The 72089-nt window shown below is 33.5% G+C and overlaps 4 protein-coding genes across 4 annotated transcripts; 1 reads left to right on the plus strand and 3 right to left on the minus strand.

The window, feature by feature from the left end:
• Positions 1 to 20717: 20717 nt before the first annotated feature.
• LOC139866603 (transcription factor MYBS1-like) lies at positions 20718 to 22590 on the plus strand. Its single transcript, XM_071854890.1, has 2 exons — positions 20718 to 21249; positions 21739 to 22590. Exons 1-2 carry the CDS (start codon positions 20840 to 20842, stop codon positions 22205 to 22207), a joined length of 879 nt encoding a protein of 292 aa, XP_071710991.1. The 5' UTR covers positions 20718 to 20839; the 3' UTR covers positions 22208 to 22590.
• Positions 22591 to 22648: 58 nt separating this feature from the next.
• On the minus strand, positions 22649 to 33101 carry LOC139866602 (histone deacetylase 15). Its single transcript, XM_071854888.1, has 18 exons — positions 33012 to 33101; positions 30539 to 30820; positions 29701 to 29874; positions 29500 to 29599; positions 28971 to 29047; positions 28472 to 28547; positions 28248 to 28312; positions 27977 to 28032; positions 27762 to 27885; positions 27306 to 27431; positions 27149 to 27199; positions 25879 to 25947; positions 25644 to 25752; positions 25470 to 25549; positions 25118 to 25200; positions 24984 to 25029; positions 24628 to 24799; positions 22649 to 23024 (listed from the first exon to the last, which is right to left on the minus strand). Exons 2-18 carry the CDS (start codon positions 30782 to 30784, stop codon positions 22891 to 22893), a joined length of 1788 nt encoding a protein of 595 aa, XP_071710989.1. The 5' UTR covers positions 30785 to 30820; positions 33012 to 33101; the 3' UTR covers positions 22649 to 22890.
• Positions 33102 to 41401: 8300 nt separating this feature from the next.
• LOC139868144 (uncharacterized) lies at positions 41402 to 42310 on the minus strand. Its single transcript, XM_071856476.1, has one exon. It carries the CDS (start codon positions 42308 to 42310, stop codon positions 41402 to 41404), a length of 909 nt encoding a protein of 302 aa, XP_071712577.1.
• Positions 42311 to 47606: 5296 nt separating this feature from the next.
• On the minus strand, positions 47607 to 61239 carry LOC139868145 (uncharacterized). The gene is made up of 3 exons (XM_071856477.1): positions 61197 to 61239; positions 60110 to 60212; positions 47607 to 48366 (listed from the first exon to the last, which is right to left on the minus strand). The coding sequence occupies exons 1-3, from the start codon at positions 61237 to 61239 to the stop codon at positions 47607 to 47609; spliced, it is 906 nt and encodes a 301-aa protein (XP_071712578.1).
• Positions 61240 to 72089: the final 10850 nt, after the last annotated feature.

Below are 72089 nucleotides of genomic sequence, written 5' to 3' on the forward strand. Positions count from 1 at the left end.
TCACAGTTTTCAAATTGGACGACTTAATCGTATTCACAGTGAGACCAGAGTTCGAGGCAAAGATGGGACAAACATGTTAGTAGATAATAGTGGTTTGTTGAACTACACATACTACTGAGTCCCATAAAGATCTAAGAGTTGCACTTGTGATGCAATTGGTAACCGCTACCTACCAATAGACTCTATAACTGCTAGCTGATCAACAGATGTAGTTATGGAACCTCTATGTGAATCTTAGGCTTTCGTAAATTAATTGTTTTCAAATATATTAAAACCTGGGTAGTTAATTTATTAAAGTACAATATCGAAAATACTAAAATTGAATCTCGTTTTTTTGTAGATGTCAAACAATCAAAATGTAAACCAAAACACCCTCCGTTCTTTGTTGGAGAAGGAGAAACTCAATGGTTCAAACTTCCTCGATTGGTACCGCAACCTGAGAATTGTTCTCAAATATAAAGGAAAGTTAAACAAAATTGAAAAATCCTTACCCGAAGCTCCTCCTGAGACAGCTACTGCTGCTCAAAAGAATGCTTATCAGAAGTTGTTTGATGAGCAAGAGAAGATAGCTTTAATCATGCTTGCTAGTATGACTTCTGACCTCCAAAAGGAAATGGAAGATCGTACAGCATATGATATGATGACTGAGCTGAAAAATATGTTTCAGAAACAGGCTAGTCAAGAGTTATATGAAACTTATAAGCTTCTTCAAACATGCAAAATGGAGGAGGGTCAATCAGTGAGCTCTCATGTCTTAAAAATGAAAAGCTACATTGACCGATTGGAAAAACTTGGAACTACCTTGCCGCCTAACTTGGCTGTGAACACGGTTTTGGTTTCATTACCAAAATCGTATCACCAATTTGTGATGAATTACAATATGCAAGGTTGGGAGAAATCTCTGGCAGAGGTGCACTCGATGCTCAAAACTGCTGAACAGGATATTCCATATAAGGTTTCCAATCCAGGTGTCCTGATGATTAGGGATGGTAAGGTGAGAAATAATAAGCCAAAAACTTGGGGAAAAGGAAAAGGCAAGTCAGTTGCTAAGAAAAAGATTCCACCACCTCCCAAGAAAGAAAACCCAGCAAAAGACGCCGAATGTTTTCACTGTGGAAAAGTTGGCCACTGGAGGAGGAACTGTCCTTCCTACCTATCTGAGTTGAGAAAAGGCAAAGCTGGCCAGACCAGCAAATCAGGTATATTTCATATACAGTTATATACTTTTTCTAGTGATTCCTGGATTTTTGATACTGGTTGTGGTACTCACGTCTGTAACAATATGCAGGGAATGAGAAGAAGTAAGAGACTGAAGAACAACACACTAGACTTAAGAGTGGGCAATGGGGCTCGAGCTGCAGTCGAAGCTATTGGCACCTATGAGCTTACTCTACCTAGTGGTCTTATTGTTTTGTTGGAACAATGTCATTATGCTCCAAGTATTACGAGCAATGTAATTTCAGTTTCTCTTTTGAAAAATGTTGGTTTTGAACTTACTTTTACGCACTTTGGTATTTCAGTTTCTAAGAATAATGTATTTTATTTTAATGCTATTCCACGTGATGGTATTTTTGAAATTGATATGCATGGTGTGATTTCAAATAATAATTTTGTATATACCTGTACTGCCAAACGATTCAAGAAAGACTTGAACAAGACCTATCTATGGCATTGTCGTCTTGGTCATATAAATAAACAACGCATTTCAAAACTCCAATCGGATGGGCTTTTGGAATCAACTGGCTCTGAATCATTTAATTTATGCGAGTCATGTTTATGTGGAAAGATGACAAAGGCTCCTTTCTCCGGTTTAGGTGAAAGAGCTAAAGATCTTTTAGGACTAATACATACTGATGTATGTGGCCCTTTTAGAACTATGTCTAGAAATGGTGAATCATACTTCGTTACATTTACTGATGATTATATTAGATATGGTTATGTTTATTTGCTGAAACATAAACATAAAGTTTTTGAAATGTTCAAAATCTTTCAAAATGAAGTAGAGAATCAACTTGGAAAGACCATTAAAGCCCTTCGCTCTGATCGAGGAGGGGAGTATATGAGTCAAGAGTTTTTGGACCACCTGAAGAATCGTGGGATTGTCTCACAGTTCACTCCACCCTACACACCACAACACAATGGCATGTCTGAGCGGAGGAATCGAACTTTACTTGATATGGTTCGATCTATGATGAGTCTGACTACTCTACCACCATCTTTTTGGGGATATGCATTGGATTCTGCTACACGCATACTCAATATGGTTCCAACCAAGAAGGTAGAAAAGACACCATATGAGCTATGGCATGGGAAGACTCCCAAGTTGTCTTATTTGAAAGTCTAGGGTTGTGAAGCGTATGTGAAACATAACACTTCAAACAAATTAGAACCCAGAAGTATCAAATGTCACTTTGTGGGATACCTAAAGGAAACAATGGGTTACTACTTTTACTACCAAGCTAAAAATAAAGTGTTTATTGCTCGGTTTGCTGAATTTTTGGAAAGAGATCTTCTCTTACAAGAAGTTAGTGGGAGTAAAGTAGATTTTGAAGAAATTCAAGAATCACAAGGTAACATACCTTCTGAAGGCACTAGTTATCCACACGTTGAAGCTGAGCACATTGTTGATGAGCCAGAACGTGTTGCACCTATAATTCGTAGATCTAGTAGAACTCCTCAACGACCTGAGAAGTTAAATCTTCTGATTAATTCAGATGAACCTCATCTAGGGGATTATGATAAACCCTCTAGCTACCGTGAGGCCATATCAGGTTTAGAATCTGAAAAATGGAGAGATGCTATGAATACATAGATGCATTCCATGAAAGAAAATCAAGTATGGGACTTGATTGATCTTCCACCCAATTGTAAACCAGTTGGGTGTAAATGGGTCTTCAAGAAGAAGGCTGACATGGACGATAATGTAAACACTTTTAAGGCTCGATTGGTGGCAAAAGGTTATATTCAAACTCAAGGAATTGATTATGAGGAAACTTATTCACCAGTCGCGAGCATTAAGTCAATTAGGATACTTATTGCTATAGCTGCTTTTCATGATTATGAAATATGGCAAATGGATGTGAAAACCGCTTTCCTAAATGGTGACCTAAGTGAGGACGTATATATGGTTCAACCGGAAGGGTTTGTAAATCCAAAGCATCCTAATAAAGTATGCAAGCTTCTAAAATCCATTTATGGATTAAAGCAAGCATCCAGGAGCTGGAATCTTAAGTTTGATCAGAAAATCAAAGAGTTTGGTTTTTCTCAAAACCAAGATGAGCCCTATGTTTACATTAGAGCTAGTGGGAGTAAAGTTGTCTTCTTGATCTTGTATGTTGATGACATACTACTTATTGGAAATGACATTCCAACTTTGCAAGATGTCAAATCTTGGCTTGGAAAATGTTTTGCCATGAAAGATCTTGGAGAAGCTAAGTATATTTTAGGAATCAGGATCTATAGAAATAGATCCAAAAGGCTTATTGGTTTGAGTCAAAGTATATACATTTACAAAATCTTACGAAGATTTAACATGCAAAACTCCAATCGAGGAGCATTGCTCATGCAAAAGGGCATAACCTTGAGCAAGTCTCAAAGTCCTATCACACCTGATGAGATAAGATGAATGAAATGTGTTCCTTATGCTTCGGCTATAGGATCCGTTATGTATGCTATGTTATGTACTAGACCTGATGTCTCGTTAGCTTTGAGTTTGACGAGTCGTTATCAACAGAATCCAGGTGAAGAACATTGGATTGCTGTTAAGAGCATTCTTAAGTATTTGTGAAGAACTAAAGATATGTTCTTGGTTTACGGTGGTTTGGAAGAAGAGTTGAGTATTATATGTTATACAGATGCTAGTTTCCAAACTGATAGAGATGATTCTCGATCCCAATCAGGGTATGTCTTTGTCATGAATGGCGGGTCAGTTGATTGGAGAAGCTCAAAGCAGAGCACTGTTGCACAGTCTACAACGGAAGCAGAATACATTGCTGCCTCAGAAGCTGCTCAAGAAGCTGTCTGGATTAAGAAGTTTATTGCTGAACTCGGAGTAGTTCCCAGCATTAAATTCCATATGGAAATGTACTGTTATAATTCAAGTGCTATTATACTTGCGAAAGAATCACGTGTACGTAAAGGTAGCAGACACATTCTTTGAAAGTTCGACTACATTCAAGAAGTCGTTGAGAGGAATGATATTAGTATTCTTAAGGTTCATACGGATGATAATGTGGCTGACCCGTTCACAAAGCCCATGACACACAACAAGCATGATGATCATGCTAGTAGTATTGGACTTCGTTATGCTGCTGATCTTTTTCATTTGTAATTTAGTATTTGGATATTTTTGGAACATTAAACAGTATTATCATAATGAATTGATATATTGATGGTATGATCATTTTCATTTATATCACTGTGTTCTATATTAGCATGTTTAATCCATGAGTAATTGTTGATTATTCAAAATCTCCATAATCAATCATGTTATGGGAATAACATGGATTAAGATTAATATGAATGTTGGTTATATTTATTGATGATAAATAGTTAACTTGTAGAGACCAAATTCATATGTATTCATTGATGATATATTGGAATGACCCAACCGAGATATCACTACATGGATCATTGTCAGTAGTGAATCTTTTAGTGATTATGTCTTTATGTCCTTAGACTTGAGATGCACGCCGGTTTCGATGTGTGGAATATTGTATTTTGATATGGTTAAATGCTGTCCTGAATAAGGCTGTAATAAAGGCCATAATTGGGTATAATGTAAAGCTCGTGAGAGACACGTGTATGCAATATAGGATTTGTTCCTCCAAAATGTTTGGAGTTAGATACTTTTGAGCTCCTCGATGAATGAATAAGATATTTGTGTGGCCGTACCCAGATGTAATTAAGATGATACTTAATTAATTTGGTGATCTAATTCAATTCTAAGATCAAAAAAAATAAAATTGTTAAACAAATGAGAATGACCGATGATCCATATCTCAAGTTTAACTAAAGTATCTGAAACAAAAGGATGAATGACATTTAGCACTTACTATAAGCAGCTCTGAGAAACTACCCTCACGTGAATTTAGGAACAATGACCTGTTGCTAGACGGTATCTATTATTTGTATAGTTACTTGATCTTGTATCATGCACAAGTGGGAGTCTGTAGGATTAATGTGCAAGATACAACATAAAACTATATGGCTAAATTTATTTGAGCCTTCAAGGTCACACACATATACACATAGACGTCAAATAGTATATATATATATATATATATATATATATATATATATATATATATATATATATATATATATGATGTATGTATATATTTTATCCAAGCAGAAGACTCCATTGTTTGATTAAGTAATGTGGGACTTGATAATCAATCACCTACTCCATAAAATATATTTACTGGTTATTATTTGTGTGTGGGAGACAAAAACAAAAGTTAAAGCAAAAAGAAAAGAAAAAGCATAACAAATAATAGAGTTAGTAATAATATACTAAATATTATATCATTTTAGCATGTTCTAGTTGGGATGTAAGAGTTGTCAACCGAGATATAAACTCAAAACATTAGTATTGATTTGGTACACAACAAAAAACAACAAATCCAAAAGAAACAACTTCACCATTTTCTTTGAGAAAGAAATAGATATATACGGAGTATTATTGTTTTAATAGTTTTCACAATTAATCAAGGGTTGATTAATTGTTACTTGGGTTTTGGACTAGCATCCATTGACGGTCGTTTGAAGTGTAGTGTGGACTATCCAAAGAGACGGTCATACTATTGATTGTAAGTTTTTCTCCTACAATCTGTTTCTTCAGGAAAGGTATATCATTTAACTCACTCTTGTGATTTATATATTTTGACAATTATTAGTGGTGTAATTGGATCTTGGTGGAACCGTCAATCATGTGCATGTTTTGTAATATAGATTATATTTAATTTTAACTGTCCGCTGCGTTAATCTGAATTTGAAAAGTACACACGGTATTCCATCATAGAAACCCTAGCCTGAACTATAAAACAGGCGTATGCTATTTGAGTGTATCGTACATGTTGGTTGCATGTTAAACACAGGGGTACTTATTAGATAAACGTTAAAGCTTAGTTACCAGAGTGCTCAATCTTATAGAATATTTTGATAAACGTTTCTGGATGAAATAACTGAAATCTTGTGATCCACCTTTATATACAGATTATACGAAACAATAAAACTATGAACTCACCAACCTTTGTGTTGACACTTGTTAGCAAGTTTATTCTCAGGTTTCCTAGAAGTCTTCCGCTGTTTGCTTATATGTTAGACAAGCTATGTGCATGGAGTCTTACATAGCATATTTTTCAAGGAAACGTTGCATTCGCCAAATCATCACCATGTATCTTATTTTGACCGCATTGTCAACGGAAGCATTATTGTAAACAATTATTCATGGTGATTGTCTATATATAGAAATCATCAGATGTCGAAAACCTTTGATTTAAATATTCACTTATGGTGTGCCTTTTCAAAAGAATGCAATGTTTATAAAACGTATCATAAAGAGGTCAAATACCTCGCAATGAAATCGATGAATGACGTGTTCGTCCATATGGATTTGGAGCGATCGTCACACTTTACAGCCTTAAACCATCAAAAGCTGCTGATGTAGCAGCCGTAAAAGACACCCATATAATCACCATGAACAACCACTCTCTCTCTCATCTCTCTCTCTCCTATTTCTAACCGAGAAAAAACACCAATACCACCAGAATATTACTGAATTGCTGCTGTTACAGCTTTTGTTCGAAGAAAATAATGATTAACAGTGACAATGATTATAACAATGATAAAGGATGGTGAAAACGTTGTTGATGATGATATATACTATTATTGTTTCTGTTTCCCACAATCACGAAAACTTTAAGACCTTTATGTTATTTATTATTTTTTTTAGCTATTACCGAATCCAGTATGACATTGGGTTGTGATTGTTTTGTCTGGGCCGAGATATATAATCGCTGTTGGGCCAATTAAACATTGGGCTGTGAAAGGATGGAAATTTGCTGATGGCCGAAACAAATACGGGTTATATATTCCGTAATATGGCATTAAATCAGAAAGTATGTAGCAGTCGAGTGGTTTAGTGTGTTTGTGTTATATGAGAGGTCGTGGGTTCGAGCCCGGGCTGGGGCATTATTTTAAGCCATTCTCTTTTTGAGGTAGAATTTCTATTTATTATTATTATTACTTTTATTAATATTATTATTATTCTTATTATTGATATTATTATCACATTGTTATAATTCAGTAGGCTTATAACTACCTTTAGTGGTTCTTGACTGTAGAAGGTATATAGAGATAGAGATACTGTAAAACGGAGAAAACAAAGGTTGAACAAAAGGTATGAGTAATTGGTTTTTTATTTATAGAAAAATGTACAATGAGAGTTTGGTGGCATTTGGAATCTAGAGAGAGTGTGTTTTTGTTAACCAAAAAATACATACAATAAACTCTAACTCAACACACCTATTTATACTCAAAAAAATATACTATGCAATATCTATAATAATAATAATAAAATTATCATCCAATTATTACTTTTATAACACTCCCCCTTGGATGATAATTTTATTAGTGAATAACTAGTACTGCCTCGTTAAAAACCTTGCTAAAGAAAACCCTTTGGGATAAAACTTTAGCTAAGGGAAAAAGAGTGCAGCATAGAGTTGACTCCCCCTCAAGTAGGCAACGCCTGAGTTGTTACATCTTCTGAACATGCCTCATGCCAATATTATGAACATGTGTTCTGAAAATAGCAGTTGGAAGTGCTTTGGTGAAAAAGTCAGCAGAGTTTTTGCTGGACTGAACATATCTCATTTCAATCTGGTTGTCCTTAATGAGATTTTGAGTGTATGAGAAGAATCTAGGGGGTATGTGTTTTGTTCGGTCACTTTTGATATACCCTTCTTTCATCTGTGTTATGCAAGCTACATTATCTTCATAGATAGTTGTTGAACTTTTATTGCGTTCTAGTCCACAAGAATCAGTAATGAGTTGTGTCATTGATCTCAACCAAAAACATTCCCGACTGGCTTCATGTAATGCAATTACTTCGGCATGATTTGATGATGTTGCAACAAGTGTTTGTTTTTGAGAACGCCATGATATTGCGGTACCTCCATTTAGGAATACATATCCATTTTGAGATTTAGCTTTATGTGGATCAGATAAATAACCTGCATCTGCATAACCAACCAAATCTTGTTTTGATTCGTTAGAATAAAATAATCCTAAATCAGTAGTTCCTCGGAGGTATCGAAATATGTGTTTGATCCCATTCCAGTGTCTTTTGGTAGGAGCTGAGCTGAACCTTGCCAACAAATTAACTGCAAAAGAAATGTCAGGTCTTGTACAGTTTGTAAGATACATAAGAGCTCCAATTGCACTAAGATATGGTACTTCTGGTCCCGGGATATCTTCATGATCTTCACAGGGACGAAATGGATCAGTGTCAACATTAAGTGATCTAACAACCATAGGAGTACTTAATGGTTTTGCCTTGTCCATATTAAAACGTTTTAAAATCTTTTCAGTATATGTTGTTTGATGTACAAGTAAACCATTAGGCATATGTTCAATTTGTAAACCAAGGCAATACTTGGTTTTTCCGAGATCTTTCATTTCAAATTCTTTCTTTAGAAGTTGAATGGCTTCATGGATCTCTTTATTTGTACCTATGATATTAAGATCATCAACATAAACAGCTATGATCACATATTCGGATGTTGTTTTCTTAATGAAAACACATGGGCAAATAAGATTATTTGTATACCCTTTGCTTATCAAGTAATCACTTAATCGTTTATACCACATGCGACCCGATTGTTTCAACCCATATAAAGACCTTTGTAACTTGATTGAGTACATTTCTTTGGGTTTTGCATTGGTTGCTTCTGATACCTTAAATCCTTCAGGTATCTTCATATATATATCACTATCAAGTGATCCATAAAGATAAGCAGTCACAACATCTATGAGATGCATTTCTAAATTTTCAGAAACTGCCAGGCTGATTAAGTATCTAAAAGTAATTGCATCCATAACAGGAGAATAAGTTTCCTCATAATCAATTCCCGGTCTTTGAGAAAAACCTTGAGCTACAAGTCTAGCTTTATACCTTGTAACTTCATTTTTCTCATTTCTTTTTCGCACAAAAACCCATCTATATCCCACAGGTTTCACATCTTTTAGGTGTGAGAATGATAGATCCGAAAACTTTTCTTTTATTGAGTGATTCAAATTCAGCTCGTATTGCTCCTTTCCAATGATCCCAATCATGTCTATTTTGACATTCCATGACAGATTTTGGTTCTGGATCATCATCATCATTCATGATGTCATATGCAACATTATATGAAAATATCTCATCAAGATTTTTCATTTCATTTCGGTTCCATAATATTTTTGAATGTGCGTAATTGATTGAAAATTCCGTATTGACATCATCAATCTCCTCTGCAGAAGGAGTATTGATTTGTAGTTCTTCTTGAACACTTTCTTTTACCTCATTATCAGCTGATTTTCTTTTCCGAGGATTTTTATCTTTGGAACCAATTGGTCTCCCACGTTTCTGGCGTGGCAAAGACTCAAGAATAACATTATTGCCAGTTTTTGGAATTTCAATTCGAGCTGGAGCATTTGCTGCTGGTATATATGATTTAGTCACTCTTTTTTGTATCTGTAAATGCATCAGGCAATTTATTTGCAAGTTCTTGCATATGCATTATTTTTTGAACTTCAATCTCGCATTCTTTTGTGCGAGGATCAAGATACATTAATTGAGGTTCACACCATGAAACATCATTTTCTTTATTTTTTATTTCTCCCCCTAATCTAGGGAATAATGTTTCATTAAAGTGACAATCAGCAAAACGTGCTGTAAAAACATCACCCGTCATGGGTTCAATATATCTTATTATTGAAGATGTTTCATATCCAACATATATTCCCATCCTTCTTTGAGGACCCATTTTAGTGCGTTGTGGTGGTGCGATAGGGACATAAACCGCACAACCAAATGTTCTAAGGTGGGAAATATTTGGCTGATGACCAAAAGCAAGTTGCAAAGGAGAATATGTATGACTTGCGCTTGGTCTAATGCGAATCAATGATGCAGCATGCAAAATTGCATGGCCCCATACAGATACTGGGAGTTTTGTTCGCATTATCAATGGTCTAGCTATTAGTTGCAATCGTTTAATTAATGATTCAGCTAAACCATTTTGTGTATGCACATGGGCAACGGGATGTCCAACAATAATCCCAATAGACATGCAAAAGTTATTAAATGCTTGAGACATAAACTCACCGGCATTATCTAGTCTCACCCTTTTAATAGTATAATCAGGGAAATGTGCTCTCAATTTAATAATTTGAGCAAGAAATTTTGCAAATGCCATATTTCGACTTGATAATAGACAAACATGAGACCATCTACTAGATGCGTCTATTAGAACCATAAAATATCTAAATGGTCCACATGGTGGATGAATTGGTCCACATATATCACCTTGAATTCTTTCAAGAAACATTGGTGATTCTTTTTCAACCTTAAGAGGTGATGGTCTTATTATCAACTTTCCAAGTGAGCATGATGTACATGGGATAAGTGCATCATGAGGGATCCTTTGATCCGCCAATGGATGTCCATGTGTATTTTGTATTATTCTTTTCATCATTGTTGATCCTGGGTGACCTAATCTCTCATGCCACAAACTGATCATTACAGGATCACATAATTTTTCTTTAACTACCACATTTACTTCAGGTACATTTATATGTGTATAATGTAAACCAGAATGAAGTCTTGGTAGTTTTTCAATTACACGATTCTTATCAGTGATACTTAAATATTTTTCATTTTCTGTTGTCACTGACTGATAATCATATCCATTTTGGTATATGTCAGAGAAACTTAACAAATTTCTCTTTGACATGGGAGAAAATAAGGCATTATTTATCAGAAAATTCGTACCATTTGGTAACATGAATTTTGCCTTTCCCATTCCTTTTATTAAGTCCACAGGACCTGATATAGTATGTATAGTTCCTTCCGTTGCTTTCAAGTCTGTGAAATATTTTTTAGATTTGAGTATGGTGTGAGTGGCACCACTGTCTGCAATACAAATATCTCCACCATTTGACTGATTTTTTACTCCAGCAGTATACATCATGAACTTCAAAAAAATATGAGAAACAAATAATGAGTATATAATTCATCAATATATTACATTCAAAACATGTTACAAACGATAGCATATAATAAGGAAATATGTAGTAAACTAGATATGGTGTAGATTGAAAATCTACAACCATTTATTTAACGAGAACATATAATAGGATATCTATATATATATATATATATATATATATATATATATATATATATATATATATATATATATATATATATATATATATATATATATATATATATATATATATATATAGATATTAGAAATTTATTCATTAAAGTAGTCACAAGTTGGCTCAGTGATTTTTGTATCAAGGTTATCCACAAGATTTGCTTCTTTTCCTTTTCCCTTTAGGGATTCTTGATACCGATTAACAGAATGCTGATTTGTTCGGCAGTTTTTAGACCAGTGGCCAATTTTACCACATCGGTAACAAGAATCTTCAACATTCTTTGAAGAGCCTTCTTCAACATTGTGATTTATGGGATTGTATGGTGTTTGGATTTTATAATTTTGTGGATTATTATTTCTTTGTCCACGACCACGACCACCACGACCACCACGACCACGACCACCACCACGACCATTACCATAAGGGTGATTTCGAACATAGTTATGATTTTTATTATTGTTATGGTAATTTCCATGATGATGGTTTTGGCCAATATGGCTACGACCTCTTCCACGCCCTCGTCCATGTGCATTTCTTCTTTTATTATTATTATTATTATTGTTAATAGCATTAGCTTCAGGAAATGCTAGCGCACCGGTAGGACGAGATTCTTGATTTTTCATCAGTAATTCTTTATTAACTTCTGCAACTAAGAGATAAGTTTGAAATTTGGAAAAAGTTTTACAATTCTGCAATCTTAAATTTTCTTGCACAGTTATATTTGCAGAATGCATTGTGGAGAAAGTTTTCTCCATCATATCAGCATCACTTATTTCTTGACCACAGAATTGAAGCTTTGAACGGATCTTGAACATGGCCGAGCTGTATTCACTTACCTTTTTGAAATCTTGGAACCTTAGATTTCTCCATTCTTCCCTCGCAGCTGGAAGTAATATTTCCTTTTGATTATCGAATCTACTCTTGATACTTTCCCATAAAACATGTGGATCTTTGATAGTGAGAAACATATGTTTTAAGGTGGTATCAATATGTTTGCGAATAAAAGCAATTGATTTTAATTTATCTTGATCGGAACAAGTATTATTTTCTTTTAAAGTTTCTAGAATACCCAATGATCCAAGATTTATTTCTACGTCCATAACCCATGATGTGTAGTTTGTTCCCGATACGTCTAAGGCATCAAACTCAAGCTTTGATAAGTTTGACATTTTCTATTTTCAGAAAGATGAACAACATAAATCATAATCATAATCATAATATTTTTTTTTCGTAGATAAATAACAACATGCAATTAGAATTAGTTTAGATTCATAAGTAGTAAACAAAGGAATAATGGTATGATTACAAATAATAAAATCATAAGGGAATATAGGTTCATATTATATTATATTATTAATGATATTATTATAATATATATTAAGTTATAATATATATTATTATAATATATTTTTCTTATTTTAACCTTTAAGATTTACTTTTAATAAAAATACAAACTACTTTTCTTATTTTAACTTTTAAGATTTACTTTTAATAAAAATACAAACTACTTTTTTTATTTTAACTTTTAAGATTTACTTTTAATAAAAATACAAACTATTTTTTCTATTTTAACTTTTAAGATTTACTTTTAATAAAAATACAAACTACTTTTTTTATTTTAACTTTTAAGATTTACTTTTAATAAAAGTACAAACTTCTTTTTCTATTTTAACTTTTAAGATTTACTTTTAATAAAAATACAAACTACTTTTTTATTTTAACTTTTAAGATTTACTTTTAATAAAAATACAAACTACTTTTTTTTATTTTAACTTTTAAGATTATAAATTTAAGAATAAACATTAGTATGCATGAAATAAATAATGATTAATTGCATAAGTAATCATAAATGTTAGATAACATATAAAGACCCCATCGTATTCGTATTGATCGGAATTAATCTCGACCCATGGTACCGTTTTGTCAAATGACGTGTTGCGTACATAAAGTACCGTGTTGTCAAATGACGTGTTGCGTACAATCATGAGGTCTTATTAACATATTAACATAAATATAAATGTTAGTGAAGTTAATAAGAGTTAGATTACAGAAAATATAATTCAGGTGGTATAACCGACCATATATAACTTAAATAACATAAATATAAATGTTAGTGAAGTTAATAAGAGTTAGATTACAGAAAATATAATTCAGGTGGTATAACCGACCATATATAACTTAAATAACATAAATATAAATGTTAGTGAACATAACTGTAAATGTTAGTATACATAAATAAATGTTAGATAACATAAATGTAAATGTTAGTATACATAAATAAATGTTAGATAACATAAATGTAAATTAGGCGACAGTGTCGACCATATATCATTTAGGTGGTATAACCGACCATATATTAGTTAGGTGGCAGAGCCAACCATATTTAGTATAAATGTTGAGATAATCGTGCTGATAACGTGTTATAATTCAGTAGGCTTATAACTACCTTTAGTGGTTCTTGACTGTAGAAGGTATATAGAGATAGAGATACTGTAAAACGGAGAAAACAAAGGTTGAACAAAAGGTATGAGTAATTGGTTTTTTATTTATAGAAAAATGTACAATGAGAGTTTGGTGGCATTTGGAATCTAGAGAGAGAGTGTTTTTGTTAACCAAAAAATACATACAATAAACTCTAACTCAACACACCTATTTATACTCAAAAAAATATACTATGCAATATCTATAATAATAATAAAATTATCATCCAATTATTACTTTTATAACACACATCATTATTATTATTAAAGATAAGTATTATTATTACCATTAACATTATTATCATTATGGGTATAAGTATTATTATTATCATGACTATTAAAATTACCATTCTTAAAACTATCACTAGTATTATTATTATAATTATCATTATTTTTATCATTATTATCTTTAGTATTATTTTATGAATATGATTATTTTTATCTTTACTAATATTATTTTAGTATTATTATAATTAATAATTTTAACAAACAAATGATATATACATATATAAAAATATATTTAATACATATAACATAACAAAATTAATATTTTTAATTATTTACAATGTATACAATGAATATGTGAGACATATAAATTATTAATATAAAAATGATATAACTAATAAACTTATATATATAAATTTATTCGATTACAATTATGCGTGTTAATATATATATAAATGATATAGGTTCGTGAATCCGAGGCCAACCCTACACTTGTTCAATGACGTCATATGTATTTTTACTACGAAATACAGTATTGTGAGTTTCATTTGCTCCCTTTTTAATTGCTTTTGCAATATATATTTTTGGGCTGAGAATACATGTGCTGCTTCTATGTTTGACGAAATAGACACAAGTACTTAAAATATATTCTACGTTGAGTTGTACCACCTTGCATATCTTCCCTAATAGCTTGGTAACTAATATTTACATGTTGGAAGAACATGTAAGTGCGAATCCTATTGATAGATCTATCAGGTTTGACCACCCCAATAGGGCTAGTCGCTCTAGTATCGTAAACGGTTGCATAGTACTTCATTTTTACTACACTTGGTATAGTGTAGGGAGATTTCATAATAAAGGAAATATGCCACATTAATTGTTAAGTATGGTTACCGAAGCGCTCAACAACTTATAGAATACTTTTATACACTTGCGAGTGTACATATATTTATGAAACTGAAATCTTGTGGTCTATTAAAATTACTGAATTTTATGATTGTTTATGATAAACCTATGAACTCACCAACCTTTCGGTTGACACTTTTAAGCATGTTTATTCTTAGGTATGAATTAAGTCTTCCGCTGTGCATTTGCTCAATCGAAGGATATTACATGGAGTCATTCATGGTATATTTAGGTCAGTACCTCGCAATGGGACCAGATGTTGATGACTTCGTCCAGGTGGATTAGGACGGGTCGTCACAACAGTGGACCTCATAACATAGACCCGTAATCATATCACAATGTATCTGATAATTCAATCATTTAATATTATCTTTTAATTCTGTCGATAAATATATTAAACATATTTTGAAACAAATACGTTTATGTAAAGTATTATACATCTAATACTTTGTTAACGTTTTCAATTAATATAACTATATTATATATACATATCTATATACACATAAATGTTCGTGAATCGTCAAGCACAGTCAAAGGGTAATTGATTACATGAACACAGTTCAAAGTTTTTGATATTTCAACATTACAGACTTTACTTATCGTGTCGAAAATATATAAAGATCAAGTTTAAATTTGTTCAGAAATTTCCGGGTTGTCACACATGTCTAAACTCACAATGTGTTTTTATAACTCAAGTACCCATCCACAAGACCCACTCATCTTACAACCTATAATATTTATGATTAGGTCAGACATTTGATCACTTATATCTCTATATGAAATTATGAACACATCAAGTCTAACTATTGATTCCAAACATTAAGATCATGTAAAATTTAAAGCATATGAGAATAACGTTACCAGGTTTGAACATCCATTACTTGCACGCACTACCTTCAACACTTTAAATCCCCCATTAAGATCCCCTTCTGTTTTAATATGCAACAAATAACAAACTAATCAGCATTGACGATTAAATATATAATACTTAATAGATAACCAAGTATCTTAAATTCCTCTATACTATGCAAGTAACACTTATTACCTAAGACAAATTTTGAAAGCTCAATGCATAACAAAACACAAAATTACAAAATCAAGTTGAAATATGCAAAACACATAACAAAATCAATTATGTAAACCAAAAACACATAACAAAGCAAATAACAAAATCATGTTGAACTATGCAAAGCTAGATCTATCCAGCTATCCTTATATATATATATATATATATATATATATATATATATATATATATATATATATATATATATATATATATATATATATATATATATATATATATATATATATATATATATATATATATATATATTACTGGTTGCACTTTTTCTTTGCCTAAGCCATCCACACCTACGACTAATGAACTTATAAAGATACAAAGTTTAAAAGAAAACTTACATTGAACAATAGCAAGCTAAGAATTGTTAGTAAACCCTAAAAATCGCCTAACCCAGTAATTGTTAGTAAAAGAAGAAATTAATAAATCAAAACTGAAAGTATTTTGTTAAATGAAAAGAAAATCCCAATTTGGGCATACCTTCTTGCTAGAATCTGCAACGAAATTATATCTTAAAAATCCCGTTAGGGTTTCTTGTGAGGGTTTTCAAATTGACAGCAATTGTAGATGGCAGCCGCGGTGGTGGTGGTGCGATGGCGGAGATGGTGGCGGCTATAGATCGCATAAGTTAGAGTTCAAGAGAGAATGGATTTTTTTAAGAAGAAAGAGATGAATATGAGATAGCAGATGAAGATGAGAAAGCAGATGAAGATGAGATGGAGAAACCCTAGAAGCGTGCTTGTAATTTTGCTAGTCTTAAAAAATTGGACAGTATTTTAATCACGCATTTTTTTAGTCTGATTATTGATTTTTTTTAATGGTTATTTATTTAAATAATTATGACATCATATGGTTAGAGTTTTAATATTAGTTATAGATAGATTACTATTTATAAGTTCTTCATTTTTTTTAATTTTAAAATAATTAGGATTAATGACATCATCGTGGCCTAGTTTTTTTCTTTTTATTTTTTGATATTCTTTTATGAAGAAAAATTATTATTTATGACATGATATGGTTAGAGTTTAAATATTAGTTATATATATATATATATATATATATATATATATATATATATATATATATATATATATATATATATATATATATATATATATATATATATATATATATAGTGAAGATCCAGAGAGAACCAAGTGTATGAGAGAACTCATAGACTAAACTCAATCTGTGTGCAGATTGACTCAATATGTGTGCATATTGACTTGATCAGTGTGCAGATTGACTCGATCAGTGTGCAGATTGAGGTCAATCTATGTTCAGATTGAATCCAATCTGTGGGTTCTATGGGTTCTCTCCTACCCTTAGTTTTCTTTGGATCCCTTCACTATATATATATATATATATATATATATATATATATATATATATATATATATATATATATATATATATATATATATATATATATAGTGGTAGGATCAAGGGGGAGTAACCAATCGGGGGGAAGGGGGGGAAGCAAGATTTTTTTTTTTTGTTTTTTGAAAAAACTTTGTTCACGAACATTATAGATTGGATGAAAATATGAACATTTAATAAAGAACTTTGTGATAAATATTTTTATTTTAGCGGAAAAACGCTCGAAGAAGTAATGTATAACAATTATGGTATTTTTCGAGCGTATGTTGAGGTTTTAGATATTAGGGTTTAGAAATTTAGTGTTTAGGGTTTAGATTTAGGATTTAGATTGAGTTTTTAACACGAACGGTTTAGAGTTTAGGGTTTAGGGTTTAGGGTTTAGTGTTTTGGGTTTATTCCATAAACCCAAAACACTAAACCCTAAACCCTAAACCCTAAACTCTAAATCGGGCTAAATTTTACTTCACAAAACATGGAAAAAAAACGTTCACATTCTTCACGAACAATATTATCTTGAATGTTATTTTTGTCGATCGTTTCCCGCCTAAATAATAACATTCATCACGAAGTGTCTTTTCTAAATGTTCATAGTTTCGTGTGATCTTGATGCCGGAAAAAAAAATTCCAAAAAAAACGAATTTTTTTTTTTTTTTTGCTTCCACCGCTTCTCCCCGATTGGTTACTTCCTCATTGATCCTGCCCCTATATATATATATATATATATATATATAGTGGTAGGATCAAGAGGGAAGTAACCATTCGAGGGGAAGCGGGGGGAAGCAAAAACTTTTTTTTTCGTTTTTTGAAAAAACTTTGTTCACGGACATTGTAGATGAGATGAAAATATGAACATTTAGTAGAGACACTTTGTGATAAATGTTTTTATTTTGGCGGGAAAACGCTCGAAGAAGTAATATATAACAATTATCGTGTTTTTCGAACGTATTTTGAGGTTTTAGCTATTGGGGTTTAGATATTAGGGTTTAGATATTAGGGTTTATAGGGTTTAGATATTAGGGTTTAGAAATTTAGGGTTTAAGGTTTAGATTTAGGATTTAGATTGAGTTTTTAACACGAACGGTTTAGAGTTTAGGGTTTAGGGTTTAGGGTTTTGTGTTTTGGGTTTATGGAATAAACCCAAAACACCAAACCCTAAACCCTAAACCCTAAACTCTAAATCGGGCTAAATTTTACTTCACAAAGCATGGAAAAAAAACGTTCATATTCTTCACGAACAATATTATCTTGAATGTTATTTTTGTTGATCGTTTTCCCGCCTAAATAATAACATTCATCACGAAGTGTCTCTTCTAAATGTTCATATTTTCGTGTGATCTTGATGCCGGAAAAAAAAAATTCAAAAAAAAACGAATTTTTTTTTTTTTGCTTCCCCCGATTCCCCCCGATTGGTTACTTCCCATTGATCCTGCCCCTATATATATATACACACACTTACGGTAAATTGGTAAATTACGTATATCAGATTTAAAATGTGTTAGTATGATGCTTCGCATTATTCAGATAATGAAATCTATAGCTATATGATAGGATTCAAATAGAAAGATCTCCTACTTGACCCGAAACCGATTGATCTAGCCATGAGAGCAGGTTGAAGAGAGCTCTAACAGGTGCGAACAATCGAGCGGAGAAACAATTACGTCTCGTTTACACATTAACTAAGGGATCCTCAAATGTATATTTTATGTAAAGAGCATGTCACAATATATAACAGATTTGTTACATATATATCAGAATTGATGATCAAGAAAAGAAATTGCATGTATATTTGCAGAAACGCTTGTGTAAAAAAATGATTAAAATGTAAATAGTATTGAGAAGATGTAAATTTTACAAAGATGTTTTATGTCGAGAATGTAAAATTGTAAAGCTTTCACTGTAAATATAAAAAAGAAGAAGAAATGACGGACGCTTGCAGAACATATTTCTTAAATAAATTTATTCAACCTCCAAGATATCCACTTTAATACATTATCAATGCACATGTTGAAGGGTTAAGTGACTAAAAAACTAATGCTTAGACCATAAGTAGTGGTGATATGGTCACGGACAAGTGTTGGTGAGAAGTGAATGAGTGTAGGACCATACGTATTCTAAGTTTCTACCACTGTTTATTAGTAGAACGATCAACAAGTATAGTATTTAACTAATGAGAAGAATGGAATAAGAATAAGAAAAGGAAGAACTATCGCTCAGGGAGACACAAACCGAGAACTTTGTTCGAAACACCGTGAACGAATGTTGGAATGTCAAATGTGTTTAACCCAGAGAATGCCACTTGAAAAGGCCCCTCCTATCGCAACGGTGTTAGGTGTGTCGGAAGTACGGGCGAAACTACATAGGGGTAGGGGTGGCATCGGCCCCCAGTTGATTTGAAATTTTCAATGTTAAAATTTTAGATTTTTTGATCTCTCCGGCGGATTTGAAATTTCAGACTTAAAATTTGATTTTGCCCCCAATCCAAAATCCTGACCCAAAATGTTGTATTTTCATGGAAGAAAAAAATTTACACCGAATGAGAGTGCTTTTAAATAAGTTTTCTCCTCGATGAAAAAACTCTGGTTTCGCCACTGGTCGGAAGCTGTTGCAACGTGACCAACTCCTATCCATTTTTTTTCACTACATGAAACTTATTACGGAGCACTTAACACGTTCAAATTACCTCGTCAATTGTCAATTCTTGATCATTGAGATTCATGGACATTTCGGATGTCTATTTAGGTTTGGAACTCTAGATTTTTTCCCTTTCAAATAAATCGAAATGAATGAATTTTTTTATTTGGAATCGTGTTAGGGTTTCCTTAATTCTATTATTAATGCAAACATATTTGGTAATTATCATTTAAATTTTGCTCTAAACATTTCTTTCAAAGTGTATATTTTCACTCCATTTTCATTATTTAATCAACTTATACATTGATTCCGTTCTTGAGAAAAATTTATTTAGTTTAATACTAACACAAACGTAAAATGTATTTCATTTTGCTAACATCTTACTCCATCACTATTAAGGTAGTTCATATGATCATAGTCATCATACAAAAATCTATTCGTTCATTAGTTATAAAAATTGGGACGTGGAAAAAAGTCTGTAGCCGTTGTTGTTGAAGAAGTATTATTTGTAAAGGAAATGACAAAAAAGCCCATCCCTTCAACTAAAGAGTGGTCCTATTCCATTAATACAATTGATGCCCCAATTCTTATCCTTCACTACCCTTCTCACTTTTTCCTCTACATCATTCAACAAAAACTCTCCTCTCCAAACCTTCAACCAACATCTCATTCTAATACAACCATTAAAGCAATAGGTACAACAACAATAATGTCATCATCAAAAGTTTGGAGCAAAGAAGAAGATAAGGCCTTTGAGAATGCCATTGCCAACCATTGGAATATTGATTCCAAAGAACAATGGGATACAATTGCTTCACTTGTACCTACTAAAACCATTCCAGAGTTAAAACAACACTATCAATTACTTGTTGAAGATGTTGATGACATTGAAGGTGGAATCATTCCAATTCCCAAGTATCTTGGAGAGGAATCATCTTCCTCTTCTACTAAAGAACACAACCATCATGGATCAAATTCGAATCGACGCTCGTCTTGTAATTATAGCAACGGGTTCTCGGGAACCAGTCATGATTCTGCTGGCCAAGGTGGCGGAAAAGCGAATTCTAGAGCAGAACAAGAACGTCGAAAAGGGATTCCATGGACCGAAGAAGAGCATAGGTATGTAACTAATCGAAGTTTTCGCTATTTTATCCCAATATAGGTAAATAGTTCTAGCATAGCTTAGATTAAGAGAATCCATGAATTAGTTAACATAATGAAGAATATTTCACACGAACTGGTAAAACCTTACAACTTTTAATCAGAATTATCAGCTTTCAGTTTTATGAAAAATGAACTCTCAGAATAATTGTTTTGATTGTACAAGTACTATGATTCTTAATTTCTTACTTATTATGAAATTATTATTAGAGAATTAATGCATTGAGAGTACATGATGTGGTTGATTGACAAGAAAACAATTATTGTTATAAGAGCATTGTACAATTTCTGTTGCAAAGTGTACAATGTTAGGCACTGCAATATATGCACAACTATCTCTAGATCTAGGTTATTTTCTAGAGCAAGCAGCAAATCCAGTACAATATAATGTTATATGGATAGATTGAGCCTAGTACAACTTCTTACGCACGTTGTACAACTGCACAGGTTATTTTTGTTGGGATTGGACAAGTTTGGTAAAGGTGATTGGAGGAGCATATCAAGAAACTATGTGATTTCAAGAACACCTACACAAGTTGCAAGCCATGCCCAGAAATACTTCATAAGATTGAACTCAATGAATAGAGATAGACGGCGAACTAGTATTCATGACATCACTAGTATCAATAACGGTGATGTTTCTTCACACCAAATGCCAATTACAGGTCAATCAGGGAGTACAAACCCATCAACCGGTTCAACGGTTGGTGCACCCATGAAACACAGGCCGCGCCAACCATGTATGCCACCGGGTATGGGTATGTATGGAGCACCGATGGGCCACCCGGTAGCCACTGCTCCTGGCCATTTGCCATCGGCAGTTGGAACTCCGGTAATGATGCCTCACGGCCACCATCCACCGTACATTATGCCGGTTGCGTACCCGATGGCCCCACCACCAACAATGCATCAATAACACCAATATAGCAATAGCTCAGTAGTACTCGGTACTTTGAAGCTGGAACACGTCATATGAAAGATTAAACCTAACAATGCATCAATGAAGACAGAATCTTTTAAGGGTTTTTCACTTTGTGCAATAATCACCCTAGTCATAGTGCTAGCATTTGATAGTGCACTCCAATTGATGAGCTTTTCTTTCACAAAAATTGGGATTGTAAAAGGTTCATTGAAAGGGCAATTGAAGTAGGACCACAGCAACTTTTTAATGATCAATTTCTGTTGGTTAAAGAATTTTCACCAACTGTTGTACATTTTTCAAGCTCAAAATATTTCAACTTGCAATTATTTGTACCAACAAGAATAATGATATAATTGACTAGTACCTTTTGCATTGAATGTCGTACGTTGCTCTGGATTTGTAAATCAAACTCATGATCAAAAAAAAAATTTGAAATAATCTTATGGTGGTTTATCTTCTAACTTTCTAAGGCCCAAAATGTGACACAGAGATGGTGTTTACTAAAGTTAAGCTGTCAAACATCATTGTCTGCGGATGTCAAAAAGATAGAAAAAACCAAAAGTATGATAATATCTTCATGACTAAATACTAGAACTAGTCAAGATGCCCTCTTGGTAAAAAAAATCCAGTAACAAATACAAAATTAGTACAAAATGAGGGCAACTATAAGGAACATTTTACAGCCATAACGATGATCTGGTACGTTTTCTCGAGTTTAGGCGATGGTGCTCGGAAAGAATGTGATGAAGAAACTTCTTTCGTCCCACTTTCCACCATGACGGTACCATAAATCGTTGCTTTTTCTTTTTCTCTGCAAGATGAAAATTAGATAACGATATATCAAGATTCAAAAAATTAATATATACTTACTGAAGATTTTACCATATTTCCACTTATAATTTTGATAAATCCACTCATAATGATGTTTAACGTCATGTACAGTACAATTAACCTAATGCATAATATGAGTGAATTTATCAAATACCTAAGTGGAAATATCATTACCCCAGAGTACCAACAAACAAGAATGACTGATTATGGGGAATCTAATGGTTTTCATTTCTTCCCACGTCAAGTATATGGACCCCACTAGTTGTGGCAACTGCAGCCCATTTACCTTAGGACGGGTCAGCTCAAGTTATTTCAACTCCTCTAACGGATAAATCAAAGAAAGTTCAGCAAAAATTGAACACGCAAAAATCTGCCAAAAATGAGTTAAAAGCTAGATGATTGTTTTAGTAATATGATTTAAACACAAATTATTTACAATGTAAGCTTTAAACAATTGGATAAATAGTGGGCAAGGTCAACCCAAACCAACGCGCTTCAACAAGTATCAACACATACTTGTTATAACCCATTACCCAACCCATTATTTTTACACCATTACGAGACCCAGAAACTGAAAAGGTTAGTCTTCAAGATGAAGAATTACATTTCACATTTTTTTACACCCGAATCACCCTTCTTAAAACTTATAGAACCAATATCACATTTCTTTTGACACCATTAAATAAGACCAAAGAAAAGTGAAACTGTTATATCGTCTTCAAGATGACAACAACAATACCCAATCCCGCATATATGAAAAACTTATATATAGTCTTCAAGATGATGACAACAATACCCAATCCTGCATATACGAGGTAAAAGGGTAGTCTTCAAGATTACGAGGGGTGGTATAGCATATTAATGTGAACAAGGATTCCTATGGGCACTGCTGGAATATTTCTTATTTCCGTATTCTAACGCCAATCTTTAATTTAAAGACTTAGAAAGGTGACTTTTTAAGTGGTCCACTCCACATAACACCAAAGATACCTCAAATCACTTTCAAGAATATCATGCATTGGAATAAGAATAATATGTGATTAAGGTCAATCACATTTTTATTTAAACTATTCTTTAATTTAGTTGGAGTTGGTTAATGAAAGACCTGACCCTGCGGCATACTAAGTCACTAATCTTACTGTATAGAACAAGAAAGCAACCTTCCCACTCATATCCACTATAGTTGGAGTCGGACAACGCGTTGGTTTGGGGACTAGCCCGTCCCGAGTCGCCCAAACACGGCTTAAAAGTCGGTCAATGCTAAAAAGTCGGGTCAAAGTCGGTCTGAGTCAGTCACGCATCATGAGTTTCAAGACAAGTTGGTTTCAATCCCTTACAAGGGAAAGGAAATAGATAAGGCATCCAATTTTGGAGCTTCAGTTGATAAAGCAGGCTTTGTCACATTGGTTCCATACTCATTGAATTCAAGTTTTTCCCTCAAGAACACATGAGGTATGATTCTCACATCGACATTTAATTCAAGCATATTCATGATTAAATATTGGTGTTAGCGCCTGTTTTATTTATAGACCTGATCAAGAAGAAAAAATCAAGTACGAGGAGCAAGATAACAATGAACTTACTTATTTCCTGCACAGCATATGATCCCCATCGTGATTCGAGATCTAATAAGATGGGTCCCAGAGTAGGCCAATAACTGTTCTGGATCTTCAAAACATCAAGAACAGTTCGTAGTCCAGATATAGAAGGTACACTGTTCTCCAAAATGCTGTCAGGACTTTCACCAAGCAAGATCTTCAACACAAACCACAAAAAATCAATTCATTATTTCATAAAAATCGCATGCCTTGAATCATAGCAATGCGATAATAAAAGTGGTTCGTTAAAGTCCAAAGAAAATGATATAGTAATATTGTAGTGTGACAGTTGCCACTTCTAATAAGTAATGCACTAATGCCTAATTAGTAAGAGTATTTACCTTGATTACTGCGGTAGCTGATGATGAAATTGATCGGAGATTGTATCTGAGAAAAGTATAATTGTAATATCATTTATTTATATGGTTATAAAATAAGTCCATACATGATAAAAAAAAAAAGTGAAATGACGAACCCGCCCTCAAGGATAACAAGCAACTTTCCACTGGATAATGGCATTAACATTTTTGTCATCTGTGCATAACCAGCAGGCGTCACCTACAAAAATATAATAATATCTTATTAGCTACGGAAGTACCTGTCAAAAATACACTGAAATAAGGTTGTAAAATTCGCAAGCTGTGGACGAGTCAGACGTTGACCAACATTGACTTTTAGTAATAAAAAAATTAAGCATTTGTATTATACATTATACATATAAATATATCAAACATTAAACAAAAATCTTTCAGATATAGATATAGGGCACAAAATCTAATTTCAAAATATATTAAAATTTTAACCAACTTTGACTTTGACCGACTTACATCACAGCATCCGAGGGGATCTCCCCTTGCAGCATCAAATCCAGCTGATATGATTGTTATATCAGGGCCAAACGCTTTAGCTGCAATCAAGTATGATTATATTATTAGCCAGATAACATAAAAAGATTTAAAAAAAAAGGATAAAAGAGAAGTGGAAAATAAACAATAAATAACCTATTGGAAGCACAACATGTTCAAAGGCAAATATATAATCGTTATCTCCAACACCCCCGCGACTCCATGGGACATTTACACAGAACCCTTCTCCACCCATGGAACCAACCTGGCAGAAAAATATTAGCTTCTTTTTAATCAAAAAAATGGGGTGAAACTTAAATAAATTTTTAATATGAACACGGTCGCATTCACATGTACAATCCTATATTTTGAGTGAAAAGAATTAGGTTACCTCAAAGGCAGCACCAGTACCAGGATAGAACTTTCCACCTTCATGTCTATGTAACGATATATACAACACCTGGAATTTTTCAATATCATCAGAAAAGACAAACAACATCCTACACCAAGTAGCAGTAGTGACACAAACTTGGTTGCAAACGGCGGTTGTGGCAGCCGTTGCGGCGGTTTGGTGACTAGCCCATCTCGTTTCGTCCAAAAACGTCTAATTAGTCGGTCAACACTTAAAAGTTAGGTCAAAGTCGGGTCGACGTGGGTCAAAAGTCGACTTTTTGTCTGGCATTGTTCTAGTGTAAACAAATATCCCAAGCACAATAAAACTTAGCTTCGAAAAACACCGATTTACATCGTACTTCTAAAAGATAAAATAATTAATACACTATATCTATTACTTAAACTAACACCACATCATCTTATTTGTACATCAATTATTTTTAAAATATTTATGTTTGAAATATTTATATTTAATATATTTTTTTGAAAGTTAATGTTGGTCAACGTCCGTCTTGACCGACTTGACCTTGCAAGTTTCCGACCGACTCGCCTCCGTCTCGCGGCTTTTTCAACCTTGGACACAAACAAGTGGGTTCAAAGAGCATGCAACTGATATTGAACTTCGATAGTCACAAAAGTAAAAGTATTCCATATTTCTTTTAGTAAAAATAATATCAACAAGCTGAAGAAAGTGATAGAAAGAATCACCGCTTTGTTCTGCTCAAATATTTCTCGAGTGCAAAAACGTCTAATTAGTTGGTCAACACTAGAAAAGTTAGGTCAAGGTAGAGAAAAGTCGGTTCAAAGTTGGTCAACGTCAGTCAAAAATCGACTTTTTGTCTGGCGGAGTTCTAGTGTAAAACGAAATCCCAAGCCCATTTAAAAATAGCTTGGAAAAACATCGACTTACAAAGTATCCCTTAAATATAAACTAATAAATACACTATCATTGTAGAAAACATTATAAAAAACATACGTATTATTTAAACAAATACCACATCATCTTATTTGTAAATATTTATTTTTAAAACATTTATGTTTGAAATATTAATGTGTCTCAACCGACTCGACCTTTCAAGGTCCTTACTGACTGGTCTTTGTCTAGCGTCATTTTTAACCTTGGACACAAACAAGTGGCTCAAAGAGCCACTTGTTGAACCACAAATGATACTGAACTTCGATAGTCAAAAAAGTAAAAGTACTCCATATTTCTTTTAGTAAAGATAATGACAACAAAACAGGCTGAAGAAAGTTATAGAAAAAATCACCGCTTTGTTCTGATCAAATATTTCTTGAGTCCCATTTCCATGGTGTACGTCCTGCATATATTTACGTTAAAACTAAGTACCTAAAAATACTATCTACCATCTTTAATTAAAAACAGTTAAACTATAATTAAGAAGCTGAAGAAACTATATGCATTACCCAATCAACAATCAACACTTTTTCAGCTCCCGCAGCCCGAGCTGCAGCAGCAGCAACTGCAGCATTGTTATGCAGACAGAAACCCATTGCATGTTTTACACCAGCATGATGACCTGGCGGACGCACCTGACCCATCACACACATAACGATACTTATAAAGTAGCTAGAGTCACTATTGTAAAAGTCAGTCAACGCTAAAAAGTTGGGTCAAAGTCGGCCGAGTCAGGTCTGAGTTGGTCAAAGTCAAAGTTAGGTCAAAACCTTTATTTTAAAATTAGATTTCGCGTCATAAATCTATGTTTGAAATGTCTATGTTTCATGTTTGAAATACTTAAGTGTAATATATCTGTTTGATTAATTTACTACTAAAAGTCAACGTTGGTCAACGCCCGACTCGCGACTTTTAGAACTTTTGCTAGAGGTGAATTGTAATGACCAGAATATAAGCTATTTTACCAAAGCAAACCCATTTTTCGCACGCCCAAAATATATTGATTTAGCAAGATCGGCACATAATCCTGCCGCGAGCCTTGCAGCGAGCGCAGAATCTTTATTTGCGTAAGTATCGGGAGTGAAATAACTGCCAGGAAACAATTATAACCGAATGATAAATGAAAAACATGTAGCAATACTATAGTGTGAAGGCTATTAGTTATCATCATTTCACATACCTAGCAACACATTGGCTTGTAAGTTCAACAGATACTATATTTTCATCAGAATGGACCTGAATTTAAAGATCGTGTTAATCTGGGTCATTAAGTCAATAGCCTAAGTAAACAGCAAATATGCTGTACCACATATGGACTGCAATGCAATACGATTCCAGATATTGGTGACTAAAATATAGGATATTAGAAGATCAGCATGGCAATCAGCTTATTTAGGATATTTATGCAATTAATGACTACTCAAAAATAATATAATAAGGGAGATGCTTACCATCTGGAGTTCCTCTGGCGTAATTTCTCGCGCTGGAATTGGTTGGCATACTCCAGGAAATATGCCTACGAGTAAAAAGTAAAGGATCTAAGCAACATATGTAAAAGTGGAAATATCTTAACGTTGTAATTTATGAAAAAAGTTAAAAATATAGAATATATTTTACAAGGTAGAATGTGTCAAATGGTCGAATGGGTTAAAAAGGTCAAGAGTCACACACACACCTGCTGTTGCCAGGCTGGCGGCGATTGCTCGAAGACGGTCTGGTCTTTCTGGATGGGGAAGAGACTTCTTTTCAATCTACAGCATTAAAAAATAAAAATAATAATAATAAAAAAAACATTATTTATAGGGATAGGAATACAAAATAAATCGCTTTAGTTGAACACAAATTTTTCATCACATTGACATGTTCTACTTGCATTTGTAAGTCTACTATATCCGCCACATTAGTCTATTCAAGAGCTTATCTGGCACATTAATACGAGTTCAGATTATGAATGGTGACGAGTATCACATTATAACCTTATATATGAATCAATTTCGCACCAGTTGTCCAATAGCAATCAATTTTTCAAGGATTACCAAACAGAAAAGAAAATAGAAAGAATGATAACATGAAAAGTGTAAATGATTCACATTTAGGCGATTGAATAATTAAAAGGTAATGGCTTTTTGTTCAAATGTATGTGAAAAGATTAAGATATCAGGAAGAAATCTTACTTCGGAGTGAAGCAACATCCTGTCATCAAATCCTACTACTGTCATTTTTGGCGAGGCTGAATTTTGGGAAAAAGAAGCTACCAATTGATAGAATGAAAAGATCAATCAATAAAATATCAACATTGAAAACAAAAAAAAATCATAAACATTCAGATTTGGTTGGCATACATTTTGCTATTTAATGATGGCAGTATTGATGACCGTATATAGCAATTAAAAAAGTACTACCAATGGATGACCATATATTTCGCAAAAATAGAAGACCGTATATCTTATTACCTTAGGGAAAACCCTAAAATTCCCGAAATGTAATGTAATATATATCTTGTTATTAGATGTTGGTAGTATTGATGAACGTATATAGCAACTAACAATAAATGGATTGTAATGATAACTGTACCTGGACATGCTTACAAGCCATGCATTTGACTGTCTTCTATATTTAAAATATTTAAAGTTATCTAATTGAATATAAATAAATCTCTCACGTTCACTAACAACAAGCACACATATCAATGTAGAATATCACCTGCAGACTTGCCATTTCGTTCCAATGAATCTGCCTTCTCTATAGGCGATGCGAGATACCCATGCCTAAGGATTCCAGATTCTTTATGCTCTCCACATATCTACATATAAAAAGTTTGTTGCTTATTGACATATATATCGTGTAAGATAATATTAATAAATAATAGAATTAAAGCATCATAAAAAGTTGATATAACCATACATGGCAATAGATTGCATCATCAAGGTTTGCCATTGTACAGTTGACGCAATTCCATTTGACAATCATTATCTGGCTTTCTAACGGGTCCCAATCACTGTCATCTTCATCATCAAAATCACCTTCTTTGGTATACATATCCTGAAGAGTCATGTCTTCATGCTGTCCCATTTGCTTCTGCAGTTATTTTTTTGTTATAAACTTTAATAATGCAAATTATCCAAAAACACAACAAACACCAAAGAAGACACTGTTCATAGCAAAAAACACTCCAAAATCAGAGCCTTTCTTATTATAACATCCAAACCTGATACCACATCCAATAAAGACTTTTCATGGTAACTATAAGTAGCTGTATATAGTTATAAAAATATAAATTATTTCAATAGATTTGAACAAATTCCATTTATTTGAAACCTAAAGCAAGACTGGCATACAGTAGACTGTTTCCTTCTAAAATAACAGGACCAACACTTCAGTTTTTTACAAGTTAGCAAAAATCGCAACTCGGGGAGTACTCGGTCGGGACTTTTAGGGAGTACTCGGCAACTCGGGGAGTACTGTGATGTTGACTAAGTTTGACTTTGACCAATTTTGCCCGAGTTTTGACAAAATTTGACTCATATTCTGAGTTTTGACCGATTTCCGAGTAATCCCGGAGTTTTGGCCGAGTTTGACCGAGTACTCCCTAGGCTGCCAAAACCGAGCAACACTGTAAGCTGCCAACTATATTAGATGCATATAAAAGCAGCTAATATAGTAGTCAAGGTAAAATTATGCATTTAATTTAGTATTGCAACAGTGATTTTTTATATAAGTTTAAGCTGCAAAAGTCACTTACTTTGGCTCGCACTCCTTCGGTAGATGTTCCCGAAACATCTCCAGAACCATTATCGCCTTGATACGTACTCGCAACGATTCCACCAGATCCCAAGCTTCCTTGCCTTCCATTGAAGCCCTGTACAAGTGTTGGGTTAATTTGGTCATGCATGTTGGTGGTCCCCGCCTCCCCATTTCCTAATCGGCTGATTTGCATGGTGTTTGAGACCACCTTATGGTCACTGTGACAACCCTCCAACACAATCATTCTTTCATTAAGAATCTAACCGGCCGTGAAGATGTGCTAAAAAAATCAAACACGCAAAATACTTCAGGTCATAAACAGCACACAGATAGAAAAGTAAAGGGGAAAAATGCATCCTCCTTGTTATAGACAACATTATCATATGCACGACACATCTCAAATGTATGCAGTAACAACATTCGTAGAGACTCCAGGCATAGCAGTATCAGACCCATTACATGGTTATATTTACAAATTAGCCACATGACATAGAAAAACTCCAATTATATTAGCAGCGACATTTCAAAAACTATATAAAATGCCTAATTTTAACTTGAAAACTATATTAAATGCCCACAACTTAATATATATACCTGGTGCATATTAACTTAAGCGAACATGGGGTTCGAACACTAAAGGTAACAATTTGCTTCCAATAGTAAGCAACTAAGCATTAGTTTGTATTATTCCTTTATTACTGAGCCTTTACATATTCAGCAGCAGAATATAAATAAAGATAATTCTTCTAATATCATGTTTGCAAATTACATTATTGAGATCAATATTTCAAAATTAGGAAGATAACAACTAAAAAATGCACCAAGGTAGATAGAAAGGTACTAATTCACATATTTCCAATGTAGAATGAAATGATAAGTCTCCTTATATGTAAACAGAAAATACGTCAACATTTTAAAATCCACTCATGATTCTCTCAAAAATAGTAATTGGAAATACCGAAAAATAAAATGTTAATCATTGGTCCAATACTAAACTAGCGCAGTCTGAATTCATCACTAGCTTGAACATAGTGGCTGGCTAACTTTTACTTGCATGCTACTTGATATATATCACAAAAAAATATAACTAAGGCTTCTAAATTGAGAATGTGAATTAGTCGCTGACTTATTCTGTTTCTTTAATTAAACATAAATGCCAAAAGAAACTGTAATAACGATAAAAATTATATAAATGTCACTAAATCGACTCTTACGTGCGTATGCAGTCAGTGTTATAATTCAGAAACACACACAAAATCTCAAGTATATGTCATTTAATATTTCCCTCAATCCTTTTGTTACAGCCAACGCAAACAATCGGCACACGTCCACCAAAAATCTATTAAACCCTAACACTCGCATAATCCTGCATATGTCCTTTAATATCTCCCTAAACCCTAATGTTATAGCCAAACAAACCAACAAATAACTAATACTAATGTACCTAATAAGCATAATTACGAATCAAACACAAACATAAATCTCAAGTAAGAATCAGTTATATATTTCCCATAACCCTATATCCCAAATGTTATAGCCAAACCAAACAGCAAACAATCAACACTCATCTACCTGAATTCAATTTAACCATAACATTCACGTAATAGCAATTACGAATCAAACACATATCTCAAGTATATGTCATTTAATATATCCCTTGACCCTAATGTTATAGCCAAACAAAACAAGGAATAAGGAAGACTAATGTCCCTAATTTTTAATTATTATTAAACCCCTAGGATTCACATAATCAAAATCAAAAATCACGCACAAACATAAATCGCAAGTATAGGTCATTTATATATTCACCTTAATCCTAATGTTACAGCCAAACGAAGCAACAAACAACCAACAGTCATTTACCTAATTTCTACTACCAATGAGTATGTGTATTAACAAAGTTGGTCCCAAAAATTCAAACTACAGGGTTTCAGGTTCAAGCAATCTACAAAAACTTCAAAAATGTCACAACTAGCACTCATTTACTTGATTTCTATTGAAACCCTAACAGTCGCATAATCAAAGATATGAACTATAAACACAAAAACAAACTCAAGTATGCTACATTTAAAATTTTCCTTAACCAAACAATATACACTCATTTACCTAAATTTAATTAAGCCCTACCGTTCACATAATCACTACAAATCAAACACAAAATCACAGAGCGTGTGTACTAACAAAATCGGTCCAAAATCTCATACTCCAGGGTTTCAATTTCAGTGTATACATACAAAGACTTCAAAAATCTCAAAATATATAAAAAAATAAAAAATAATTATTTCAACATGTACACACGCTTATGTTCACTACGCACTATCCAAATCATAATTAACATATTAAACTTATATATAATAACAACAGCAATCCATAAATAAACGTTAACAACGTCATGACGCATTTAACTAACTGTTACAAATAATGACGATGAACTTTGGATGCTAAAATGAAATTTTAGTCGATTAATTCACCTGATTAAGATGTGAACAGCGCTGAATTTGACTGCAATTTCAACGGCTCGATTTTTGCGATTCTTAATTTGGGGGAAGAAATGTTTTTTTAGAGCTGAGTGAGGTGAGGGTCCGCTAGCTGATTTTTATTGGCGGAAGTATTGAAAATTGCAAATGTACCCTTACTCTTTTCTTTTTTACTTTAACTTCCCCAAACGTTTATATTATTATATATTAGCCCCGGTTTTAAAATTTTCCTTTTGTGATCCTCATGTTTTCAACTAAGAACCACTAACAAGCACCTAAAGTTTCGAGTTTAAACGCTATGTACTGATTATTTTTTTGTGGTTCCCTTTCGGAGTCGAGTGATCCAACTTGCTATGCGGGTTGACTAATCTAGAAGCTACAACTCGTTTTACGAGTTGCTTAGAGTTGGTATACCTTTGTGGTCGCGAGAGGGTAATTTTAGAAGATTGATGTGTTTGACCAACTTTTTAACCATTATCCATTGAAAAGTTGTAAATTCTCACAAAAGCATAAATGCATCTTGGTATAACTTTTCACAAAAGCATAAATGTATCTTCATTTAAACATTTAAATTCATTAATTGAGAAGTGTTAACAAAATTTGACTATAAAAAGTTACAATTCGAACTTGTGGTTGTGGTGTAGTGGATGACGCATTCTTTTCACAGAGGAGATGGAGGTTTGAATCTTTGCACACACAATTAATTCTCAAGTTCACCCTCCACATTACGTGGGATGCCTAGGTTGAGGTCACCAATTTAAATCTCTTCGTGAGAGAAGATGTCTCATTAAAATAAGTCTGCTTTGATGTTGTACCGGATCCGTACACGAACTCTACCCAAACACTGCTCGTATGGATGTGTTTCCGGGTACCATCGAGCGGGTTCGAGTTTCTACCTGAACGTGTGTGTTATGTGCAAATGATAAGGGTCGTTGAAATAAATGATCCGCTGATGTAAAAATCGTTGTTAAAAAAAAAAAGTTAAAACTCAATCTAAAGCTTAAATGCATCTATATAAGTGTTCAATAATTTCATTTGATAACTTATATGGTTTGAATATGTGCAATTAGTAGTTCTTAAGTTTAATAGCATTATTAGAGTTGTTTGTAAAAATATTCTTGGAGTTTTTAAAAATACCTAAAGATTAGTGCGTGTGTGTGGTTAAAGTACAAAAACTTAAGTGTTGTCAATAACAAAATATGTATCTTTTTTCCAAAATAAAAAACCGAAAATTTTATTAACAACAAAAAAAATCAATACAAGATAGCACGAAAAACGGGCAAAACCACAAAGAACATAGCAAACATAACGAACTAAGCTAACACCTACTAAAAATGGATCAACACCACCACAAACAAACCACACTTAATAAACCAGCAACATCGTTGCGAGAGGGCACACAATCAAACCCACAAAAGAGGAAGATTCTTACCCATCTACCATAGAGAGTCAACCAAGCCTAAAAAATAAAACAAAGACAAAACTAAACACCAAGTAAAAGCTCAAATGCCATCAAGACTTCCAACTCCACTCCATAGACTTTTCAGGGTTTGACTTTCTTAGATTTAGGTTTTGGAGACGCCTTTGAGTTAATGAGCTTCCCTTTAACGCGAGAACTTTCTAAGCCTTTCATGACCGTATCAACCATATAACTCTTAACTCTGAGGCTATCACATATCCTTACACGGCTATGATAAATTACAAATGATATTACAAGAATTCCTCACAACGTTATTTAATTACCATCACATGTCCTTACACAGCTATGATAACTGACAATAATGTAGCCACATGTGAAAAGAGAATTACCTCACGATATGAAAAGAGACTCAAAAATGCAACTCTCAATCACCTCATCAAAACCAAAACATAAAACTCCAATATTTATAGGCAAAATCTCAACTTGTTCTCAAGAATAGTTACTCTGCAAGACACAATTAATTTAGAAACTTGCCTACGATGTTTTTAGGTGATTAGAACCCTACCATAACTAACAATCATGTCAAAACTGTGGCTTACAAACCACCGTTACAGATGACTATTACACAAGAAATAGTCGTTGCAAGTCAACCTTCATATTAAATTGTGTATTCTGAGTCCAATTAGCTAAATGTATTACATATTAACTTATGAGTTAGTCGGCTTGTTGAACTTCTCAGGTTCCAGCGTATCATATTAGCCTATCAAGACTCAAGATCGATCATTGTTCTTAGGTTAATTCTTTGTTAAACTATGAATTTCTTTTTCCATCGTGATATGATTTTGTTTTCAAGTATGATTGTTGGCTAAACTATTTATGTTCATATAGGCTAAATACTATATTAAATGTATTTTTATGATTGATTATTACATGTATGATGATGATTTATTACTTAAACACATAAATATTCTTGCTAAAACTTTTGTGCAAATTAATTGGTATATGTGATTGTTCAAGTGAGTGAATACTTGTTGAAGTCTATTGCATTTATTTTCAATTTTTTAATCCTGAGCTATTTGACTAGTTGTGGTTGTAAATATTGGAGTATGTCATAATTATTTCAAGTGGTTATTGAGGTTAGGTAAATTGAGCATTATCTAGACCAAAGAGATGAATTAATTTGTTCATTAGTTGATATATGGGTTGATCATGTGCAACGAACGTTGACACGATTATTGATTACAGTGAATACTGGGTCACAGTTCGAGTCTATAAGTCAGTCAATTTGACTAGCCACAGTTTAGAGGTCTTCGGTGACAGGAACCTTGTACTGTGTAATCGTGACTGTTATGTTTACTCAAGATAACTCTGGGAGAATGGTGAGTTGAATTGCATATGTTTGATAATTGATCAGGTATAACACCCCGCCAAATTCCATTTGACGGCGTGTTAATCATTAGGTCCCACAACAATGATTGCGCTCTCTATATGAGACGTTTTCCAAATGATTTACATTTATTTTCCAAAACTTTCCCAAAATAGAAAGTTACCATAAAAATCATATAAAAGTAATACGGTACACTTAATAAGATAAAGTGTTTTTGAATAATAACTCGATCTCCAGTTATGCAGCATGCGACCTCTAAGCAAATAGCAATCAGCGGAAGCAAATCATCTAGTACATGAGAGACATGCTAAAGGTGAACATAAAGTTGGTGAGTTATAGGTTTAATTCCACAATAGTATTAAAGAATGGATGGCCATAAAAGATTCGTATTTCAAAAATTCGTAGACAACAAAATGTCTTACTTCAAATATTTGTAGACAACACCATGTCATGTTTCAAATGTTTGTAGACAACAACTATGTCATAGCTCAATTGTTTGTATACAACAATATTAAGTTGGTTAAGTTGCCCCTAAGTTTATATTTGGTCCAACGAATTCAATTTTGAGTCTTGTTTTCCAGCTAACCCTCTTTTTCTCATTGTCATTTTTTTAGCGGTGGAAATTGGTTGTCCGGGAGTGTCGTTGATGGTCGGGTTTTGTTTAGTTTTGGTGGCCTACATCTTCCCTAATCTTCCATGGTGGTTCTTCGTTCATGGGTGTGGCCGGAGGTGTCTCTGTTTTAGCCGGAGGTTTGGCCGTCATTCTTGGCCGCCTGTGTGCCTTGATCTCCATTGCTTCACTGGATTTAGGATAGTTGTGTGTTCTGATGTGATTTAGACCTCGCCGACGATTGCTTTTTGTGACCAGAATTCTTTCTTCGGCATTGAATTTGCAAGAGATTCAGGCGATGAGTACTTGTTTTAGTAGTTTGGTTCTTTCTGTAGATCAGGCGTTGGAGTGCTTTTGTTAGAGTTCCAGGATTGTTGATTGCGTTGATGTCAGTCGCCAGTGTTATATATTTTTCAGGCGCGTGCTTTTGTGTCGGTTGGTAGTGGGATACCACATGGTTCGCACAGCTCGCTTGATTCTTCTACCTTCGTTCTCTCATGTAGTGGTTTGGCTGTGATGCGAGATGTGCCGATGGTTGGACTTTATCAGTTTGTTTTCCGGCTGCCCAATGGCAGTTGTCGTCAGTTTATTTTTTTTTCTTTCGTTTGTTATCTGATTCTTGGCCAGAATATCTCTGATGTTCTCTGGGGTTATTTGAGTTGTGGAATGGTATTTAGTGCAGTCGCTATAATGTTTACTCATGTTATAGCTTTAGTCTTTTAGATATTAGTGAAACGTGTTTGTGACCATTTGGTGATTTTGTTTGTTTAGGATGTTAGTTTGATTAGAGCTTTGTTTGTTTGATTTACTTTTGTATCAGTTATTGTTGATCTTCGGATCTCTTAAAAAATTATCATGTGTTCCTGCAAAAATAAAATAAAAATTAAATTTAATGTTATACGGAGTAATTACTTTGACCAAATCTAAACTTATTTCCCTTATATACTAAAAAAACACACAAACTTATGTCCTTTGCTTCAGCAACAAACCTAAAATGGCATCCTTCCTACTTAGACGTCATACATGAGATATTACTCCCTTCAATTTTATTGACCTACTCTCTTTTGTCTCCACCTTTCAGAAATTTTCATTCTTCTGTCTCCCCTAAAAAATTCAAAGAACCCCAAACAAATTTTGTCCATCAACTATGGCGGTTTTCAGCAGAATTAGGCGGCCCTACGCACTACAAATTTTACCAGATGTTACACACCGTCGATCTCCTTGCAGAAAAACTACAATTTTGGTGTCGATCTAAATCGTTTCGTCGTGTTAACTCGTATTTTTTCCCGCTGCTTTATGAGTTCTATAGTCAATGGTGTTTAATTATTTCACTTGCATGCTCAATTACTTCATTATTTTTTCAATTTCATACCATCTGATTTAAGCAGCCGATGATAAAATCAGCTTAGGGGCACCTTAAAGTTTGTAACAAAGGGTCAATTTTTTTTTAAAATGTCGACTTTGTTTTCGTTAATATCCGGTGCATATTTTGAATAATACGAGGTTTTTTAGTTTATATAGTGTATTTATTGTATGTTATTGTTATGTTGCTCTTCAAATTTATAAGTTTCCCATGTATGTTGTAGAAGTTGTTTATGCGTTGGTTATTCTTTTTTTGCCAACTCTTTTTTGGTAGTGGCTTTATATTTACTTTGCTGATATAGATTTTTTTTTTAGCTGGAAGCATTTGTCAATTACAGTTGCTTAATGTTCATCATGTAGTTATTGTGTTTGGTATTTTTGTTAGCCAGTTTATGTTTTAGCATCTTAACTTGGATATTGAATCTGCAATTTTATGTGGTTTCTTATATATATATATATATATATATATATATATATATATATATATATATATATATATATATTTTTTTTTTTTTTTTTTTTTTTTTGAAAGGCAAAATAATTTTATTAATATATAAATATATGTACATTATACATCCCCGAAAAGTAACAAACATCCAACGATTATAACTACTAGACAAATGGAATTAAAAACCGACTATAAGTAAAACCCCCAGGAGAGGGGACTCAACGAATCGAGTAGGGACACGAAGTAGTACACAGTGCTGATCGAGCAGCGACAAAGCATAAACTCCAAGGCCCGTTTAACCCCTGAAGATCTTGCCTTATAGAAGGTTAGCCACGAGAAGCATAGGGGATGCTGTGGGGTATTAGCCAATGCCCACTCTTGATGTAACAACGCAATACGAGCTCGGGTTAATGAGCCATTGTGACCATTGAATTTGAGCTTTCTTTATTCGACCCGAAATCCATTTAAAGGATGAAAGTTGGATATCCGCTAGAATTGAAGGTATGTCCCAGATTTGGTTTTGAAAGATTTTTAGGTTGCGATATCTCCAAATAGAATAACCGCAGACCCACTTGGTGGCTTCCCATATTTTTGAACCTATCGATGAGAGACTGGAGCTGCATCTACTTGAAAATAAATCCGCGACGTTTAGTTCTGCCGGGGGAGAAAAATTCCACCATTTGTAAAAATCCAACCATATAGCTTTAACCTGGGGGCATGTGGCAAGAATATGTTCGGTTGTCTCGGACGAGTCTTGGCAGATATTGCAAAGAACCGAACCGAGGTCTAAACCACGTTTGTCAAGTTCGAGTTTAACTGGAAGTCGATGAAGTTTTGCTCGCCAAACGAAAAGTTCAACTTTTAATGGGACAGATCTGTTGCGTTTTGTAGGTGGTTTTACAGTTGAAGGTTGGAGACGAAGCATGTCTAAGTTTGCCGAAACTTGTTTGGTGAAAGAGTTATCCGAATCTGTTAGGGTGCAAAGCCACGAGTCTTCGGTAACGTTATTAGTATTCTGAGGTGGAGTAAAGTTCTCGATCAAACTTGATAGCTCCTCCATATCGCTAGCGCTTCTGCCCCTTGGAGAATGGAGCCAACTGCCATTGAATGAAAAGGATGACCCAGCTAAGTCCACCCGATCGAAGACGGTGCAACTTTTATCAGTATCAAGTGCAAATAATCGGGGGTATTTTTCTTTCAGAATGAAGCTCCCAAGCCAACGGTCGTGCCAAAAAGCTGTGCGTTTTCCATCTTTTAGAAACCTGCAAAAAAATATGCGAAAAATCCCATCCAGCTTTCTCGAAATCCTTAGTGATATTGATGATGTTAAACCAAGTGGCACCGAGTTTCTTAAACCTGCAAAAGTCGTTAGTGACAAGCCCACCGTCCCTACCGTAAATACTAGAAATCACTTTAGTCCAAAGTGAGCAAGGTTCCGATTTGAACCGCCACCACCATTTTCCTAGCAAGGCTAGGTTTTTGGCGGAAAGCGATCCAATGTCTAAACCTCCCGAGTCGTAAGGTAGTAAAGTGTCATCCCATTTAACCCAACATATTTTCTTACCCGACCCGGACCCGCCCCAGAAAAAATTACAACGAAGCGATTCAAGTTGTTTTAAGATAGAGGACGGGGCTTTGAAGAGTGAAAAGTAATAAAGTGGAAGACTAGAGAGAACGGATTTTACAAATGTGAGCCGACCTCCGAAAGATAAAGTTTTTGATTTCCACTCCGCGAGTCGCTTTTTGAATTTGTCCACCACCGGAAGCCAATGAGTGGGTTTGTTCATCTTAACTCCTATGGGTAAACCTAAGTAGGTAAAAGGAAAATCACCCGCTTTACATCCGATTCTTAGAGCTATACTTTCCAAGTCCCCATTCGAAACACCAACACCGAATAGATTGCTTTTATGGAAGTTAACTTTTAGACCCGAGAGATCTTCAAAGCACTTGAGAATTTTCATGGTGTTCAATATGTTGTGACGGGACCACTCACCAAAAAAGATGGTATCGTCGGCGTATTGTAAGTGCGAAATTATGACTTTTTCTTTACCGACTTCTATCCCTTTGAAATGCCCCGACAACATGGCACGCTTTACAAGGAGGTTTAAACCTTCCGCCGCAATTATGAATAAAAAGGGGGAGAGTGGGTCACCTTGCCTAACACCTCGTTCCGGGGTGAATTCACGGGTTGGGGATCCGTTAACGAGAATGGATATTGAGGCGGAGCTAAGGCATGCGAAGATCCATTTTTTCCATCTATTACCGAACCCGATATTCTCCATGGTTTCCATCAAGAAGTCCCATTTTAGGCAATCAAAAGCCTTTTCGAAATCTACCTTGAAAATGAAACCTTTTCTTTTTTGTCGTTTGAGTTCATCGATAGTTTCGTTTGCGATGAGAACCCCATCGAGAATAAATCTTCCTTTCAAGAATCCACTTTGTTCGGAACCTACGAGTTTATGGATAACCTTTTCGAGTCTCTTTGAAAGAACTTTTGCCACAATTTTATAGTAAGACCCGATAAGGCTAATGGGGCGAAAGTCACTGGGGGTTAGCGGGTTATGTTTTTTGGGGATGAGTGTGGTAAAGGAAGCATTACACCCCTTGGAGAATTCCATATTTGACCAAAACCAGTTGAAAGCGTTAACTACATCATTCTTCACTAACCACCAATATTTTTTGTAGAATTTCAAATTGAAACCGTCCGGACCGGGTGCTTTAGAGCTACTACAACAACGAATTGCCTCCCAAATCTCGGATTCACTAAAGGGGTTTTCGAGCATCTCATTATCATTGTCGTTTAAGATCTTTGATTGAAGGTTGAAAGAGCATGAAGAATCATTATTAGCTTTGAAGATGTTCGAGTAATGGTTGAAGATTTTATCTTTAATTACGCTTGGTTCCTCCGACCAACAACCATTAATTGAAATGCCGAAAATATTATTTTTCGTGTTTCTCCTTTTGACGTAATTGTGGAAGAACTTTGAGTTTTCGTCTCCCTCAAGGGACCATTTGATGCGGGCTTTTTGTTTAAGCATTTTACATTTGATTTTCTCTTTTTCAATCCATGCTTTACGTTCGTTCAACCACGTATCCCTCTCGGTTTGAGATAAAATTCTGATCTGAGCATTCTTTTCCCACTCGCTAACCGAATCTGCTAGTTCTTGGATCTCGATATCGAGTTTACCAAAGTTTGTTTTGCTCCAATCGTTGAGTGCTTTTTCACGTTTTTTAGCTTATTTCGAAGTATGCAATCACCACGGTTACCACCGACATGTAAATTCCATGCATTTGAAATGACTTCCACCGAACCCTTATCATCGAGCCAAGCGTTGAATACTCTAATTGGCTTTGGGCCAAAGTCGATGATTCGGTCTCGGAGAATTATTGGGCAATGGTCGGAGGTGAATCTATCCAAGGTGTTTGCGAAAAGAGTTGGCCAGATATTATGGAACTTGCTGGAGATAAGGAAACGATCTAACTTACTGAATTTTAAACCGTCTCCGCTGATTCTCGTGAACTTTTGGCCGCCAAGAGGTATTTCAATTAAACAGCACTTATTGATGAAATCGTTGAACATATCCGACCAGGGTTTGTTGAAGTCGCAATTTAATCTTTCGTCTAAATCTCTAACCTCGTTAAAATCCCCGCAAAGTAACCAAGGCATGTCTTTAAAGTTGAGAAGATTTTCTAAACTTTCCCACATTAGTTTCTTCTTGGCGGTGTTATGTGGTCCGTAGACATTGACAAAAGCTATTTCTTCATCGATACCTTTCCAATGTCCTTTGATAGTTAAAAAGAATTCGCCTTCGATCGCTTGATTGACATTAAAAACATCAGTGTTCCAGACTAACAACATCCCACCCGAGAAACCTACTGCATGTTTTTGTATGTACTTGAAGTTTTCAGAACCCCAAAAATTCTCTATTACTTTGTCTTCGATCTCACCACACTTGGTTTCCTGGAGTGCTAGCACCTGTGGTTTTTCTTGTCTACAGAGTTTTTGAATCCAATCCTTTCGATCATCCTGTCCAATACCACGAATGTTAAGAGATAAGATATTCATTATGAAAACAATGACTTACCGAGGGTTGGAGGTAGATCAAAAATGTTGATCCGCTTTCCAACGAATGCCGATCTCTTTTCCGAGCTCTTTATGGTTGAGGCTGCCGATGGATCCCGAAGAGTTACCTTTCCTGGAACGAGAGAGACCATTGGAAGAAGCTTCATTGATGTGTTTCGATGATGTGTTTTTATCTTTCAATTTCTTTCGATTGTTGGTAGGGAGTTTCTTGATAGAGTTGAAAGCATCTGAGAGCTTTTGGAGATCAAGGTCAATGATTGGTGATTGGTTTGATGCAGCGTTGGTTGCCAAAACAGTGTCAGTGTTTAAGTTATGCTCGGGGTTGGGATTAGGGGTTGTTGGGTTAACTGAGTTTGGATCGGGGATAGGTTCGGCAGTTGAAATGGGATTGTGAATATCATTACTGGGATTAGCTGCGGGTTGATCCGGGATATTAATAATGGGTTGGGTAGACTTTGGTGTAATAATGGGCTCAGGAATTGGGCTAGAGGGTTGATGAGGTGAATTGGGTTTAGGGGGAGTAATGGGCCTGGAGGTATTGATTGGGTTCGTCACCGTGTTAAAAATAGTTGAAGGGTCAGGGGTATTTTGGTTACCGTTATTCTCGACATTAATGAAGGTATCGGGAACATGAGGGGATTTATTGCTCTGTGAAAAAATCTTATTAGTTTCGAGGCGTTTTGATTCGGAAGACAAACCGTTTGTTCCACCTTTATTGTGCTTTGTTTCGACCGGTGCCGGAGTATGACTGTTGCAATCAGAAAAAGAACCATGACCTTCAATGTTGACGTTATCGGAATCTGGATTTAGGGGCGGAAAGGAATCGTTCACCGATTTTATCCCATCATCGTTACTAGACGTGTAACCATCACTTTCACTAGAGTTGGAAGTATCATCCGACGTGTATGAATCCGAATCCGAGACAATTTCCACAATGTCGTTAGTATCTTCGATAACATGGACATAGACGAGTTGAGTGCCTACCAAAAGTCTGACATACCCACTAACAATCATTGGATCCCAAATTTTGATGAGGACTTTACCTTTAACAAGATTCTTAGCTTCTAAAAGGTTGCAGTTTTGTGTGTCGAGGGGTTCTCCCCACCATAAAGCAATTGATTTGAAAGTGTTTTCATTCCAGCATATCGTTGGGACGCCTGTGATCGTGACCCAGGTGAGTCGACCCGGGGGGCTATCCTGGATATTCCAAGGTTTAAGGGAATCCAACCAATCACGAATGGGATGATTTTCATTCTCCAAAATATTGGTAACCACTGCCTTGTTGTTTAAGATTAGTAACACAGAGACTCCACCTAAATACTTAATGTTACAGTCGTGTAAACCCGCTGCAATGCAGACTTCTTCAATGCATTCAAGTGTTTCAATCTTCTTGACCACACCACCGATGGCGTTTTCAAGATATTTGACGTTGGTTTCGCAATCCTTTGCTTGAGTTACTCTTTTTGTTTTTGATTTTATTTCCTGCCCTTGTTGATGGATAGTTGGGTTGTCGATAATTACTTCTTTGAAGAGCCTCTCATCCACGTAAGAGTTGTTCATGAAGATCTTTTTGAAGGGTCTAGGTTTAGTCGGCAGTGGGTTTTGAGTTTGCTGCTTTGAGTTTCTCTCTTTGGCAATAAAAACTTTGAAGTGATTTCCATCGATAATAATGGTGTTTAGTTTTCTTGCCATGAATTCTTTGTCATTGACATCTTCGAATCGAACAAACCCAAATCGTTGGCCACTTTTAAGCTTTTTGAAGGGAACAAAAACTTCCTTAACGATACCGAATGGTCTGAAGATATTCCAAAGTCCAGCGATGTTTAGGTGTTCTGGAAAATTGTGAAACATAAAAGAGGTGAGGTTCGATGGTAGGTTTGAGTTGTGTTGATGTGATTTTGGGGTATTAATCTTAATCGGCGATTGATAGGTTTGATGGCCAGATCCATATTTTTTGATCAGATCCTTCGCCTGGGAGATGGAGGTATTAGGTATGATGTTGGGATCGTGCAAGAAGGGATGGTTAGAGTTGCTCTTGTGTTTTGAGATGGATGTATATCGTCTTTTTCGGGTGACCTCGACCCATACACCTTCTTCAGCTGCAGTAGTTGTTGGAGGGTTATTGTGATTGTTGACGGCGGGTATTGGTGGAGGTGGTGGGAGATGGCTGTCGTTGTTGGAGGTGAAGGGTGGAGGTGGCGGTTTGTGGTGGTGACCGTCGGTGTTCTTTGGTGGCGGTGGGGGATTGGGGGTGAAAGGGGAGGTTGTTGGAGGGTTATTGTGATTGTTGACGGCGGGTATAGGTGGCGGTGGTGGGAGATGGCTGTCGTTGTTGGAGGTGAAGGGTGGAGGTGGCGGTTTGTGGTGGTGACCGTCGGTGTTCTTTGGTGGCGGTGGGGGATTGGGGGTGAAAGGGGAGGTAGGGATTGGGAGCATTTTTAGATGTTATATATATATATATATATATATATATATATATATATATATATATATATATATATATATATATATATATATATATATATATATATATATATATATATAGGGGCATGATCAATGGGGAAGTAACCAATCGGGGGAAAGCGGGGGGAAGCAAATTTTTTTTTTTTTCGTTTTTTTTGAATTTTTTTTTTCCGGCATCAAGATCACACGAAAATATGAACATTTAGAAGAGACACTACGTGATGAATTTATTATTTAGGCGGAAAAACGATCTACAAAAATAACATTCAAGATAATATTGTTCGTGAAGAATATGAACATTTTTTTTCCATGTTTTGTGAAGTAAAATTTAGCCCGATTTAGAGTTTAGGGTTTAGGGTTTAGGGTTTGGTGTTTTGGGTTTATTCCATAAACCCAAAACACCAAACCCTAAACCCTAAACTCTAAACCGTTCGTGTTAAAAACTCAATCTAAATCCTAAATCTAAACCCTAATATCTAAACCTCAATAGCTAAAACCTCAAAATACCCTCGAAAAACACGATAATTGTTATATATTACTTCTTCGAGCGTTTTCCCGCCAAAATAAAAACATTTATCACAAAGTGTCTCTACTAAATGTTCATATTTTCATCTCATCTATAATGTTCGTGAACAAAGTTTTTTCAAAAAACGAAAAAAAAAAATTTTTTTGCTTCCCCCGCTTCCCCCCGAATGGTTACTTCCCTCTTGATCCTACCACTATATATATATATATATATATATATATATATATATATATATATATATATATATATATATATATATATATAAATTTACCAGATTTGGTTGAGATGGTTTTGTTTTTTTTTCCAGGTTGTATAAGTGGCTTAGTTGAATCTGCTATTGCTCTTGGTCCTGTATCTAGGTAATGTATTTTGTTTTGGTTGATGAAAGTTAAGACACATAAGTTTTTGGTTATGGTGAAGGAGTGTGTTATTTTCAGTCTGTTCAAGGAGTGTGTTACAAGTTGAAGTATAAAGTTGGTTTATAGTTTACATTAAGGTAATGCATTTTCCTTTGATTGCTGCTTTTAAATAATTGATTTTCGTTTTGTTAGTTACATCCTGGTAACGGTTATAATTTCAATTTGTGTTTATTTGTTGGCTATCTTAACTGTTCTACTGTTTTGATTTGTTGTTGCACGTTTGTTGTTAATTTTCATGTTCTTGATTATTAGTTGTGGCACAATAGTTTATAATAGTAGAATTTCATGTAGAAAAGCACAAAGGAAACGTAAGAATGGTGCTGATCTAATTTGGATATAAATTTTCCAGTAGTATTGTGGAGATAATTAGCGAATAGGTATTCGTTACAACGTAGTAATATAATAGGTAGTTCTTCCGTATGTGTTGTTAGTGAGTTTGTGGGTGGTTCTTCTATTCTGAATATGGTTGACAATAATATTCAACAAGATGTTCGAACTATTGTTTCTTCTTTTACGGCTCGACTGGTATGATTTGTGATTTGTATTAATTACATGTCATAATATGTTTTCTTATGGTTATTAATACACAAATTTTTAATTTTTAAATGTCTTATCGGCTGCATACTTAGTTGCAACTGCGACAGATGTAGTCGGGCCTACGATTATAGCTTTGAGTTCCACTGATTATGGAGGTATATTATTTTCACTATTTAACCATTGTAACATGTTTTTTGGTATCCATGTGAGTACTTTGGATATTGCTAATATGTTACCCTATTGTTCTTTATTCAAAGTCGAGCTTCTATGTTTTTTATTTTGTCGTCCTATTTGTTCGTGTCATTTTTATTCGAGAGAGTATTTTGCATGTTAATAGTTGCTTTTGGTTGGTTGGTTGGTTTAGGTTTTAGTTACATATAGTTTGTATGTTGAATTTGTTACGCATTCATGGTTACTGAAGAATACTCCGATTAGTAAAGCTGTTTGTTTTCTTAAGGTTTACATTTAATGCTTTACTGTGTCTAACTGTTGTTATTACTTTCATTTTAAAAATTGTTACCTCGACGTGTGCTATTGCGAATTTCTCCTAATCAAACTATTAGTAGTTCAGAGCAAGAAAAAAGAAAAATATCATGGTTGGTCCCCAAACTTTGTACCAAAAATCATATTAAGATCTAAAGTTTAAATTGATCAAGGTTGATCCCAAGTTTTAAACATAATACACATTTGATCTCAGATTTAACTGAGCGTTAAAACCACCTAGTTAACTTTAACATGTGATAAACACGTGATGAACTTTTTTGTCTTTTCACTTTCAACCCAGAAGCCCCACATTCTTTGCAAAAAAAATTACTGTATTAAACAAACATACTGACACAAGTCAAATACTTTATAAGCCATTAATCATTAAATAATTTTCTAGATCTATTACTATATGAATAACTCATATCAAGAAATTACACACAAAATAATGTTTCATGAAGCTCCGAAGTAGAGTAAACTGACACAAGGCAATTAATTACAAGTATTTAACAGAAAAAAAAATTAAAAATAGAGTAAACTGACACATCCACCATCTCCTCCTAAGAGCACTGGGAGTGGTAACTGATGTCACTTGGCATGTCAGGCCTGACTTGCTGAGTCAGAAAAAGTAAGGAATGGTGACATATGTCAGTTGGGCATGTCAGTTTATATTTTTATTATTATTTTAATAATTTTAAATATAACATAGATTGATAAAATTATACAAAAATTAACATAAATGGAATAACTTTCATTAAAAATAAAAAAAACATTACATTTCCTAAAAATTAAAAAACATACGATTCCTAAAAATTAAAAAAAAAAACATTACGTTATCGCGATTAAAAAGTTACAATTCGTTAACTATTTCGTCATCGCGATTATGCCATAGATGCGAAACAAGAGTATGTCGAAGATACTCATGCTCGTCTTTGTCACGCAGCTCTTTTGTCTTCTCGGCATATACATCACACCTTTCGTACCAAGTTGATCCTTGTAGGTTGTTGACAGGCAAGTAGTAAGATTTATTTTCAGCGATGTTAAAACCATTGTCTTCAATTATCATGTTGTGCAATATGATGCAACCATACATGATTCTTTTGATTGCGTTTACGCTATATGCCCTAGCAGGTTGTCTTAAAATACCCCAACGACCTTGCAAAATTCCAAATGTCCTCTCAACGTCTTTATGAGCTGCAGATTGTTTCTTTGTAAAGTATTTCCTTTTTGCATCAACAACACTTGAGAATCCCTTAGCGAAAGAAGCACACGATGGGTAAATCCCATCGTCAAGATAGTAGCCTCGATCAAAATTAACGTCCCCAATTTCGTATGGAACTTGAGGAGCCGTGTCAGTTAGTAAACTATCAAACAATGGAGATGCATTAAGGACATTCAAGTCATTGTTCGAACCCGCCATTCCAAAATATGCATGCCAAATCCAATTGTCATACGATGCAACGGCTTCCAACATGATTGTCGGGTAACCGTGATCGCCTCGTGTGAATTGCCCTTTCCATGCATTTGGACATTTTCCCCAAGCCCAATGCATACAATCAATGCTTCCAAGCCTTCCAGGAAAGCCTTGAAGTTCTTCATGTTTATGATAACTGACGTTGTTGGTTAAGATTCAAATCATAATATTCAAAAGTTAATCATTTTGTTTTGATGATGACACACAAGAACCTAGTCGTTAATCATATGTAGGACGACATGAGTTCATAAGCCTAAATTATCTCTAGCAAAAGACCAACACATAAGTAATTATCTTGGTAAAAAGCTACACGGCTGTACTACGGTCGACCGTGAAACCAACTGTGTGTGTCCTGTATGAGTTCAAGTTTTTCTAAAACTGTTAAACTACGGCTAACTTCACGGACGACCGCAGCCCGACCGCAGTTTTCTCTATTACCAAATTCATCCACTTTAAGATAGACCACTTTGAGGCATCTATAATTTATGAAACCTTTTTAAACACACTTATAATAGTTGCCCTTTTTGATCTCAAAGAGTTTTGAACCAAAAGATGTAAAATTTTTACTAATCACACCTAATGACATCTTAATGACACTTTAAGCTTGATTTAGGCTAAAACACTCAAGTGACATATCTTTTTATTCTAATGCATAGTGTCATTTAAACATACTAATAATAGTCATTAAAGTCCCAAATAAAGAGTTGCTCTCCCATTAGCTCTATGTATCATTATTTGTATGAGAATGTAATTAGTTCAAGTCTAGTCAAGTTGTAACAAGAATCATTATGTTCAAACTAGATCCAAAACTAGTTCATTTAAGTTGTAACAATGTTCTAAAAGGGAAGAAACTCACATAAGCTAAATGACAAGTGATTAATGAAGCGACCCGTCCTAATCCATAAGGACGAATACAATAACATATGGTTATATTGCGAGGTATTTCACCTCTATATGATACATTTTTACAAATATTGCATTCGTTTTAAAAGACAAACTTTCATTTCATCGAAAGTTGACAGACATACATTCCATTTCATAATATTCAAACTATAAATGACCTAATATGTCATTTACTTAATAATGATCTTTATTGAACTCAACAATCTTGAATGCAACGTCTTTTGAAATATGCCATGAATGACTTCAAGTAATATCTTTAAAATGAGTAAATGCACAGCGGAAGGTTTCTTTCAATCCTGAGAATAAACATGCTTTCAAGTGTCAACCAAAAGGTTGGTGAGTTCATTAATTTATCGTAATCAATCATTTCCATAATTTTAATAGACCACAAGATTTCCTTTATTCAATAATCATACACTCGCAAGTGTTTAAAAAGCATTCATATGGATTGAACACCTGGTAACCGACATTAACATAATGCATATAGAATATCCCCAAACAGAAACTCGTCTGTATAATATAAACTCGAAGTACTAAAGCATACCATTTTCCAGTATGGGGGGTGTTAGTGCCCGTAGATCTACCTTTAGGATTCGCGTCAATTAGGGTGTCTGTTCCCTAATTCTTAGGCTACCAAGCTAAAAGGGTGATATTCGATTCGATAATCCAACCATAGAATGTAATTTTCGAGTACTTGTGTCTATTTCGTCAAACATTTATAAAAGCAGCGTATGTATTCTCAGTCCCAAAAATATATATTGCAAAAGCATTTAAAAGGGGAGTAATGAAACTCACAATACTATATTTCGTAGCAATTGTGCATATGATGGCACTGATAAGTATAGGATTGGCCTCGGATTCACGAACCTATATTAAGTATATATATATTCATAGATTGGTCAATATCTGTCTAACAATTTAGGTCAGGTCATAGTGTATCGCAATCCTAATGCTCGAGATTATCATGCAAAAGTCAACAAAAGTCAACTTGACCCAAAATTACTTTCAAAATCTATGCATGATTATTATATAACTTAAATATAGTCGTTTTATTAATATATTTAACAGATTTTATTAGAGTAATAATATAATTCATTTATTAATAAATAAAATTTTATATTAAAATTTATATAATAAAAATATACTTTTATATATCTTAAGTAATAAAATTTATAAAGTTCATTTAATATCATAAAAATATAATGATAGGTATTATTAATGTAATTATATTACATGTAGTAAAATATCTTTGTATCACATATTAATTTGATAAAATATTATCAATAATAACAATAATAAGTGAAAGTTGTATTATTTTGTAATAATAATTATTATTATTCTACTAATAAAAATAACAATATTTATATTTACTAATGATTATAATAAAATGATAATTCTAATCATGAAAATCTTAATAATAGCAATACTTTTTAATATTAACCGTAATAATAATATTTTATATAAAAATAATATTTCTATTCAAAATGATAATTTTTAAATAATAATAATAATAATAATAATAATGATAATAATAATGATATTTTATAATAATAATGATATTTTATAATAACAATGATATTTCTATTAAAAATAATAATTTTAATAAAAATGATGGTTTTAATATTAGTGATACTTTTAATAATAATAATGACGATAAAAATAATAAATTGATAGTTTTGATAAAAAATATTAATTATTTTAATAATATTAATAATTATAATGATAATCATAATAATAATAATAATAATAATAATAATAATAATAATAATAATAATAATAATAATAATAATAATATTATTATTATTGATTATTAAATAAAAATAATAATAACGACGATAACGATAACGATAACGATAACGATAACGATAACGATAACGATAACGATATCGATAACGATAACGATAACGATAATGATAATGATAACGATAACGATAATCATTTTAACAATAATACTTTAAAATTATAGATAATTCAATTGACGATATCTTTTAATTCGTTCATCAAAACCATACGATATCTAAATGAAAAGTTTATAGTTTTATGCCAGCTTTCCAATGACATGCATATCATATACCTTATCTCAATCGCATATGTATCAAATTCATAATTTATCATAAGTTATCTAACGACAAAATTAAACCTACAAGCATGCATAAACATATATACTCGAGCACTAGTCAGGGATACACTAATAATATATAAAAGTTAAGTTATGAGTGCTCACGTATCAATATTGAGATTCAATATTGCTAGAAAGTACGTAGACACAACGAAGATGATAAACACTAGATTGACCTTACGAGCATACCCCTGATCCACACCCATAACCTCCATAGTTATAGCCCATAATTTCCTTAGCTCTATTCCACTCAAAAAACTTATTTTGAGATCACACGAGCAGAACCTCGTCGTAGTATTTTATGTTTAATACTAATAATAATACTAAATACTAATAATAATAATAATAATAATAATAATAATAATAATAATAATAATAATAATAATAATAATAATAATAATAAGATTAATAATAATAATAATAATAATAATAATAATAATAATAATAATAATAATTTAATTAATATAAGTAATACTCCGTAATAGAAAGAAGATGAAAATGAATCAGAATGAAATCGAGTTCGGTTTTTAAAGGATGTAGCCACCAACCCGCTGCCATGCGATCGCATGGGAGGCAAGGGGAGAAGCCATGCGATCGCATGAGCTTCTTCTCTTGGCCACATTCGATTATTTTCAAGCTGCCGACACTTTTGTTTAATATTATTATATATAATTAATTATTTAATCTATATAATTATTTATATAATATATTATATTCACATGCATAGTCAATTTGTAAATTTAGTTCCAATGTCTCGTACGTTGTCTCTCGACTTATGTCTCAGTTTCGGATTCTCTAACGCATTCTCATACGTTTAGAAAACTGATACTTTATGTTTCGTGTAGTGTACCTTTATACATAACAAGACTCAAATCAATGAAAAACAATCTCACTCAGAGTGTAACTTATTCATTTGAGTGTTTTGGTCATTTGCTTCTTTAAATCGTCTTTTCGTTATATTTCAAAGTATTGTTAAAAATTATTTTAAATCAAAACATTTTATGATTAAGTTAATATTATATTTTATCACCTTATAAAATATATATGTTCATTTAGAAATACAAGTTTATACATATAATATATATTTATATAATATATATTTGAAATATTTATCTAATAATATAATATTTAGTTTTTCAAAACTAATTATATTTCAAAGTGTAATTTAAGATCATTTACATAATAGGAATTAGTAGATCATATAACGTTTTTCATTTTAAAACTTAACTAAGTATAGTTCATTTATGTACTAGCGTTTATTTTAATCTCTTAACGTTCTAATTGACATATCTAAATATCAATCGAATCAATAAGCGAGTGTTACAATTGTTTACTTAATTAATTTGGAATCAGATATATCTAATATACATAAACAAGTTTTAAATACACGTTGCAAGTTATCTAAATATTTAACAACCAATATTCCAACTTACGTTAACTAATCAAAGATATTTTAATTAGTCATGTTCTATTATATCGAAAAATGTTTTCGTACGTTTGAAATTAAATTAAATAAATATAATAATTTGTTTTCCCAAAACTAAATATATTTAGGACTCATTTCAAAAGGTTAAAATAATGGAAGTCATTATATCATAAAATGTTTTAGAAAAATAAAATCATATATGACACATAATAAATTTCAAGTTTCTAAATCGTCGTTTGTTGGTTGAGCATAACATAAGGTTCAATGGTTAAAAAAAATCATTTAATGTAAAACGTTGATTTACTTATCTTGTCAATATCCAACATCTAAATTACTTACCCTACACTTTCTTACTTTTACATTTAAATAAAATAAAAATTAAAATAGTTATCTTATCAAAGTCATGAGAAAAATGTTGCAAAGCATGAATTGGAAATCAAACAGGAATGTCCATTAATATTTGTCTAGTACTCGATAATCGGCATTTTGTTCTCACTTATAAATTACTTTACCATTTATTCCGAATATCTTTGAAAAGGAAAAGTTTCCTAAATCAAAGTGGACCTCTCAACAGAGACTCGTAATCTTACAATGTATCTGATAAATCAATCATTTGATCTTATCTTCTAATTCCATCGATAAACATATTGAAACAAATACGTTCATGTAAAGTATTATACGTTTAGTACTTTGTTAATGTTTCAAGTTATAATATATACACATATACATATAATCATATCCGTTCATTTAATGGTTCGTGAATCGTCGGAATTTGGTCGAGGTTTAAATGAATGTATGAACACAGTTTAAAATTTTTGAGATTTATCTTGACAAACTTTGCTTATCGTGTCGTAAACATATAAAGATTAAAGTTTAAATTTAGTCAGAAATTTCCGGGTTGTCACAATTAAGAAAGGTTGATGAAGCTTTTGGAAGATAATGGTTTGTCAAGAGACAAAAATAAGCAATTACCTCTTTTGGTAATCAATGACAAATGGTCAAAGATTGAAGACTTTTTTCTTTAATGGACATGTCAACTTCCAAGCTTATGTCCAAAACATAAAGGGTAATGAGGATAATTTTAGAAGTAATTGGCCTTTAGTTGCAACTATTCAACAAGGGAAAATGACAATTTTTGAAGGACAAAAACGGCCATAAGAATCAGATGTCAGAGGTACACGGTCGAACCACGGTCGACCGTGCAGTGAGCCGTATAGCTTCCAGGAAGATTTCTATTTCCTATAAAAGCCAAGCCTTGAAGCATTTGAAGACTCACCTCTTGCACTCATATTTTCTCATACTTACTGATATCATCTTTATAATTAATTTGTAATCTTTTGGAGTGATTCTAGCAAGAGTACTTGTAAGCTTAAAGTTGTAAGTTTACTTGTAAACTATCTTCTTAAAGGGATCTAGAGGATAGTTGTGTTTTCACTAAGATAGTTCATTAGGATCTTGTGGTAAGAGCTATAGGTGTTTGTGAAGTCTTCAAAGGGATGTAAGAGTTCACAAGGTGCGGCTTATCGAAGTACCAGTGTTGTATCCGGACACTCTACCGAGTTTGGAGTATCATAGTGAAGAAAAATCTCAATTCGTAGAATTGAGGAGTGGATTAAGGAAGATTAGTTAACATCTTCTCGAACCACTATAAATTGCTGTGTTTGTTCTCTCTTCCCTTATCTTTTGATTACAATTTATCATATATTTGTATTGTTAGCATTAATAGAGAACAAACATTTCAAATCACACTATATCAAGTTCAAGTTCAACAAAACACAAATAAAATTTTGAAAAATCAACTAAGTAACTATTCACCCCCCTCTAGTTACTTACAGACGTATATCGTCCCCGGTTGGTTCTCTCATGTATACATTAGCATTAGCATACAAATCTATAATACATCTTGTAAAATTTTGCAATGACTCACGTGATGTTCGCTCTGAAATTTGTAAATATTCGTCAAATAGATCCGGTGAATCACCGTATGCTAATTGACGAATGGCAGACGTGACTTTTAAAATGGTAGATACTCAGAGAACACCACGTGCATCGGGACGTTGTTGAAAATAAGTAAAATACTTTGGTGCATCGGGACGAGTAGAGTAAGAAAGTATACCTTCAATTATTTTTTCAAGAAGACTTTGTGACATTCGATAACGCCGTTTAAAATATTCAGGGGGATACTTCGAATCTTGAACAAAGTAATCTTTCATCAAACGATTGTGCACTTCTACACGATCACGATAAATGTAGCGACGTTTTCGTCTTGAGCTTTGAGCCTCAGTTTGTTCCTCGACCTCTCTAGGAATTACCACGTTATTTAGATAAGCAAAAATACTTTTCATCGCGTTCACCAAACTTTCTTCGTCGGAACTACTCATTTTAAAGAAATATATTGATTTTGATGAGAGAATTTGGATTTGATTGTGTGAATATGAGTTGAGTAAAATGGATGTATATATAGAAGATTTAAAAAAAGTATTAAATAAATAAATATATATATATATATATATATATATATATATATATATATATATATATATATATATATATATATATATATACAACAACAACAACAAAACCCAATACCACACACACACATACACACACACACACACACACACATATATATATATATATATATACTCCAACGGCTACATTTGATTTACATTTTAATTATTATTATTATTATTTTTACAAACGGTCCATTGATCTACATTTGCGTCGCATGGGAGACTGACGAAGGGGGACGGAACAAACCGACGGGAGAGGGGAGTGGGGCGACTTGCGACGAGGAGCCCGAGGGGTGGTGACATGCCTCCACTCCCACTGCTCTTGCTCTAACTGACCTGAATACTCAGGTCCATCTATTGAAATGGAGTGATAATGTATCACAGAATACATTTTCTACCACCACCACTACCACTTAATAATAAAAGTCAAAAGGTTTATTACTTTATTTTTGTTAATGGGTATTATGTATAAAGATACAAAAAAAAAAGGTATGAAATTTACAGAAAAAGATGACGATGTCGTCCTCTTCACCTGTCTTGGTCTGTCACTTTTATTTAATTTCAATTAAGACAGTCCCGTTCCAGATCTAGAATTTTAACCCCCACCCCCACTTGTCTCCATCAAATATGTAAATAAGAATAGTGATGATGATGTCACCGGAAAGATCAAGCAGCAGTACCGTTCGCTGTAGCAGTGGAAGAGAAAAACAAAAGCCGTCACCGGAGTACAAATTGAAATCAGATCTACAGAAAGGTTCGATATGATGAACGGAAACATTCGCCAGATGACGATGATGATGAACAAAAAGGTTCGGTGGTGGCCTGGTGTAACGACCCGGAAATTTCCGATCAAATTTAAACCTTAAACTCTATAGGTTTCCGACACGATAAGCAAAATCTGTAATATTGAGTCTAGAAAGTTTGAAATCTATATTCGGATAATCAGTTACCCTTTGACCAAGCCAGACGATTCACGAACAATTATGTGCAAATGAATTACTATTAAATATTAGAAAATTTTTTTTATGTAATTACAAGTTTAGATATAATATTATATCAATACTATTATTATTGTTACTCTCTTTTTTATTAATATTGATATTAATATTATTATTTGTATTATTAATATATACTATATAAATATGAAATTTGTGATGTATAAATTGCTATATTGTTATCATCATTATTATAACAATTATTATTATTATTATTATTAAATTTATTATTATTATTATTAGTATTCTTATTACAATTATTAATATTAATGGTTTTTATTAATTTAGGATATAGAATTTAATCTAATATATATATGTAAATGCAAATGAAATTCGTATTCTGTTTCTCAGTTACTATCAACTGTAACTGATTGTGTTATCCTGTCTCCTTAATTGATAAATTTAATAGTAAATCGTACCAATTAAGAACAATAATATTCGATTTTGGATGTACTAGTTTTGTCTGATTAAGAAAAATCATCACCCGAATCATTACATAATCGACCAAATAAGTGATAAGGGATTACTATTTTCTTTGTCTACTTCCATCTATCTATAATTTATATATGCTTATACTTATGCAAGAAGTGAGACACTTGCACACACATAAACCAATCCATTGATCACTTCATCAACCAACAAACTTCCACCGCCACCATCACAACCATTAACCACCTTATCTTTCTTTTGCTCGATTATAACCAACCCGGAACAACCATGAGTCACCACCTTTTCGTTGTTGCTCGACACCCACCTCTATTGGTCTCAAACTGAAAACCACAACAACCCACCTTTGTAATCTTCATCTCGACAACCCACATCAACCACCCTATCACCAAGAATATCCACCACCTTCCTATCTCACGTTTTTCTCTCTCACATCTATATATTTTTTTTACAATCTCTGCAAAACCCATTTGATGCTACTGTTCGGTTTCGTTTCTACCACGATCACCAACACCACCAAAACTCACCTCGGTATTGTAGTCCTATAACCGAATCACCACCACGAACCACTTTGGGTCTCGCCTATGTTTATTTGTTCTTCACCCGAATCCATCACAACTCAAACCACCACCTTTTGTTTATGTTTTTGTTTCAACCACAAAAGGTACCACTATCAATCGCTGTTTTTCTGTTTCTATTCTGTTTCCACTTCTATTATTCATAACGACAATGAACATCCATCACCGCTGTCATTTTCCTATTTCAGTTTGAACCAAAACCTAAACCATCTCACAACAAGAACCACATCCACATAAAATCACCATAAACTTCAAACCTCCTTCACTTCCAAATACAACCGGTAAACACCAACATGTCCTATCGATCAAACCCTTCGAAAAACCAGCTGTAACCTTCTGTGATAACTGCTACCGCAACCTGCATAGTTCTATCACTGGTTTCGCAGATAAAGAAAATAAGGATTCATTGTTATATTATACATCGGAGCTTACTAAGAGGTTGATGTAACAATTATAGTGATAAATATTGAATAAAGATAGTAACAAGCTGTAAAGTTGAAAGAGGTGTGTTTGTTCTTTTGTTTAAATATATTCGAACCCCACACCCACTAGAGGGTGTTGCTTGATATCCATTTTCCAGCTGTATGCACAAAACATTTAATCAATTGGACCGACACTTTGACTTAGATAATAGATTGATAAAATGATAGTCGATACCTTATGATAATTATGATCGATTATAAAGATGTTCGGTTATAATAATAGAGGATGATGATGTTAACATATGATAATGATGATGACGAGCTGGATGATAGTTGTGATAAACGTCCATTGGTGCTTTTGTTTTATTCGACTATTGTTGCCACAGCGAGACTAAGATTGTATAAACCGAACCCTTCAATCTATAATTGATGCAAGTGGGTTAAATGAAATGATTATGGATCGGGTTAGTGTTGGGTCATTTATGTTTTAAATGGATATACAATTTGAACTGCTGATTTGGGTTTCTAATGGGCTACAATGGGCCACGACTTGCAAGCTCATCCTTCTGTTTTTCCTGGCCCATGCTCGACAACACAAACGCATACAATATTACGGTATAAAATTTTTATTATTATTATTAATCATTTTATATTTATTATGATTAAATATTGTTAAAGCGAAAATTTTTTGGTTAATATGGTTACTAACACATTTATGATAAAAGTATAATAAAATGGATAAATTGCTTATGGCCTAAAAGGATAATAATATAAAATAAGAAATACTAATATAATGAAAGTAATAAGATGAATATGATTATGGTCTTGATCATTAAAATAATTAGTATAAAGTTGATATGAGTATAAGATACTAAGCTGGATATAATTATATATGCATAAGAAAATTAATAAAGTTATGACTATGAATGGAATATGATAAGAGTACGAATGAATTTAATTATGATATGGAAATAGATATAAACTTAAGTGTTGATAAAATATAATACTATAAATACAAACATTAGATATATAGAGATATACATAATAAGTATGCTACTATTACTAATAAAATACTTTTTGTTCATTTACGCTTTAACGTAATACATTTAATATCACAAGTATAGTACTAATATCAAAATATATTTATTTGAATATTATTATATGTGTTAATATGCATACTTGATATAGGTCCGTGAATCCGAGGCCAACCTTATACTTGTTCAATGATGTTATATGTATTTTTACTACAAAATACATTAGGTGAGTATATAGTCCCTTTTTGAACTTTAAATATTTTTGGGCTGAGAATACATGCGCTGTTTTTATAAATGATTTACGTTATGGACACAAGTGATTAAAAATGATATTCTGCGGATTGATGTGCTAGGTAATTTAGTTATATGTTATAATAGCATGTAAGCGCGAATCCTAAAGATAGATCTATCGGGTTTGACACCCCCATCCAGTAGGCTGCACTAGACATAAGAACTAGTGGGCGGATGTTTAGTACTTCGAGGATTATTTATACACTTGCGAGTGTACATATCCATCTTTGCGAAGATGACTTATTATATTATTGTTAAGGTTGATTACTGAGGCCTCAACATAAGCAGAATGATTTTATACACTTGCGAGTGTATTATATTTTTATATATGAAATCTTGTGGTCCATAGTTATAACGCTGCTAGCAACAAACCTATATATCTCACCAACTTTATGTTGACATTTTAAAGCATGTTATTCTCAGGTACGAATTGAGTCTTCCGCTGTGCATTTGCTCATGTTAAAGATATTATTTGGAGTCGATCATCGCAATGGAACCAGATGTTGTTGATTTCGTCCAAGGGGATAAGGACAGGTCTTCACACCTGGGTTTATCTAATTCACTGAATTAGGGTTGTAATTTATTTGGTACTCCGTAAAAAATAAAGGTCTGGTTCGTTTTGGCTTTACAAACAAAGTTAGATGGTTGCCTTGGTTTATGTGGGGTTTCGGGTTGTAAGCGAAAAGACAAAAAAGTCCTATCATGTGTTTATCACGTGTTAAAGTTAACTAGACGATTTTAACGCTCGGTTAAATCTGGGACCAAACGTGTATTATGCTAAAAACTTGAGACCAACCATGATTGATTTAAACTTTAGGTCCCTATATGATTTTTGATACAAAGTTCGGGGACCAACCATGGTATTTTTTCTAAGAAAAAACTAACAGATGAAAGGAATGAACGATATATTGGTATTGATAGATTGGTATTGTTGAGTGTTTCACCCGGGGTAGATAAATGATTTCTCTTTATTCTAGGATAGAGGAATGATTGTCTACGTCTCACCTCCTCCATACCTCACACATGTGGGATTGGGTATGTTGTTGTTGTTGTTGTTGTTGATAGATTGGTATTGTTGGTTTCCAAACCCAAAAAATGTAAATGGGCATATTGGGTAGAGATTGTGTGAAGTTTGGTTTTAATTGATGTACATGTGCAGACCATAACAAAGAGCCATGATTACTTGATTAACTTCACTCGGTATTGTAACTACACTAAACTCGTATGTGTTTACCATAACTGGATCATATGAGACTGACATTGCATATTCAAATATTGAAATCTTTAGTCAGTACTTAGCATTAAATCTGATGTATTGACATACTATGTATCTTCTCGCTTATTAATTGTATCTAACAACATGTTCACATAAAATTATGCACCTTCTGTTTCAGACCAACCATAATCCACGAATCAACAAAAGCTTTCTTCACCTTCTTCTCACCAACAACGTGATACCGAATTCATAATCGACGACATCCAGTCGAAGAAACAAGGTTACAATTGCCAGCACGAGCTACGGAAATAGGTACAACTTATAAACAACACATATAACTACCTATTATACAATTAATTTTCCTCCACCAAATCTTAACCTTTTGTTTAGATACTGTCTAATGAATAATATTAATTTAATCTTTTGGTTAGCTAATCTTATGTAAATATTAATCTAAATCTAAATATTAGGTCCTCACTCTTTTTTTCACATATTAGCAAGCATAATACTAGTTTGGGTCCTCACTCTTTTGAACACATATTAGCAAGCACAATACCAATTTGGATCCTCAGTCTTTTGGATTGGTAACCTTATCTAAATACTGATGTACATATTAGCAGCGTAATATCAGTTTCAACATTCAGCTTCGCATAAACAAGAAGGCAGTACATCAGTCGCAACATGCGGGGCACCACACCTAGTTTGGACCAATCCTAAACTTCTTTGGACCGTTTGACGACTTTAATTTAAACGAGATGTATTTCAGTCTTCATCTTTTGAATGAATTTTACAGGATATTTTAATGTTATAAGTATTTTTTGGCAAAAAAGAAATAATTGAACCAACTCTATATATACAGAGTAATATCCTACTCTCTTTCTCCCAGCTGAATAAAATCCTAATTATCATTATCATTTATTTACTTCATATTTCTCCCAACTTAATGTTGGTTTTTGCTCCCGTTGATTTTTACTAACCTATTATTCTGAATATATAATATACTAGACTTTCAAAACTCATACCTTCCACCACCACCCTTATAACTCCACCGCTCTCGGCCGCCATTTACCTATCTACCAATAATTGTACTATACCGCTCGTCTCTGTGGCGGATCTAGATATTATAGTCACTGGTAGCACATTTAAAAAAAACAACAAATACACATTTTTTTATCGATGACGGGAGTCGAACTCACAACTCCAAAGTTGATTTTTTACCTAAATGACGTTAGAAAAAGATCAAGTTTTCAAATGTAATGATCATTTCACTAATTCACTCATTTTTATGAAGTTTCATTTATTTAAGAGGATATAGTAGCCATAATCTAATACAGTATATATAATTTTTATTTTCAATCAATTTAAAAATTAAATATCAATTAAATTAATTAAATATACAGCGTATGATTAAAAATTAAAGAAGTTAACTGAAGTAAAATATACTTAAAAAATTAACAAAGAAATTACTTTTTTTTTTTTTTTTTTTTGGCAAAAAACTGGAAATAGATTATAAAATTTTCACAAACAGTGAAAATTGAAAGGTACATCAATAGACAAGCTGGACATACACTTACATATATGACAGTCCTAAATTCCAAAACTACAAAACATTAAGATCAACAAATTGAAGCCCAAACAAGACTAAAAAAAATGCACAACAGCTCGATCACAGAAGCATTGTTGGAGTCGAATTCCACACGTAAAATTGATGAGCTTGACATATCTTTGCGTTTACTAACCATTGAAATGTTTTTACTTTAATACGATTAACGGTAACGACCCAACAATTATAAGAAGCATTAAAAACCAACTCATTTCTAGCATTCCAAATAGACCAAATGGTTGCTGGACCTATCAAACTCCAAAACTTACCGGCCTTGATCCCCATCCCATTGCACCAATCATTTGAAAACTCAAGAATGGTAAGTGGCATCACCCATTGCACATTCCACCATTTAAATAAAGCTACCCACACTTTATAGGACCATGAACAATGAATTAATAAATGGTCAATCGACTCCACATAGTCTAAGCACCATCCACATTTATCATCCGTCCCGTCACGTAAACAATGCCTATAACTTAAAACTTCTTTAACCGGCACCCCACCTTGTATTGCCAACCAATGAAAAAAGGCTATTTTTGAGGGTACATGATTATTCCAAACCACCTTTACCCAATTAAATCCCACATCTAAATTCGATGTTATCATGACTCTAACACCTTCCGCTACCGTATATACTTTATCAACCGAATTTACCCATTGAATAATATCATCTTTAGACGGATCGAGCACTATATGACTTAATAAAGTTTTTAAAACATGAAGTTGGTGTTGATCATACATTCATACTGATCAAGTATATCAATGAACTGCAGCTTCCATAAAAACACCCCATTTTCATTAAATTTACCCATGTCAGCAATCTTTCCCAAACGTTTTTCGGATAATCGATAAAGGTCCGGAAATTGATCTTTTAATTTTGAAACTCCCACCAATATGTCATGCCAAAAGGAAACATACGTACCTTTTCCAAGCTTCCATTGCCAACTTTGCGGACTTAGAATATCAAAGAGCTCATCCATATTTTGTAACTTGAGCATTTCCAGCCATACCAACGAAACCTTTCTTCTATTAACTTGAGACAAATCCGATAACAAGTTGCCCGGAGAATTGAAACCAAAAGAATTAACAACCACTCCTTTCCAAATCGGATCATTGGGCGCATTGAATCTTAACCACCATTTTACCAACAACGTTAAATTTTTTAATCTTAGAGGAACAATTCCAAGACCACCACATTCTTTTGGAATACAAACTTTACTCCATCTAACTAAAGCCATTTTCTTGACATTTGAATCTCCTCCCCACACAAAGTTCCTTCTTAAACTCTTCAACTTTTTTAACACACCCTTCGGAACTTTGAACAAAGACATATAATGAGATGGTAAATTTGATAGAACCGTATTTACCAATATTAACCTTCCGCCCGTTGATAAGCATCTACCTTTCCACCCCAAAAATTTCTTTTTTACTTTTTTCAAGATCGGTTTCCAAGTCGAATTTCTATTTAGCTTGGCCCCAATAGGCACCCCTAAATAATCAAAACGAAAAGCCCCAACCTTACATTCAAACACCTCCGCATACAAAGCTAATTCTTCATTCGAAACATTGACACCATATAAAATCGTTTTCGAAGCATTAATTTGAAGCCCGGAAACTTGATGAAATCGATCCAATATTTGTCTAATACAAAGCATTTCATCTATAGAAGGGTGAGCAAAAATGATTGTATCATCGGCGTATTGAGAATGATTGATTCTATTATGATTATCAAGGCATACACCTTTCAATCTTCCTCATCTCATAGCATTTGACAACAACTTACTTAGCACCTCGGTAATAAGAATAAAGAGAAAAGGAGAAAGTGGATCCCCTTGCCTTAAGCCACGCTTCATGGAGCCTTCTTTCGTTGGCGACCCGTTGAGCAAGACCGAAAACTTTATATTGGTTATACAAGACTTAATCCAATCAATAAATTTCGGACTAAACCCCATATTGTATAAAGTTTCCACCAAAAAGGAATGAGATACACAATCATATGCCTTAGCAAAATCAATTTTCAAGAATATCACACCTTTTCTCGTTTTCTTTGCCAAGTGCCAAATTTCGTTTGCAAGCATCACCCCATCTATAAAAAGCCGCGAAGGAACAAAACCATTTTGGTTTATACTCACTACTTGTGACACCACCGAACGAAGGCGGTTTGCAAGAGTCTTTGCAATAATCTTGTATGGTGCATTTATAAGGCTAATGGGCCTCATGTGCTCTATGGACAATTAGATTTTGGAATGAGCACAATAAAAGAGGAGTTGAAACCACATGGAAATGAGGCATTTGCATAGAATTGCAACATTAAGGACATTATATCCTCTTTAAGAAAATCCCAACCTTTTTTAAAAAATTTCATTGAAAACCCGTCGGGACCCGGTGTTTTACTCCCATCGAAACCTTTAATTACCTTCCACACCTCATCTTCATTAAACTAATTTTCTAGTTCCAGGGCCTGATTAGCATTTAATCTCAACAGGTCCATAGCAGACCAGTCCAGCCCAGGTGCGTGTGAGTTTTGGGCTGCAAACAGTGAACAAAATAAGCCCAATACATAATCTTTAATTTGTACAGGATCTTCCACCCATGTATCGTTGATCTGCGGACCCGCAATAACAGATGCATTGGTTCTTATTCGAGCCATATTGTGAAAAAATTTGGAATTCTTATCACCGAAACGTAACCAATTCACCCGACTCTGAAGCTTTCTCTTCCGATCTTCTTGTCTTTGCAACAATTTTCTTATACACTTAAAATCTACCAAATTTTGAAACCTCAAATGGTAAAATATTTCTCACTTCTTGCACCTTTTTCAAATCATAAATTTGACTTTCCAAAGACGCCAATTCCAACTTGTTCTTGACTACATTAGCATTGCTCCACGCTTTCAAATCATTCTTTAGCAATTTGCATTTGTTAAGAATAACGAAAGCAGAATATCCGTTAATATTGTATGATACCCACAACTCTTTACATACTTCAATGAACCTTGGAACCTCAAACCAACCATTAAAAAACCGAAAAGGTTTTGGACCCCAAAAAAGAGCTTTTTTGCCCCATATCAAAGGACTATGGTCGGAAGTGTTCTTGTCTTCCGCAATTAAAACCGCCCCCGGCCATAAGTTAAGCCATTCAATGATCCGAGACGATCTGCTAATTAAATTCGAGAAACAAGGAAAACAAGTTGGATTCAAATTGGTGTTGGATTCAACTTCAAACAATGAATATTACTTCTTGAAGTAATAACAAAAAAGGAATAAAATAACTTCTAATTTATTAGGAGTCCTAATTATGTAAGGATTAGGATTAGTTAGGTTATTTTGTTCCTATATATATCGATGTAACCTAATGAGTCATTAAGGCCTCTACTTTTATTTCATACGTAGTATAATCGTAGAGAGAAAAAGTCTAAGCCTCTACATTACGTTTCGTAATAGTGGAGATAATTCATAAACAAAAGTCAACAAAGCCTCTCAATACTTTCATCCTTGTAACTGAGATAGATAATAAAAAAGGATTAATTTCCCATATTGTTTATTTGTTTGATTTTACTTCGTAGTCAGCAAATATTTAAACAGTTAACAAACATCAAGTGGTTTACATACCTTCCGTACGTGGTCGTCTCTGGAGCAATATAATACGGTGTATTTATTTACGACTTGTTTATTACTAATCACATCAAAACCCAAAGTAAATTTATATCCTTACGAAGAGCGTCGTGTGTTGGAAAATCGTGTGTACTTTTACCAATTCATATTAACGCAGCGGATAGTTAAAATAATAATCTTTTATTATTTTATGAACAAAATTTTACAAGATTAAATATTCACTTATTTAATGAAACATGCACACGATTAATCTTTCCCAATGATCCAGTTACACCATAATAATTGTCATGAATATAAAACAAAAGAGGAGTAAACGATATACCTTTCTTGAAGAAACTGATTGAAGGAGAGAAACCTACGATCAAAAATGTGACCGTCTCTTAGGATAGTCCACACTACACTTCAAACAACGTCAATGGATGCTAGTCCAAACCCAAGTAATAATTAATCAACCTTTGATTAATATTATGAACTCAAAATGATACTCCGTATGAAACAATGTTATTTTTCTTACTTACTCTCTTTTCAATTCTCTCGTCCATATATATAATATGAAGTAAAGTGAAGTGTATCAATCAATTTAGATCACGGATATATTTTCCTTTATAAGACAAACAACTTTTTCAAAACAAAGATATTGAAATAGAAATAAGATACGGAGTGTTAAATTCATTAAACGATATAGTCGTATTTCTCAAATACTTTAGGGGTATGTTATGTAACTTATAATTAATAATTTCTATCATGTTGCTTTCATGTGAATAGTAAATTAATTAATTTCGTTTTACTATTTTGTTACTTGAGTAGTATATATATACATCATATATATATTTTATTTCACGTCTCGGTGTATATGTGTGTGACCCCGAAGGCTCAAATAAAGTTGGCCATATAGTTATATGTTGTACCTTGCATATTAATCCTTCAGACTTCCACTTGTGCATGGCACAACACCAAGTAACTATACAAACAATGGTAAGCGTCTAGCAACACGTCATTGTCCCCAAATTCACGTGAGGGTAGTTTCTCGAAACTGTTTATGGTAAGTGTTAAATGTCATTCATCCTTTTGTTTCAGATACTTTAGTTAAACTTGAGATATGGATCATCGGTCATTCTCATTTGTTTAACAATTTTGTTTCTCGATCTTAGAACTGAATTAGATCACCAAATTAATTAAGTATCATCTTAATTAAATCTGGGTGCGGCCACACAAATATCTTATTCATTCATCGAGGAGCTCAAAAAGTATCTAACTCCAAACATTTTAGAGGAACAAATCCTATATTGCATACACGTGTCTATCACGAGCTTTACATTATATCCAATAATGGCCTTTATAACAACCTTATTCAGAACAGCGTTTAACCATATCAAAGTACAATGCTACACTCATCAAGACGGGCGTACATCTCAAGTCTAAGGACACAAAGACATAATCACTAAAAGATTCACTACTGACTACGATCCATACAGTGACATCTCATGGTTGGGTCATTCCAATATTCATCATCAATGAATACATATGAATTTTGGTCTCAACAAGTTAACTATTCATCATCAATGAATATAACCAAAATTTCACATTAATCTTAATTCATGTTATTCCCATAACATGACCGATTATGGAGATTTTGAATAATCAACAATTATTCATGGATTAAACATGCTAATATAGAACACAATGATATAAATGAAACTGATCATACCAACTATATATCAATTAATTAAGATAAAACTGCTTAATGTTCCAAAAATATCCAAATACTAAATTACAAATTAAAAAGATCACCAGCATAACGAAGTTCAATACTACTAGCATGATAATCATGCTTGTTGTGTGTCATGGGCTTCGTGAACGGGTCAGCCACATTATCATCTGTATGAACCTTAAGAATACTAATATCATTCCTCTCAATGACTTCTTGAATGTAGTCAAACTTTCGAAGATTGTGTCTGCTACCTTTAAGTACACGAGATTCTTTCGCAAGTATAATAGCACTTGAATTATCACAGTACATTTCCATAGGGGATTCAATGCTGGGAACTACTTCGAGTTCAGCAATAAACTTCCTAATCCAGACAGCTTATTGAGCAACTTCTGAGGCAGCAATGTATTCTACTTCCGTTGTAGACTGTGCAACTGTGCTCTGCTTTGAGCTTCTCCAATCAACTGCCCCGCCATTCATGACAAAGACATACCCTGATTGGGATCGAGAATCATCTCGATCAGTTTAAAAACTAGCATCTGTATAACATCTAATACTCAACTCTTCTTTCAAACCACCGTAAACCAAGAACATATCTTTAGTTCTTCGCAAATACTTAAGAATGCTCTTAACAGCAATCCAATGTTCTTCACCTGGATTCTGTTGATAGCGACTCGTCAAACTCAAGGCTAACGAGACGTCTGGTCTAGTACATAACATGGCATACATAATGGATCCTATAGCCGAAGCATACGGAACACATTTCATTCGTCTTATCTCATCAGGTGTGATAGGACTTTGAGACTTGCTCAAGGTTATGCCCTTTTGCATGGGCAATGCTCCGCGCTTGGAGTTTTGCATGTTAAATCTTCGTAAGATTTTGTCAATGTATGTACTTTGACTCAAACCAATAAGCCTTTTGGATCTATTTCTATAGATCCTGATTCCTAGAATATACTTAGCTTCTCCAAGATCTTTCATGGCAAAATATTTTCCAAGCCAAGATTTGACATCTTGCAAAGTTGGAATGTCATTTTCAATAAGTAGTATGTCATCAACATACAATATCAAGAAGACAACTTTGCTCCCACTAGCTCTAATGTAAACACATGGCTCATCTCCGTTTTGAGAAAAACCAAACTCTTTAATTTTCTCATCAAACTTAAGATTCCAGCTCCTGGATGCTTGCTTTAATCCATAAATGGATTTTAGAAGCTTGCATACTTTAGTAGGATGCTTAGGATTCACAAACCCTTCCGGCTGAACCATATATACGTCCTCACTTAGGTCGCCATTTAGGAAAGCGGTTTTGACATCCATTTGCCATATTTCATAATTATGAAAAGCAGTTATGGCAATAAGTATCCTAATTGATTTAATGCTCGCGACTGGTGAAAAAGTTTCCTCATAATCAATTCCTTGAGTTTGAGTATAACCTTTTGCCACCAATCGAGCCTTAAAAGTGTTTACATTACCGTCCATGTCAGCCTTCTTCTTGAAGACTCATTTACTGCCCACTGTCTTGCAATTGGGTGGAAGATCAATCAAGTCCCCATACTTGATTATCTTTCATGGACTACATCTCTGGCTTCATAGCATCTCCCCATTTGTCAGATTGTGGATCTGACATGGCTTCACCATAACTAGAGGGTTCATCATAATCCCCTAGATGAGGTTCATCTGAATTAATCAGAAGATTTAACCTCTCAGGTTGATGAGGAGTTCTACTAGATCTACGAAGTATAGGTGCAACACGTTCTGGCTCACCAACAGTGTGTTCAGCTTCAACGTGCCGTTGGCTAGTGCCTTCAGAAGGTATGTTACTTTGTGATTCTTGAATTTCTTCAAGATCTACTTTACTCCCACTAACTTCTTGTAAGAGAAGATCTCTTTCCAAGAATTTAGTAAACCGAGCAGTAAACACTTTGTTTTCAGCTTGGTAGTAAAAGTAGTAACCCATTGTTTCCTTTGGGTATCCCACAAAGTGACATTTAATACCTCTGGGTTCTACTTGTTTGAAGTGTCACGTTTCACATACGCTTCATGAAATGTCCCGTTCTTATTGATTAAAAACGTTCCATATTAATTGATTTCGTTGCGAGGTTTTGACCTCTATATGAGACGTTTTTCAAAGACTGCATTCATTTTAAAACAAACCATAACTTTTCTTTCATCAATAAAGGTTTAAAAAGCTTTACGTAGATTATCAAATAATGATAATCTAAAATATCCTGTTTACACGCGACCATTACATAATGGTTTACAATACAAATATGTTACAACGAAATAAGTTTCTTGAATGCAGTTTTTACACAATATCATACAAGCATGGACTCCAAATCTCGTCCTTATTTAAGTATGCGACAGCGGAAGCTCTTAATAATCACCTGAGAATAAACATGCTTAAAACGTCAACAAAAATGTTGGTGAGTTATAGGTTTAACCTATATATTATCAAATCATAATAATAGACCACAAGATTTCATATTTCAATACACATCCCATACATAGAGATAAAAATCATTCATATGGTGAACACGTGGTAATCGACATTAACAAGATGCATATATAAGAATATCCCCATCATTCCGGGATCCTCCTTCGGACATGATATAAATTTCGAAGTACTAAAACATCCGGTACTTTGGATGGGGTTTGTTAGGCCCAATAGATCTATCTTTAGGATTCGCGTCAATTAGGGTGTCTGTTCCCTAATTCTTAGATTACCAGACTTAATAAGAAGGGGCATATTCGATTTCGATAATTCAACCATAGAATGTAGTTTCACGTACTTGTGTCTATTTTGTAAATCATTTATAAAACCTGCATGTATTCTCATCCCAAAAATATTAGATTTTAAAAGTGGGACTATAACTCACTTTCACAGATTTTTACTTCATCGGGAAGTAAGACTTGGCCACTGGTCGATTCACGAACCTATAACAAATATGTACATATATATCAAAGTATGTTCAAAATATATTTACAACACTTTTAATACATTTTGATGTTTTAAGTTTATTAAGTCAGCTGTCCTCGTTAGTAACCTACAACTAGTTGTCCACAGTTAGATGTACAGAAATAAATCGATATATATATATATTATCTTGAATCAATCCACGACCTAGTGTATACATATCTCAGTATTGATCACAACTCAAACTATATATATTTTGGAATCAACCTCAACCCTGTATAGCTAACTCCAACATTCACATATAAAGTGTCTATGGTTGTTCCGAAATATATATAGATGTGTCGACATGATAGGTCGAAACATTGTATACGTGTCTATGGTATCTCAAGATTACATAATATACAATACAAGTTGATTAAGTTATGGTTGGAATAGATTTGTTACCAATTTTCACGTAGCTAAAATGAGTAGTTTTTACCAATTTTGTTTTGCTCGCCATTTCTTCGTTTCTAATCCGTTTTGAGTGATTTAAGCGGCCAAGGTTTCGTATTGAACTTGAATTTATGAAACTAAACATAAAAGGTATAGGTTTATAGTTGGAAATACAAGTTACAAGTCGTTTTTGAAAGAGGTAGTCATTTTCGTCGAAAGAACGACATCTTGATGACTGTTTTGAAAAACATACTTTCACTTTGAGTTTAACCATGATTTTTGGATATGGTTTCATGTTCATAAGAAAAATAATTTTCCCAGAAGTATAGCTTTTAAATCAAAGTTTTTCATAGTTTTTAATTATCCAAACCAAAACAGCCCCCGGTTGTAACTACGACGGCGTAAATCTGGTTTTATGGTGTTTATCGTGTTTCCGGGTTTTAAATCATTAAGTTAGCATATCATATAGATATAAATCATGTGTATAGTTTATTTTAAAAGTGTAGTTAGAAGGACTAACTTTATTTGCGAACAAGTTTAGAATTAACTAAACTATGTTCTAGTGATTACTAGTTTACCACTTCGAATATGATAGCTTTTTATGTATGAATTGAATGATGTTATGAATATCATTACTACCTTAAGTTCCTTGGATAAACCTACTGGAAAAGAGAAAAATGGATCTAGCTTCAACGGATCCTTGGATGGCTCGAAGTTCTTGAAGCAGAATCATGACACGAAAACAAGTTCAAGTAAGATCATCACTTGAAATAAGATTGTTATAGTTATAGAAATTGAACCAAAGTTTGAATATAATTATTACCTTGTATTAGAATGATAACCTACTGTAAGAAACAAAGATTTCTTGAGGTTGGATGATCACCTTACAAGATTGGAAGTGAGCTAGCAAACTTGAAAGTATTCTTGATTTTATGTAACTAGAACTTGTAGAATTTATGAAGAACACTTAGAACTTGAAGTTAGAACTTGAGAGAGATCAATTAGATGAATAAAATTGAAGAATGAAAGTGTTTGTAGGTGTTTTTGGTCGTTGGTGTATGGATTAGATATAAAGGATATGTAATTTTGTTTTCATGTAAATAAGTCATGAATGATTACTCATATTTTTGTAATTTTATGAGATATTTCATGGTAGTTGCCAAATGATGGTTCCCACATGTGTTAGGTGACTCACATAGGCTGCTAAGAGCTGATCATTAGAGTGTATATACCAATAGTACATACATCTAAAAGCTGTGTATTGTACGAGTATGAATACGGGTGCATACGAGTAGAATTGTTGATGAAACTGAACGAGGATGTAATTGTAAGCATTTTTGTTAAGTAGAAGTATTTTGATAAGTGTCTTGAAGTCTTTCAAAAGTGTATGAATACATATTAAAACACTACATGTATATACATTTTAACTGAGTCATTAACTCATCGTTAGTCGTTATATGTAAGTGTTGTTTTGAGACCTTTAGGTTAACGATCTTGTTAAATGTTGTTAACCCAAAGTTTATAATATCAAATGAGATTTTAAATTATTATATTATCATGATATTATGATATATTAATATATCTTAATATGATATATACATTTAAATGTCGTTACAACGATAATCGTTACATATATGT

The sequence above is a fragment of the Rutidosis leptorrhynchoides genome, chromosome 9, assembly GCF_046630445.1.
Source record: "Rutidosis leptorrhynchoides isolate AG116_Rl617_1_P2 chromosome 9, CSIRO_AGI_Rlap_v1, whole genome shotgun sequence".
NCBI lineage: Eukaryota > Viridiplantae > Streptophyta > Magnoliopsida > Asterales > Asteraceae > Rutidosis > Rutidosis leptorrhynchoides.

What these genes read in the sequence shown, in the direction of transcription:
- LOC139866603 (XM_071854890.1), top strand. Translation starts at nt 20,840, where the DNA reads ATGTCATCATCAAAAGTTTGGAGCAAAGAAGAAGATAAGGCCTTTGAG. An exon ending in TGGACCGAAGAAGAGCATAG is followed by an intron (nt 21,250 to 21,738) that starts GTATGTAACTAA and finishes ACAACTGCACAG; the next exon opens with GTTATTTTTGTTGGGATTGG.
- LOC139866602 (XM_071854888.1), bottom strand. Translation starts at nt 30,784, where the DNA reads ATGATTGTGTTGGAGGGTTGTCACAGTGACCATAAGGTGGTCTCAAAC. An exon ending in GGATGTTGCTTCACTCCGAA is followed by an intron (nt 28,548 to 28,970) that starts GTAAGATTTCTT and finishes TTAATGCTGTAG; the next exon opens with ATTGAAAAGAAGTCTCTTCC. An exon ending in GTACTGGTGCTGCCTTTGAG is followed by an intron (nt 25,753 to 25,878) that starts GTAACCTAATTC and finishes TTTTTCTGCCAG; the next exon opens with GTTGGTTCCATGGGTGGAGA.
- LOC139868144 (XM_071856476.1), bottom strand. Translation starts at nt 42,310, where the DNA reads ATGAATATCTTATCTCTTAACATTCGTGGTATTGGACAGGATGATCGA.
- LOC139868145 (XM_071856477.1), bottom strand. Translation starts at nt 61,239, where the DNA reads ATGGCGGCCGAGAGCGGTGGAGTTATAAGGGTGGTGGTGGAAG. An exon ending in TATAAGGGTGGTGGTGGAAG is followed by an intron (nt 60,213 to 61,196) that starts GTATGAGTTTTG and finishes ATGCAATGTCAG; the next exon opens with TCTCATATGATCCAGTTATG. An exon ending in CTTTGTTATGGTCTGCACAT is followed by an intron (nt 48,367 to 60,109) that starts GTACATCAATTA and finishes CAACAACGTCAG; the next exon opens with TTATCATAAACATGAAGAAC.